Raw genomic sequence first — 72,089 nt, forward strand, 5'->3', positions numbered from 1 at the left:
GAGGAGGGGAGTGATGGAGGAGGAGGGCGGGAGTGATGGAGAGGAGGAGGAGGGGAGTGATGGAGGAGGAGGGTGGGAGTGATGGAGAGGAGGAGGAGGGGAGTGATGGAGAGAGGAGGAGGAGGAGGGGAGTGATGGAGAGAGGAGGAGGGAAGTGATGGAGAGAGGATGAGGGGAGTGATGGAGGAGGAGGGCGGGAGTGATGGAGAGGAGGAGGAGGGGAGTGATGGAGAGAGCAGGAGGGGAGTGAAGGAGAGAGGAGGTTTTTCTGTAAAATAGCCCATGGACCCACTTTGTTAAGATAACAGAGTGCCGCAGCGTTATCACCTGGGGCAACAGCCAATCGGCAGCACTTTCCCAGAATCCTATAGGGGTTCCATCTCTCTTTTCTGACCCCCCCTGTAGGTAATGAGATGGGTCCTGCATGCCTAGTTAAGTGTGCACATTATCCATAACCTGATCATGGAGAGATGGAGATAGAGAGAGGGAAAGAAGGGTGGAGAGAAAGAGTGAGACGGAGTGAGATAGAGCAGGGTGGGAAGAGGAGAGAAAGCATTTCGGGGAGACGTAGGGGCCTTTTGAAGAGGACACGGGAGCTGCACAATCATGGCATACTTCAAACAGCCTTCATTAAAACATTGCCTGGAGACCAGAAACCCCCGCTCCTTCTCTCCACTTTTCTCTCCCTCTTTTCTTCTCTCTCCCTCTTTCTCTCCTCTCCTCAGCTGCAGTGACAGCAGGTAAAGAGGGAGTGAAGGAGGGAGGGACAAAGAGGAGAGAGGGAGGGAGATAAGAGAGAGATCAGCGAGGCAACAAAACGGGGTCTTTGGAGTGGATAATGTATTTTCTTAGGGACTTTTTTCTCTTGTGGTTGCTCATGTATGCCCAGGAATCCTTTCTGATCCTATTTTGTTCTTCTCTATGGTGAGGTTACAGAGAGAACAATATGTGTGCATGTGCTTGAGTGAAGAATTCAAATGGGACCATTGCCAATGGCTAAGGATTGTCGGAGCCTACTGTAGCTTGTCTGGTCCGAGTGTAAAAAAACATTAAGGACTCCTGCTCTTTCCATGACATAGGCCGACCAGGTGAAAGCTATGATCCCTTATTGATGTCACTAGCTACAATAGTGTGGATGAAGGGGAGGACAACCTGTGAAAGAATGATTTTTAAGCCTGGAGACAATTGAGACATGGATTGTGTCTGTGTGCCATTCAGAGGGTGAATTGACGAGACAAAAGGCGCATGTGCCTTTGAAGGGGGTATGGTAGTAGATGCCAGAGAGAGTAAGGGTTAGCTTCAGGATAATGTTATGACCATGCACTATACAAGAGGACAGTAAAAGTATCGCCCACAGACAGTACAATATTAATAACTCCTTAATCCACACTACTCGTAGTATAAAAACCTTTCCTACCATCATCGGGTTCAACATTTTATCTGATGGATATCTCATGAATATGGCATTATATTCGTTATAACTTGAATGCCTGTTCTACTATTCCTGACAGCAGTCGTCAGATGTATATCGCCACGGGTTAGATCAGTTGAAAATTATAATCGGCGTGAAAAACGTAGTTTCATTTTCCATGATTTGTTAGCAGGCATTTTGCTGCTCATCAGGATGGAGGTGTACTCCTGAGAGTTGGTGGAAGATCAGTGACTCAGTCCATTGGTAATTCATCAGAGTACAGCAGACTCCAGTTTGATTAGGCGTTTGGACGTGGACATCGGCCAGTAGGGAGGTAATGAAAGCAGGAGTAGCTCGTCACTTAGCGGCACACGGATATTTGTCACCACTCGATGATACGGCCGAATTGTCGAACGCGATGAAAACAGCTTGGTGACAAAAGTCAGTAAAAAACGACAGCTTCATTCGTCTCATATATTGACGTGTGGAAGAGAAGACGAATGACACTTCGAATCACCTTTTTGGAGAGACGTTGCATCCTTCTCTTTTACATGATTAAGGAAGAAGAATATTGAAAATGTTTTAAAAGTTTGTTTAAAAAAAATCCAATGTTAGTGTCTCTGGGCAGTAGATAACGTGTCCTTTGTGAGAATGAAGATGTATTTTCCGATGTTTTAGGAGAGAAATGTCTTGTTGCTAAGGTAATGAGATCTCCAGGGGTCCGGAGCTCACAAAAACTGTTTGTGATGAATAGATAATTATACATGGGGAGAAACAAAGCAAAGATGGGATCAGCATGTTACACTTATCCCGCTCATTGCATTGCCTCTGTGAGGGGGGTCGACACTATAAAGTGTATCTGATGCAGCTTTGATTCTCCTTCCCCTTCATCTATATCCGCAGCACAAAACGTACAATATGTTACAAATTTGCAAAACGTATGATATGTTACGACTTCCAATTTGTTGTGGCTGTCATTAGCCAGGTGGCTAACGCTAACGTTAGCTCACTCTAGGGGTTAGGGTTTAAGGTCAGGATTAAGATTAGGAGTTAGGTTAAATCACTTATTCCACAGAGGGCCGAGTGTCGGGTTTTCGCTCAACCTTTGTACTTAATTGATGAACTAAGGTCAATAATTAGTAAGGAACTCCCCTCACCTGGTTGTCTAGAATGCTAAGTAGTAGCAAAGTAGTTCAAAAGTAGTAGCTATGTTGTTGCAACGGTGTTAACCTTTCACTTGTGAGTTCCAAATATCTCTTACAGTCACCACCAGCGTGAGGGAGAGGTTCCAAAATGTGATTGTTACGCAACAGGACAGTTAACCCAAGCCGCCTTCAAACCAAGGCACACTGCCTGCGAATTATATATAGGCTATGTTGCAACTCAAATTATTTTACAACAAGTTTTATTTTCTAACAACAGTTTGAATTGAGGTGTGCTTCAAATAGAAGGAGCCCATTTCACTGTTGCAAACAATTTATGTTTGCGGCTTTACTAAGCCGGACAAACATCTCTCTTCGACAAGAGCCCAAGCACTTCTCCAGTGTTTCCCCAGATCAAGTATGTAGACATTTGAGCATCTCCTGTCAGAACAGAACGTGCACAAACTGTGTCCCCATGGCACATTTTCAGGCTGTCGCCCGCATTGCCTTCGTTGTTGTTTTCCTTATTAATAATAACTTTGGACATGTGTGTGTTCCTATCAAAGTAAGTACCTTATTATGTTATCAATATAGTTTCTGTATATTGGGCTGTCATTTCTACTGTAGCATAACGCACTGTATGTATGCATGGAGCATAATGTATTTACTGTTTTATTCACATGTTTTCAAGTACTGGTGACAAATCATGCATTCCGCTTCTAGATTGTAATGGACACATATGATGTGTGTAAAATACTTTTTGGAAGATTGTACTGATTATGATGAGCTAAATGCCAGTTATGTGTGGCGCCATGTTTGTTGACATTACACAATGCATTCCGGTTGTCACGTAAACGTCTGTCAGACCAAAGATGTTATAACAAAACGAGGTGAAGGGATGGTTCACTTGACTGACTTAGATTGTAACTGTTGTTCCTCAGGGTTGCCAGATAAGACCCCTCTTTCCAGGGGTATTATTTTTGTTTATCTTGTAAACTTCTCCTGTATTTTGCCCATATTTATTGATGAATCCCCCCACAATACCTTCCCCCATTTCCAACCAACAATGTTGTGTAGACGCGTTTGTTGCATCACACATTCTGTTGCTATTGTTCCAATCACATGTTTGCGGTGGCACGTTGCAGGGACCACTCAACAATGATCACAAATATGTGATCGTTTACATCAAAGGGTTAATTAGCTAAAATGCTAAAGTTGTCCGTGATGAGATTCGAACACGCAACAATTTGGCTTGCGAGACATTTGCGTTCTATGCCTACCCATCCACCCGACCAACTACCCTCCTTTCGTTTTTGCCTAAGTAACCTATCATACTAATTGGAGTGTCTCAGATTGATGTTTACTATGTTATGTCTAGTCTATGAGACCAGTCTGCATGCTGCGGTTACCGAGAACCGGAGTCGAAGAACACGGTACAGCATAGTTCCAATATTGCTTCAGATACCAGAACTAGAGGCCCGTAACTTTACTAAACCCTGATTACAAAATGACCAAGTGTGACTTATACCATTACCTCTTTTCCTTGTAGCCCTGGATAAACACACCTCATTCAACTCATTGAGGGCTTGATGATTAGTTGACAAGTTGAATCAGGTATGCTTGTTCAGGGTTACAATAAAAAATGTGTACTGTTTGGTGTACTCGAGGACCAGCGTTAGTAAAACACAGATTTATACAACGAATTTCCATGGGCTCTAAGCTCAAATCCATGACTCATTCTCTCTCCTGAGCATCCAACTTAATTAGAATATAATGATTATAAACGGTCCTATCAGAAAGGCCTTAATCAAAACAAAACTTTCATTTTTCAAAATAGGCCTCCAATGAGCTGGTGGTATTAAAATTAAGCACACTATCGTGTTCCTTGGTGGAGGGAAGAGGAGAATGCTGCCGTGATGATTTCTAAATCCTATCAGGGGGTACTACGGTGGCACATTGGCATTTATTATCAGTCAGTGTTTAATCAAGCGCCGGAGTGATTAAGTAGTAAATTGAGGAGCTTGTCATTTCTCAAAATTGAGTTTGTTGTGTGTGTGAGCAAAGGATATTATTCGTTATCATCTCACAGATTCTAATTCTGTTATTTTTACAAAACTAAATTCTTTTCTTACCATTGTGTTTGACATTTGAACTAACTTTGATTGCCAGATTTACAACTTTGCTCAAACTGAGACACCGTTTAAAGCTGCATTATGTAACTGTTTGGGCGACCCAACCAAATGCACATAGAAATGTGAGTTATAGATCTGCCATTCTAATTGAAAGCAAGTCTAAGAAGTGTTAGATATGTTCTATATGCGCAATTTCTACGCATCCTGTTCCTATGTTGTTTGCGTCTTTTACTTCCGGTTTTGTACACCAGCTTCAAACAGCTGAAAATACAATATTTTTGGTTATTGAAAATACAATTGAAGTCGGAAGTTTACATACACCTTAGCCAAATACATTTAAACTCAGTTTTTCACAATTCCTGACATTTAATACAAGTAGAAATTCCCTATTTTAGGTCAGTTAGGATCACCACTTTATTTTAAGAATGTGAAATGTCAGAATAATAGTAGAAAGAATGATTTAATTCAGCTTTTATTCCTTTCATCACATCCCAGTGGGTCAGAAGTTTACATACACTCAATTAGTATTTGGTAGCATTGCCTTTAAATTGTTAAACTTGGGTCAAACATTTCAGGTAGCCTTCCACAAGCTTCCCACAATACGTGTTGGCCCATTCCTGCTGACAGAGTTGGTGTAACTGAGTCAGGTTTGTAGGCCTCCTTGCTCGCAAACGCTTTTTCAGTTCTGCCCACAAATTTTCTATAGGATTGAGGTGAGGGCTTTGTGATGGCCACTCCAATACCTTGACTTTGTTGTCCTTAAGCCATTTTGCCTCAACTTTGGAAGTATGATTGGGGTTAAGCTTTAACTTCCTGACTGATGTCTTGAGGTGTTGCTTCAATATATCCACATAATTGTCAGCCCTCATGATGCCATCTATTTTGTGAAATGCACCAGTCCCTCATGCAGCAAAGCATCCCCGTGATATGATGCTGCCACCCCCGTCCTTCACGGTTGACATGGTGTTCTTCGGCTTGCATTATGGCCAAACAGTTCTATTTTTGTTTCATCAGACCAGAGGACATTTCTCCAAAAAGTACAATCTTTGTCCCCATGTGCAGTTGCAAACCATAGTCTGTTGTTTAAAATGGTGGTTTTGGAGCAGTGACTTCTTCCTTGCTGAGCAGCCTTTCAGGTTATGTCGATACAGGACTCGTTTTACTGTGGATATACATACTTTTGTACCTGTTTCCTCCAGCATCTTCGCAAGGTACTTTGCTGTTGATCTGGAATTGATTTGCACTTTTTGCACCAAAGTATGTTCATCTCTAGGAGACAGAACGCATCTCCTTCCTGAGCGGTATGACAGCTGCTTGGTCCCAAGGTGTTTATACTTGCTTACTATTGTTTGTACATATGAACGTGGTACCTTCAGGCGTTTGGAAATCGCTCCCCTGGAGATCTACAACGGCTAATTTCTTTGGATTCTTTTGATTTTCCCATGACGTCAAGCAAAGAGGCAATGAGTTTGAAGGTAGGCTTTGAAATACATCCACAGGTACACCTCCAATTGACTCAAATGATGTCAATTAGCCTATCAGAAGCTTCTAAAGCCATGACATCATTATCTGGAATTTTTCAAGCTGTTTAAAGGCACAGTCAACTTAGTGTATGTAAACTTCTGACCCACTGGAATTGTGAAACAGTGAATTATAAGTGAAATAATCTGTCTGTAAACAATTGTTGGAAAAATTACTTGTGGCATGCACAAAGTAGATGTCCTAACCGACTTGCCAAAACTATAGTTTGTTAATAAAAAATGAGTGGAGTGGTTGAAAATAAGTTTTAATGACTCCAACTTAAATGTTTTTAAACTTCTGACTCCAACTGTATATTTTACAACTGTTTAGACGGTACAATTATTCTCTACACTTTAGATTGCTAATTTTGTCACATAAACTGAGGATAACTATTTGAATTTTATCAACAAGGAAATAGGAGAGCGATTTCAGCATATTGCACCTTAAAGGAACAAAATGGCCCCAATGTAGGTTTTGCTGTCCAACGATCCATGTAACATCCCTCTAGGTTTAACTCAATAGTTAATACGCAAAGGAAACTATGAAACTTTATAGTTTCCGTTGGCTTCGTCAATGATTAAACGAGTTACAGCCAGGTATGTGATACATTAACACTATTCTCATCTGAGCATCGGAAATGTCCAAAACCGTATCGAGCTAAATCTGTAAGCATAAATCAGGTCATAACCGTAGGTTCATCTGAAAACGAAAGCTTTTAAGCGTTTCAGAGATCACAAAGTGTGTTTTTCACAGGATTCTGACACTAAACGTAGTTTCAAGTAGCTAACTGTTCAAATGATGATAAATGTCTTGCCTGGAGAAAGACAGTGCATGATATACACTACCAGTCAAAGGTTTGTCTTTATGTGTTATTTCATAGTTTTGATGTCTTCACAACTATTCCACAACGTAGAAAATAGTACAAATAAGTTTTTTTCTACGTTGTGGAATAGTTGTGAAGACATCAAAACTATGAAATAACACATATGGAATCATGTAGTAACCGAAAAATGATTAAACAAATCAAAATATGTTTTATAGTTGAGATTCTTCAAAGTAGCCACCCTTTGCCTTCATGACAGTTTTGCACACTCTTGGCATTTTCTCAACCAGCTTCATGAGGAATGCTTTTCCAACAGTCTTGAAGGAGTTCCCACATATAATGAGCACTTGTTGGCTGCTTTTACTTCACTCTGCGGATGCCAGGTCATCTGATGCAGCACCATCACTCTCCGTCTTGATCAAATAGCCCTTACACAGCCTGGAGGTGTGTTTTGGGTCATTGTTCGGTTGAAAAACAAATGATAGTCCCACTAAGCGCAAACCAGATGGAATTGCATATCGCTGCAGAATGCTGTCATGGCCATGCTGGTTAAGTGTGCCATGAATTCTAAATAAATCACTGACAGTATCACCCGAAAAGCACCCCCACACCATCACACCTCCTCCTCCATGCTTCATGGTGGGAACCACACATACGGAGATCATCTGTTCACCTACTCTGCATCTCACAAAGACACAGCGGTTGGAACCAAAAATCTCAAATTTGGACTCATCAGACCAACGGACAGATTTCCACCGGTCTAATGTTCATTGCTCTTATTTCTTGTCCCAAGCAAGTCTCTTTTTATTATTGGTGTCCTTTACTAGTTGTTTCTTTGCAGCAATTTGACCATGAAGGCCTGATTCATGCAGTCTCCTCTGAACAGTTGATGTTGTGATGTGTCTGTTACTTGAACTCCTTGAAGAATTTATTTGGGCTGCAATCTAATTTATCTTATTAACTTCTCCTCTGCAGCAGAGGTAATGCGGGGTCTTCCATTCCTGTGGTGGTCCTCATGATAGCCAGTTTCATCATAGCGCTTGATGGTTTTTGCAACTGCACTTGAAGAAACTTTCAAAGTTCTTGAAATTTTCCGGATTGACTGACCTTCATGTCTTAAAGTAATGATGGACTGTTGATTCTCTTTGCTTATTTGAGCTGTTCTTGCCATAATATGGACTTGGTCTTTTACCAAATAGGGCTGTCTTCTGTATACCACCTCTACCTTGTCACAACATAATTGGTCTGCTCAAATGCAGTAAGATGGAAAGAAATTCCACAAATTAACTTTTAAGAAGGCTCAACTGTTAATTTAAATGAATTCCAGGTGACTACCTCATGAAGCTGGTTGAGAGAATGCCAAGAGTGTGCAAAGCTGTCATCAAGACAAAGGGTGGCTACTTTGAAGAATTTGTTTAACACTTTGCTGGTTTCTACATGATTCCATATGTATTATAGCATAGTTTTGATGTCTTCACTATTATTCTACAATGTAGAAAATAGGTTAAAAAAAAAAAAAACTTGAAAGAGTCAAATCAAATCAAATCAAAATCCAATTTTATTTGTCACATACACATGGTTAGCAGATGTTAATGCGAGTGTAGCGAAATGATTGTGCTTCTAGTTCCGACAATGCAGTAATAACCAACAACTAATCTAACTAACAATTCCAAAACTACTGTCTTATACACAGTGTAAGGGGAAAAAGAATATGTACATAAGGATATATGAATGAGTGATGGTACAGAGCAGCATAGGCAAGATACAGTAGATGGTATCGAGTACAGTATATACATATGAGATGAGTATGTAAACAAAGTGGCATAGTTAAAGTGGCTAGTGATACATGTATTACATAAGGATGCAGTCGATGATATAGAGTACAGTATTTTTTTATTTAATTTTTTTATTTCACCTTTATTTAACCAGGTAGGCTGGTATATACGTGAGATGTACTGGTATATATACTGGTATATATATGAGATGAATAATGTAGGGTAAGTAACATTATATAAGGTAGCATTGTTTAAAGTGGCTAGTGATATATTTACATCATTTCCCATCAATTCCCATTATTAAAGTGGCTGGAGTTGAGTCAGTGTCAGTGTCAGTGTGTTGGCAGCAGCCACTCAATGTTAGTGGTGGCTGTTTAACAGTCTGATGGCCTTGAGATAGAAGCTGTTTTTCAGTCTCTCGGTCCCAGCTTTGATGCACCTGTACTGGCCTCGCCTTCTGGATGATAGCGGGGTGAACAGGCAGTGGCTCGGGTGGTTGATGTCCTTGATGATCTTTATGGCCTTCCTGTAACATTGGGTGGTGTAGGTGTCCTGGAGGGCAGGTAGTTTGCCCCGGTGATGCGTTGTGCAGACCTCACTACCCTCTGGAGAGCCTTACGGTTGTGGGCGGAGCAGTTGCCGTACCAGGCGGTGATACAGCCCGCCAGGATGCTCTCGATTGTGCATCTGTAGAAGTTTGTGAGTGCTTTTGGTGACAAGCCGAATTTCTTCAGCCTCCTGAGGTTGAAGAGGCGCTGCTGCGCCTTCTTCACGATGCTGTCTGTGTGAGTGGACCAATTCAGTTTGTCTGTGATGTGTATGCCGAGGAACTTAAAACTTGCTACCCTCTCCACTACTGTTCCATCGATGTGGATAGGGGGGTGTTCCCTCTGCTGTTTCCTGAAGTCCACAATCATCTCCTTAGTTGTGTTGACGTTGAGTGTGAGGTTATTTTCCTGACACCACACTCCGAGGGCCCTCACCTCCTCCCTGTAGGCCGTCTCGTCGTTGTTGGTAATCAAGCCTACCACTGTTGTGTCGTCCGCAAACTTGATGATTGAGTTGGAGGCGTGCGTGGCCACGCAGTCGTGGGTGAACAGGGAGTACAGGAGAGGGCCCAGAACGCACCCTTGTGGGGCCCCAGTGTTGAGGATCAGCGGGGTGGAGATGTTGTTGCCTACCCTCACCACCTGGGGGCGGCCCATCAGGGAGTCCAGTACCCAGTTGCACAGGGCGGGGTCGAGACCCAGGGTCTCGAGCTTGATGACGAGCTTGGAGGGTACTATGGTGTTGAATGCCGAGCTGTAGTCGATGAACAGCATTCTCACATAGGTATTCCTCTTGTCCAGATGGGTTAGGGCAGTGTGCAGTGTGGTTGAGATTGCATCGTCTGTGGACCTATTTGGGCGGTAAGCAAATTGGAGTGGGTCTAGGGTGTCAGGTAGGGTGGAGGTGATATGGTCCTTGACTAGTCTCTCAAAGCACTTCATGATGACGGATGTGAGTGCTACGGGGCGGTAGTCGTTTAGCTCAGTTACCTTAGCTTTCTTGGGAACAGGAACAATGGTGGCCCTCTTGAAGCATGTGGGAACAGCAGACTGGTATAGGGATTGATTGAATATGTCCGTAAACACACCGGCCAGCTGGTCTGCGCATGCTCTGAGGGCGCGGCTGGGGATGCCGTCTGGGCCTGCAGCCTTGCGAGGGTTAACACGTTTAAATGTCTTACTCACCTCGGCTGCAGTGAAGGAGAGTCCGCATGTTTTCGTTGCAGGCCGTGTCAGTGGCACTGAAAAAAGTGTCAGTGGCGGGAAAAAAGTTATTTAGTCTGCCTGGGAGCAAGACATCCTGGTCCGTGACTGGGCTGGATTTCTTCTTGTAGTCCGTGATTGACTGTAGACCCTGCCACATGCCTCTTGTGTCTGAGCCGTTGAATTGAGATTCTACTTTGTCTCTGTACTGACGCTTAGCTTGTTTGATAACCTTGCGGAGGGAATAGCTGCACTGTTTGTATTCGGTCATGTTACCAGTCACCTTGCCCTGATTAAAAGCAGTAGTTCGAGCTTTCAGTTTCACGCGAATGCTGCCATCAATCCACGGTTTCTGGTTAGGGAATGTTTTAATCGTTGCTATGGGAACGACATCTTCAACACACGTTCTAATGAACTCGCACACCGAATCAGCGTATTCGTCAATATTGTTATCTGACGCAATACGAAACATATCCCAGTCCACGTGATGGAAGCAGTCTTGGAGTGTGGAGTCAGCTTGGTCGGACCAGCGTTGGACAGACCTCAGCGTGGGAGCCTCTTGTTTTAGTTTCTGTCTGTAGGCAGGGATCAACAAAATGGAGTCGTGGTCAGCTTTTCTGAAAGGAGGGCGGGGCAGGGCCTTATATGCGTCGCGGAAGTTAGAGTAACAATGATCCAAGGTTTTTCCACCCCTGGTTGCGCAATCGATATGCTGATAAAATTTAGGGAGTCTTGTTTTCAGATTAGCCTTGTTAAAATCCCCAGCTACAATGAATGCAGCCTCCGGATAAATGGATTCCAGTTTGCAAAGAGTCAAATAAAGTTCGTTCAGAGCCATCGATGTGTCTGCTTGGGGGGGATATATACGGCTGTGATTATAATCGAAGAGAATTCTCTTGGTAGATAATGCGGTCTACATTTGATTGTGAGGAATTCTAAATCAGGTGAACAGAAGGATTTGAGTTCCTGTATGTTTCTTTCATCACACCATGTCTCGTTAGCCATAAGGCATACGCCCCCGCCCCTCTTCTTACCAGAAAGATGTTTGTTTCTGTCGGCGCGATGCGTGGAGAAACCCGCTGGCTGCACCGACGCCGATAGCGTCTCTCCAGTGAGCCATGTTTCCGTGACGCAAAGAACGTTACAGTCTCTGATGTCCCTCTGGAATGCTACCCTTGCTCGGATTTCATCAACCTTGTTGTCAAGAGACTGGACATTGGCGAGAAGAATGCTAGGGAGTGGTGCACGATGTGCCCGTCTCCGGAGTCTGACCAGAAGACCGCCTCGTTTCCCTCTTTTTCGGAGTCGTTTTTTTGGGTCGCTGCATGGGATGCATTCCGTTGTCCTGTTTGAGAGGCAGAACACAGGATCCGCGTCGCGAAAAACATATTCTTGGTCGTACTGATGGTGAGTTGACGCTGATCTTATATTCAGTAGTTCTTCTCGACTGTATGTAATGAAACCTAGGATGACCTGGGGTACTAATGTAAGAAATAACACGTAAAAAAACAAAAAACTGCATAGTTTCCTAGGAACGGCGGCCATCTCTGTCGGTGCCGGTGTGTGCGAGTAGGTGTGTCCAAACGTTTGACTGGCACTGTATGTGTTATAGAAATTGTTGCGCAACCTTAGAAGACAACATTCGCCGTATCCATATATTTCTTGTGCCTCGTTGGTACAATCAACAGGGAGGAAACAGTAGTTCACCACCCCACAGGGGCCAATTACAGTATCAGGCCATTTTGCGGGGAGGGAGACTGCTTTTCTTTTCCTTTTCACTTCCTCGCCTGTCAAAACTTGAATCCAATAAAGTGTCTTCAACAAACAGCTCTTTGAATGACTTTCTCGCAATCCTGAGAATGAAGAAAAGTGGGCAATCGAGGGAAACAAAAAAGGGTGGGTAAAATAGTGTTTACACCGAGAGCATTACAAACGTGTTATCTGACCTTTAGGGTACTTGTTGTGGTGTGAAGCTAGAAGTGGGGAGTTTGAAGGTGTACCGGAGGCGGTATTGTTGGGAGTTTAGGCCAGAAGAAAACTATTTGGTACATAACTAAGGCCCCTACAATTTTTCTTGGTGCGCTTTATAGGGCGGCTGTGGTGCAGTCACACTTCATTACACCATGTTCAGCTGACTTTGGTCTTAGATCTGTCTGGTCAATTCGTCAATTCGGATGAAGTATCTGTAACGGCTGTCGTAGGTGGATGAGGACCAAGGTGCGCGTTCATCCATTTAATAATGGAACTGAACACTGATTAACAAAAACACAGAGAACAACCGAAACAGTTCTGTCTGGTGCAGACACAAAAACAGAAAGCAACCACCCACAACCAAAATGGGGAAAACAGGCCACCTAAGTATGATTCTCAGTCAGAGACAACGAACGACACCTGCCTCTGATTGAGAACCATACTTAGGTAGCCTGTTTTCCCCATTTTGGTTGTGGGTGTTTGCTTTCTGTTTTTTTGTGTCTGCACCAGAGAGAACTGTTTCCGTTCTTCTCTGAACCAAACACATAGAAATATAACATAGAAAGAAGAACATAGACTACCCGTCTCCTGCCTGGTCATTTCTCCACAACACAAATATTACACTACCCACCCCAAATCACGCTCTGACCAACCTAACACAAAGACATAAAAAAGGAACTAAGGTCAGAAAATGACAGAATCAGTCCAGAAATGCAGTCATTTAGCTACCTTGCAATTTGGCACAGAACAGCTTAGAACTAAACTCTTTCCACTGATGCCTAATAATACCATCCATCCATCCATACAACCATTCTAACCACCTCTTCTTGGCACAGATGTTAGGCAATGATAGGTGTTGTCCAGTAAGGTTCCTGTGGTGTTTGACCCTGTTTGTGGCCATACAGATGGCTGTATAGTACAGTGCAGTGGCCCAGTGGTGTGTCAGTTGGCTGTGTTTGGTTCACTGAGGTGCTATGGGTCCACACCGGCCCTGGCTTAGCCTCCAGCCATGAGTCCTTATGAGGCTTGACAGCGTGTTTACTTTGGACGCCATTTCCTAGAAGTTTCTGCATGGTTTGGTGCTCACTAACAGTTGATGGCCGGCCTCTTTATTGAATTAGTTCTGTGTCAGAGCGTGAGAGTGAGAGAGGGAGAGAGATAGAGAGAGACGGAGTGGCTTTTGTCCTCTTTCGACATCCACCTAAACCCCTTTCCCTACTCTCTCTCCTACTGAGAGGGTCATGAATTTATGTTCCACGCTCTGACATATGCACGCTGACACTAACCCCAACACAAACATCAACAGAGTCAACCATTCAGGGGGTTATACATTGTGGTCGCACACAAACAGAAGTGGGGAAACTGGATGGATGTGTCGGAGATCCTATTGGATCTCTGCTTTATTCTATTGAGATGCCTCTCTTTGCAATGTGTTGTACATGTATCGCTTTCATGGCAAATATCACATACTGACATATAACGACCTTGTCCTGTATAGAGAAGCGTATTCATACAGCGAAACGACCTGTGCTTCAACCAGTGATAGCATGTCTTCCTTGACCCATTGATCAAGCAAGAAAAAACACACAAACTCACATACGGTACTCTCCCACGCTAACAACTATAGCACACCCACATCCCGCATCCTCCCACTTCTTCAAAGAGAATACAAATGGCTTCTTCAATCCCAAACACTTTGAAGCATGGAGGTCCTCGCAGCCATTATTCAACTGGAGCGTGAGTAGCCCCATTCTGAATGAACTAACCTTGATCGCATGCTAGTTTGTAGTGCGCTGGCACTCTAAGCCAAGATTTCAGATGCTCTTTAACCTGTCATCTATGACGGATCTGGAAGCCTCAGGAGCACTATGTCACTACTGTAACAGATATGGAAACCAAATGCAGGATAATCCCCTAGTTAGCACTTTACATCCCCATTATACTAATCTCAATCCAGAGCCCATTCAGATTAGTTCAGTAAAATGATAATGCTCCGCCCATCGCTCATAAAGATTAGTCATCACACTGATAATCCCAAATCGAAGCCAAATGGTTATTTATCGGTTATTGGGTGGCGATATATGTGCTGACGGGTAAGTAATGTATGCTTTTATGGTATATAGTTGATGTTATTCATTACCTAGATGTCAGCATCTGTAAAAAGGCATCTTGGGAAACCAGTATACACTATTCCTCGGTCATTGATTGTGGCCTGAGGGAGGAAAAACAGTGAAGAGAAAAGACACTGAGATCGATATTAGGCCACAATGTTTATTCAGTAGTGTTGTTTCAACGTATAGGTACAATACTGTCTGCTTTTGTAAGACAAAAAAAAAATGCCAGTCATTATCATCACCCCCCTGGTGTAATGTACGCACCTCCCTATTCTCTCCAAGAGAGCGAGTACATTTCCAAATGGTAGGCACTTTGAAGGTTTAAAACATTGGTGAATATACATTTGTATATATAATATATCTTTTCATATACTAATAAGCAATTGGACTCAATGGTCAGAGCTCTAATAGAAATAAAAATATATATATTTTTTAAAACAATAAAAGAAATGTGGCCATAATGGGAATATGTATAGTGATGGTGAGAATACCGTCTTTGGGTTTTGTTTATGCAGTTCAGTACCTTCCTTTCTATGATAAGTTGAGAGAGAGAGGGGGGGGGGGGGGTTGCAGGTAGAGGGCAGAAGCTTGAGGGTATAGCAGAGTGGGGAAGGAGGAGGAGGAAGGGTTGCATGGAGGAGGATGGCCTCAGATTGGTGGTAGGAGTTCAGATGACAACGTCTATTTCACATTACCGTACAGCCCAACATCTCAAAAGGCAACTTCACTATCTGTTGTACCTTTCTCCTCGTTGCAGGTTCATGCAGAGGGGACCGTTTTAATGAGAAAGGGTGACGGCAACAACAGGTCAAAATCCCGTACCTTTGTTGGTACATGTTTTGTGCTTGGTAACCAACCTCACACTGTCTGATAATCGCTCTCAGGAAAGCTCTTCCCTGGTAAACAGAGCAATTCTGCGGACCAGCACCTGTATTGGGATTAGCTCAAATCCAGATGCATTGACTAACCACAACACTTGAAGCTTTAGAAAAAGGATCCAAAGTTCCATTTCACTCTTAACAACTGGTACTGAACCACTGGGAACATCGCCGCCATCCGCACAGAGCTGACTCATTTCAATTGGCAGCTGGTGCGTGTCCAGTAGTACATAACAGGCTGCCAGAAAGGATCTCCTGACTAAACCAGCGACACGGGGAGACAAAAACACTGGGCGCGCTGGCAACACAGTGGAGTGAGACAAAGGGGAGGGGCCGACAGGTCCATTGGCTCTGGTCCAATCTGATTACCATGAGGAGATGGAGAGAGTGCTGGGGGTGAGAGTCAGAGGTGGAACAGGCAAAGTAAACTAGGGGGAAATATTGGGGGTGGAAGGGAGCCAACGCCCCTGAGCCAAATTTAACCCCAAATATATTAAACACTCTGAGCTGAACGAGACCAGCAGAGGAGCAATGCAGTGAAAGTGCAATGTGAAAAGTTGTATGCAATTAAATCAAATGAAATAAACATTCACAAGACACACTGTAAAGTAGATCTTATATCTTTTTCTTGAGCCCCTGCCACATCTTCGCTTTTAAAGACCGATTCCCGATTATAAACACGTACGCTGTATAAGAAATGGTTTTGACCAAGAGAAACATTGAAAGAAAACAAAACAAGACACACAAAAATTAAATTAAACGCTCACTTTCCACTAGATGGGTGTGAGAGCAAGAAAATAAACATTGTAACCTGAAGGGAAAACATTTACATTGACCGTTATCAGCGTTAATATGAAGACCAAAGTACTTCATGAAAACTACAAAGGCATTTTTTTTTTTACATCTGAGAAGAAAAAAAAGATAAATTAATGAAATACACATTTTAGAGATCAATGTCAGACATGCTAGGACAAAAATGAAAAAAAAAAAATATGAAGTAGGATTGATACAGAATAATTATATTCAATTATTTCCACTTTTAAAAATATTCTTTACAAATACATACTGCTACAGTTAAATAGTAGTCAGTGACTAAAAACAGCTCCTTTGACAGAAGACAGATGGAATCAGTTTTTCTCACCTTTACAGATTGTGTTTTTTGTTTAGTTTTTTTCAGCCTTTTCAAATAATACACAAAATGTTTAAATACACTGAGATTTGCCATAAAATAAGCAATGCTTGGCTTTTCATTTAAAAAAAGAAGAAAGAAAATGTCTTAATTACAATACTCTATGCAAAAGCTTTCCTTTATGTATTTTTTTCATCAATAAATGTTTAACTTTTTTTGTTGTTGTTGTAATTTAACAGCTTTTGTCGTTGTCATGGACTGCCATAAACTGTCACTGTGATTTGTCAATCTTCTCGCGAGGGGGCGGGGCTTTAGGCATAAAACTCCTTGGTTGGGGCCTTCTGATATGCTGCCCCAGAGGGTTTCTTCTCTCCCAGGTCGTAGCTGCCCTCATCCTTCTTCCTCATGCGGTAAACCAAGAGGAGGATGAGGAAGATGGCAAAGAGGAAGCCAATAACTCCGCCCGCAATGACAGCTGTGGACAGAGAGCAGGAGAGATCAGAGGTTAGAGGTCAAAGGCTATTCAGAGGGCACTGAAGCTTACAGCATCTAGAGAGGGAACTTTGAATGCACTGTACCCTTTCGTAAGCAATCTACCTGTCAAGCTACTCAACATTACTCCCAGATCTTGCGGTATCGGGGACAGGAGGAGGTATCGAGGACAGGAGGAGGTTAGCTAGCCACGTCTGTTTGCACAGTGGGCTGGGCCTTCTGGTCTCTGGGTTTTACATTGAGTTAATCCACAGTATTTACAGGCTTGTCAAGGCCCGGGTTTCAGTGGATGTGGCCAACGTGACAGTAATTGAAAACAAATGAAAAAAGTTGCATACCTAGCAGACAGACTTTGAAAAGTCTGCGCCTCACATGTCTACAAGGTAGATCATTTGAACAATTTTGAAATACACTAGTTAGACAAATATTCAAGTTTGGGTGTAACTTTTAGAAATGTCAAACTTTGGAATAAACATAAAAATCCAAATGCGCAAAGGCAACTAACTGGATGGATGTTTGTGGGATACACACTACATGACTAAAAGTATGTGGACAACTGCTCGTCGAACATCTCATTCCAAAAGCATGGTCATTAATATGGAGATGGTCCTACCTTTGCAGCTATAACAGCCTCCACATACTTCTGGGAATGATTTCCACTAGATGTTGAATCATTGCTGCGAGGACTTACTTCCATTCAGCCACAAGAGCATTAGTGAGGTCGGGCACTGATGTTGGGCGATTAGGCCTGGCTCGCAGTCGCATTTCCAATTCATCCCAAAGGTGTTCGATGAGGTTGAGGTCAGGGATCTGTGCAGGCCAGTCAAGTTCTTTCACACCGATCTCGACAAACTATTTCTATATGGACCTCGTATTGTCATGCTGAAACAGGAAAGGGCCTTTCCCAAACTGTTGCCACAAAGAAGGAAGCACAGAATTGTCTATAATGTAATTACATGCTGTAGCGTTAAGATTTTCCTTCACTGGAACTAAGGGGCCTAGCCCGTATCATGAAAAACAGCCCCAGACCATTATTCCTCCTCCACCAAATTTTATGCATTGGGGCATGTAGCGTTCTCCTGGTATCCGCTAAACCCAGATTCATCCGTCGGACTGCCAGATGGTGAAGCGGGATTCATCACTCCAGAGAATGCGTTTCCACTGCTCCAGAGTCCAATGGCGGTGAGCTTCACACTACTCCAGCCGATGCTTGGCATTGCGCATGGTGATCTTAGACTTGTGTGCAGCTGCTCGGCCATGGAAATCCATTTCATGAAGCTCCCTACGAACAGTTCTTGTGCTGACGTTGCTTCCTGAGGCAGTTTGGAACTCTGTAGCGAGTGTTGCAACCGAGGACAGATGCTGCTCCTAGATGTTTCCACTTCACAACAACAGCACTTACAGTTGACAGGGACAGCTTTAGCAGGGCAGACATTTGACGAACTGACTTGTTAGAAAGGTGGCATCCCATGACGGACGGTGCCACGTTGAATGTCACTGAGCAATTAAAAAACGGGCAATTCTACAGCCAATGTTTGTCTATGGAGATTGCATGGTGGTGTGCTTGATTTTCATACACCTGTCAGCAACGGGTGTGTCTGAATTAGCCAAATCCACTCATTTGAAGGGGTGTCCACATACTTTTGACCATGTAGTGTATTTCCAGCACAACTATATTGACGTCCGAATTCATCCTCATCCATTTCACTTCTTCCCAGGAACTAACAGACGGCTGTCACAACAAAGCAGACCTAAAGTAGCAATCCATTTGTAGCACACGACATGTGTATCTCTGACACTGAAGGGAAAACTGCATCAGTGAGTGTGATTTCCAGTCAGATCATTTCCCTAGTTCGCATTTCGCTAGAGCCGGGGAATTATCACTAAATTGGAGCAGACCGCATTATGAACTCTGGAAGGTCCCACTGAGGGGTAATTTAGTTTATATATTAAACTGGTTCTTTTCAGGAGCTGTAGAGAGCTTAGAGAGCTTGACAGACGTGGGGAGAAATCCCCCTTGCCCTTAGATGTGTGTTACTGCACCATTACTACCCTGACCTATTAACAGCACGATTAAGGAATGATCAGGAAATAAACTAAATGTATAACATCAATGTTAAAACGACTGTATTATAGATGATTAGGTGTTTTCATCAAGAGTCCCTTTGCAGAGCATAGATGAAGTTGCTGCACAAGTGCCTAAAGATAAAAGATGTAGCGAAGATGCAACCAACTAAATGTGCCTGACATCAAGTAGACACATTTTGTCATCGATCCAAGCATGGCACCTGACCTACTTCATAATCAAAGATGTACTCAAGAACTCAGTGGAGAATTCAAACGGCAGTCCAGTTACCTGACAGTAGCTAGGTTTCCATCCAATTGGAGACAGATTTTAGTGTGAGTATTCAAAAATCTGCATAAAAACATGTACTGAATTAAAAAGGAAGTGAAATGGGTTTCGATCGCATTTTGAACTCTACTGATGGTGTTGTCACAAAAACAATTGTGTTATACAGCGAATGTGCTCACTCTGGACTTGGCAAATGCCCTCTAGCCAACAGCACGCAGATACAGTGCGGATAGGCTACCTACAGTGCCTTCAGAACGTATTCAAACCCCTTGACTTACTCCACATTTTGTCATGTTACAGCCTGTATTCAAAAGGGATTAAATCCATTTTTTTCTTTGCCATCTACACACAATACCCCATTATGCCAAAGTAAAAACATGTTTTTTACATTTATTTGAGCAAATATCTCATTTACAGAAGTATTCACACGAATGATTCAAGCTCTGTCAAATTGCCATTTTCAAGTATTTTAAGCCGAATTAAGTCAAAACTAACTGGGCCATTCAGGAACGTTTAATGTCGTCTTGAATAGCAACTCCAGTGTATATTTGGCCTTGTATTTTAGGTAATTGTATTTCTAAAAGCTGAATTTGTCTCCCAGCATCTGTTGGAAAGCACTGAGTATACTACTTTTATAAAGCCAGCTTCAGTTAGCTTCACATTCTAGCTCAGGCTTCATCCATACTATGACTCTAGCTGGCTTGTCATATGTGGCTAGGATTTTTTGCTTTGCTCTATTCCGTGTTTTCTAATCCTAAAAAACTCCCTTGGCTGATGACAAGCATACCCATAACATGAAGCAGCCACCACCATGCTTGAAAATATGAGGAGTGGTACTCAGTGATGTGTTAGATTTTCCCCAAACATAACGCTTTTTATTCAGACAAAGTTGATTTCTTTGCAAAATTGTAGCAGTTTTACTTTAGTGCCCTATTGCAAACAGGATGCATGTTTTGGAATATTTTTTATTCTGTACAGTCTTCCTTCTTTTAGTATTGTAGAGTAACCACAATGTTGTTGATCCATCCTCAGTTTTAAGCTTTCACAGCAGTTCACAACAGTTTAAACTCTGTAACTGTTTTAAAGTCACCATTGGCCTCATGGTGAAATCCCTGAGACGGTTTCCTTCCTCTCCGGCAACTGAGTTAGGAAGGACCCCTGTATCTTTGTAGTGACTGGGTGTATTGATACACCATCCAAAGTGTAATTAATAACTTCACGATGCTCAAAGGGATATTCAATGTTTGCTTTTTCATGTTTATCGATCTACCAATAGGTGCCCTTCTTTGCTAGGCATTAGAAAACCTCCCTGGTCTTTGTGGTTGAATGTGTGTTTGAAATTCACTGCTCGAGTGAGTGAACTTACAGATAATTGTATGTGTGGGGTACAGAGATGAGGTAGATATTCCAAAATCATGTTAAACACTATTATTACACACAGAGTGAGTCCATGCAACTGAATATGTGACTTGTTAAGCAAATGTTTACTCCTGAACCTATTTGGGCTTGCCATAATGAAGAGATGTATTACTTGATTCAAGACGTTTCAGATCAAAACAATTCTATGAATTTGTAAAAAAATCTGAAAACCTAATTCCACTTTGACATGACGGGGTATTGTGTGTAGGCCAGTGACACACAACACCTCTATTTAATCCATTTTAAATTCAGGTTGTAACACAACTAAATGGAGAAAAAGTAAAAGGGCTGTGAAAACAAAAACATACAAAAGAGCAAGATTATTTGTATTTGTCAAACAGCAGCCAAGTATCGATCGCCATGTCACCCGAATAAGACCCTCGATATATATTCGAAAATAGCATAAAGCTTAAGTACTTTAGGCGCATAAAAAGGTTAGATGGAAACCTGGTTGGTCATATTCAACCTAATTTCCTATTTAAAAGCTCACAACTCATAATCAACCTCTAGTCGATCACAAACAGTAGTCTAGTGTAGATGTGTAGAAGCAGATGCAAGGACTGCATCCTGTGTCCACTGTCCAAACCACCAAACCCCAGTGTGGTTTCTGTACATACCTGCCAGCACCTCTGTTCTCTGGAAGAGGTTTTCCGAACGCACCTCGATGGGCTCCAGGGGGGAGCTGGGGACACCGGTGGTGCTGGTGATCTGGTTCTTACGCTCGTCCTCTGTGACGGGTACAGGGGGCTGGGAGGAGAGAATGAAAGAATTACAGATTGAGGGATACATACGGGTTCTGTACCAACATAATGCTCAATGGGCTGGTCCATCTTTAGCTCAGTGGGCCGGTCTAAATAGTCTGGTGTATGGGTTGGTTGTTCTGTTCCCTCACCTCTGTTCGGACTGGCTTCCTGGGCGTTTGCATTGGCAGGTCCTCTCTGGGCGTGTCTGTCTCCACTCTAGGAGTGAAGTCTTTGGTGGAGTCCTTGGTGGGTTCTGCTTTGGGGGCAATGTACAGCGTGCTCACGGTCACCGCCTCCTCGAACACCTCCTCGCCAATGCCTGCAGAGCAAGATGAAGAGATCGCACTGTTTGTACTACTTCCCCGGAACTCAATCACTTTCACTTTAATGTCTGCTGAAGGTGAAAGGTCGTTTGAGTCTGTGTTTAAGTGAAATCCTGCTTTTTCATAAGACCTTTGTTTTTAGAAGAAGTACGTTACATTCGCATTCCTAATTCAATTGCAACAGACAAAAGCCACCTCCTGATATTCCCGAATGGGATGAGGTGGAGCTAATGTGAGGTAAAAACAAGAGTTCGCTACAGTTGTCATAGCCTGCTTTGCTTTGGCCGCCTGCCTGTCGTTAAAACGTTTCGTAAAAGGTGCTTCGATACCTAAGTGAAACCTCAGTTTTGACAGACATGCCTGTTCTGAAAGACACAGTATACAGCAGTGACTGTTTGTGTCCGCCAGCCTGCCTCCCTGTGCGTGTTGACCCAGTTGAAGGCTACGGTGACCAGACTCTTACCTGACCCTGACCCCGAGTTAAAGTCGTCGTCGTCCTCGGGGTAGTAACCCCCGGACCCTGTCTCGTCAATGAAAAGGTCGTCCACTTCGGAGGATGACTTGGCCGCGTCCGCTATCTGAAAGGGAGAACAACAGAAACATAAGACTAAGTGTTGGAGGATTTAGACTGTAAAGAGACCACTTTTCAGTGTGCGAGTCTGACATAACATTCCTGTAGCCACCACTTTGTCTTGGAAAATACTTCTAGCGGTGAACACATTCATGGATACTACGGTCTCACCTTTGGTAGGAGGCACTGAGTTTCATTGAAAAGTGAACGCCAACGCTCTTATCACTGGACTCAAAGGCGTAGTTGCCCCAAAAAGAGTTGCATTGGTAGTTTCGGGAACTACAGAATGTTCTGCCAGGTAGGACCATTGTTATATGCTTGAACATCGTAGTCCGTGTACCTCCGAGGAAACTTGTCTCCATAAACCGCGCTGGATAATATCACTGTCTCAAGAGATATAACACCCCTCTCTAAACAGATGAGCATTAAATTAGACGTCTAGCCCCGCCCGCCATCATTGCCGGGAGGTGAAAGTCCATAGAAGTGTGTGTGTTTGTCTTACAGCTTAAACAGAGTAGCCAATAGGGAAGCTGAAATTGAACTATGCTGTTTGTGTGACTTGGAAAGGCATCAACCCCCTCGAGACTATAGCATGCTAGTTAATAAAATGTTATGTCATCCATCCTCAATTTCCTTTACACACAACATCATAGAAACTCTGTGTAATGACTGCACATTGGACAAAACATTGCCATTGCTGTGTGCGTGCATGTGGAATAGCTGGGTAGCTGGGTAGGCCCCATGGCAACCTCCATGGCAACCTCCAACCAACCAACCTCCATTCAACCTCACTCAGAGCCCGGGTGTGATGTCCCCTCCATACTGATGCTACTTAAGAAAAGGGCCACAAAAGAGGGCCAACAATAAATCATCCCAGCGTTGCTAAGGTGCTTGTGTGGTGGTGGTACTAGGTGCTGATAAACCTGACACGAAATGAACTGGGATTCGATTTTACACTCGGTGCTTTTCCAGAAAAGGCCGGGGAAGAAAGAGTTTCGGAGGGCCTGACATAAGAGATTACTCTTTTCTTTGGAAGGAAGCTGTGATAAAGGTAGAAAAGTAGTAGGTTTGTGTTGTCGGTCGGTCTGTCTGTCTGTCTGTCTGTGTGTGTGTGTGTCTGTCTGTCCTTGCAAGGTTGCCTTTTTTACTATGCCTGAGCACACAACTGAGCACACACACACACACACACACACACACACACACACACACACATTATTCAATACATCACAAATATGAAGAAAGAAACGCTAAACAATGACACTGCTATAGTGTACAAAGGGCAAGCACGCAGTGAATCAAATCAGATATTAATTCTAGAGCGGAAATTGTCAGTAAACTCCTGCCCCCTTATCACTATTGACATTTTGGACCTTCCAGGAAGACTTGCCTTTGAATTATTCTCACAAGCTGGGAGTTCCAAGCCTAGAACCCCATAACAAAGAAGTGCCATCCCCATAGAAACATTAGGCTACTAGTAATTCTATTTCTACACCATTCTCTCGTGTATGGAAACCCTCTTCTCCTTCCAGATAGTGTCTTCTGTGTTTGTTTACTTTCTTTCCACAGAAAGTGAGAGGCCAGACAGGGCACCGATTCTCTTTCTGCTCGTCAACTAAATGGCAATTAGGCTATTACAGCCTAATGCTGTTCCCCCTCGTGGTGCTCTTCACAAACAAAGCCTGCTCTACACATGATCTGACTACTGCGCACTGGCATTCTTTCAACTCAAGACATAAAGGCTTTCTTCCAAGCAGGCTTTTTCTTTATAAAGACGAGGGCTCTAGAGTCTATCTGTTAAGGCTTCAAGCACACACACACACACACACACACACACACACACACACACGCACGCACACACACGCATTTGAAATACTTTCTTTGAATCCACCAATCAAATTTGCATTAAAAAAAGGATCCAAACATTTCAAAGGTCCCTGTATGTATGACACTCCAGGGTACAGAAAGCACATCCTTCTCCAAATAGCCAGGCTGCCCACGACAGCTGAAACAGAGCAGTACCTAGCCAAATGCTTTGCCCTAGTTTTTGTCAGGCCCACAGTCTGGAGGCCACGCGCCTCACGCCTGTGTACGTGGCCGAGACTGCCAAATATCAGCCCCACCAGCTTGCACCTCCACCCGAGACTGTCCAAGCGTGCCACCCGGGGCTGGTATTTAAGAAGCTTCCTGGCAAAGGCCTGCTCCATGGAGCCGTCAAAAGAGCAGCCCACTTCCAGAATGAGCCCTTCCCCCTGGCCTCCCCCCACAACAACAATATTTGACACACAGGAACACATCATCATCATCATCGTCACACCAGCTTCCCCGTACACAAGAATGTTTCTGTATGTGTGCTTGGTGAGACTACTACTCTCTGGCTATCAGGTCAACAAGGCGGTCATGTCTAGCAAAGCACCAATCCTTTAGTGACCAGCAGCCATTCACCACATGGGCAATGGACTCCATTACATTTGACTCATGTAGAATACAAAATGGGTCATGGTTCGCAGGGTTCCAGAGTGGTAGATTATATTTTGTTGGTAGGACTTGCAGCCTCGCCTTGGATGAGATGTTCCATAATGGGTGACAGAAGCCTCCACGACAACACCGAGATCTGACCACAACTGCATCAGAGGCCGTCACTGGCTCAGTTTGCACATCAGTCCGTGTCCACCTGAGCTCCACTCCAGTCTGGTTACACAGGTCTATTTAAATATTTTTTTATTCTAGGTCTCTATAGAGTACGGACAGACATCGGTTAATGCTTCAAGCACATGCACCCCCCCCCCCCCCAAAAGTGTTAATGACGTAGTCATTCTCCACCTCCAGCTATGACCCTAACTAACACAATGAGAGCGGTCGGATACAAAACATACAATCCCTCTCCACTGGTATGAATAAAGCCAATCAGAGCCTTAGCCGAGACCCTAACAAGCAACGAGCAGCACCTAGTCGTGCGCCTGACTGACTGACTGACTGACAGAGAGACTGCGATAACAAGGGTCTGGCAGCACTGTGGCTTCTATTAGAACTGAACTACAGCAGTTCCTACTGTCTGTCTGCTCCTCATGAACAACTAGTGGCCAGCAGGAGGCTTGGTGGTGATGCAGTCGGTCTCCATAGAGACCTTGTCTAGGGAAAGAAACATAATAGACAAGAGGAAGAAGAAGAGAGGGGGAGGAGAGAGGAGAGGAGAAGCAGAAAGAGGAAAGAGGAGAGAAAGAGAGCGAGAGAGAGAGAGAGAGAGAGAGATTATGTGCTGCAGTAGACAATCTGTTGCCAGCAGGTTGCTTTGCTAAAAGCCTGTCAAACCACCAAACCTATGCCTGGCGGTGTCTGGAAGCCAAAGAGGCTCTCTCGATGGCTTGGGCAGTTAGCTGTGAGCTAGCGCTATTGTATGTATGTGTGTGTGTGGGGGGGAGGGGGAGTTAGAGTAGGGGATGGGTGGCTAAGGGTCGTGGGTGTAGTGTAGGGTAGCTTGGATGAGCCATCTTGCCCCATCTCTAATCCGCATTGACACACTGCATTCACTTCGTACACGGTCAATATTAACTCACCCCAAGACAGGGGAGACACGGGGGAGAGACGGGGGAGACACGGGGGAGAGACGGGGGAGAAAAAGAGTGTTCCTCAAAGGTATGCAGACACGCATGAATACACTCACACACGCATGAATACACTCACACACGCATGGGCTCACACACACACGCATGGGCTCACACACACACGCATGGGCTCACACACACACGGACACACGTGCACACACACGGACACACGCGCACACACACGGACACACAGTAAGGCTTCACAGGAGTGGAAAACAAGAGACAGGGGACAGGGGGCAGACACTGCCTCAGACATTCTTCGACGGTCTGGTGCTCTGCTCCTGCTCTAAAATATTTCCTTATGAGGGCGAGCGACGCCCAATGACATCAGAAAGCACTTGACTTGCAATGCCGTCCTTTCATGTTTCATGAGAATATCCACTCATGCCACCTATGGTACCTCACAGTACAGTGTCCAGGCTATATTAAGCGATCAATGGTCATCGGTCAGTATTGTCCTCTTCTGTAAGACCATTGGCTACCGCTGTACTATCAAAAGAAATCGGTCTCCTCTCTCCTCTCATGGCAAATAAAAGTAGGGCCTGCTGAACGTCGATGACTTTCTGAATGAGAAAAGGCCTGGGTGTCTCTGTGTTAATCTCTAAATAATAAAGTGCAGGTAGCTGTGAGTTTATCTGTAAACTCAGCGAGCCGCAGATCCATACGGCTCAATACTACCACCACTCTGGCCTCCTTCCCATCTCTCTCCCACTGGCACGTTTACAGGTTTTTTGGGTTTGTTATCGGCCCTGAATGGATGGACGGCTACGGCTTTTCCCTGTGGCCGACCTGGCTGGGAGGAAAAGATTGGGGGGTGACTGGGCGAGAGCAATTAGCTTGAGTGGGCTAAAATGGCTGGGTTCAAGATGCAGTGTTTCAATAGTGAAGTGTTTCAAGAAGTTAAGAGTTGACTCTTGCTATTGGTCCTATGTGGAATTTAGTGTGTAACTTATTGCATTAAGAGATACCGACAACAACAACGGACTGCTAGGTTGGCATCGGTCGGTGGCCATTTTGTAGGATAACGCTAGAACCTGCTAACACTAAACAAACCAGCAGGAAGCTAGCTTCATAATGTATGTTTGCCGGTGAGGATTTGTTTGTCGAATGCATTTGGGGGTTGAGAAATTGAGTTGAAAAATACCAACGCTGCACCAATGGAGGTGGAGTTCAAACAGGGACCCAGAAAATAAACAAAATGCTTGTGGTGGTGGGGGAAAGGAGGGGGAGTTAGGGTGGTGGGGCTGGGGTCGTCTCTCAGCCGCTCTTCAGAACCTTCAACTTTTATTGCCCTCCCGGGGATCATAATAAGGAACTAATCGATCGTCTTTGAGACACTGGAGGGCAGGGGCTGTTACAGCAGGAAGTTGACACAAATCAAAACCAGACTGTGTGACCTAGAGCTATTCCAGGAGTGTGGGGGACAGCTTTGTAGCGTGTGTGTGTGTGTGTGTGTGTGTGTGTGTGTGTGTGTGTGTGTGTGTGTGTGTGCGTGGGGGGTGACATTTACCATGAGAAGCAGCCTAAATCCAGGAAACAGAATCTGTTTATCTGGCTCTGTTGCTAGCAGCTCACTTTGCCACATGTTCCATTTTGCATCACGCATAATAGCACAACATAATGCATTCATGATAGGGATTTCTGGTTAATGATTGAACTTCTTATTCTTTTTTTAAAGTATATAAAGTAGAGGTCGACCGATTAATCGGAATGGACAATTAATTTTTTTAGACCTTTATTTAACCAGGCAAGTCAGTTAAGAACACATTCTTATTTTCAATGACGGCCTAGGAACGGTGGGTTAACTGCCTCGTTCAGGGGCAGAACGATAGATTTTCACCTCGTCAGCTCAGGGGATACAATCTTGCAACCGTACAGTTAACTAATCCAAAGCTCTAACCATTGCACTCCAGCGAGGAGCCTGCCTGTAACGCAAATGCAGTAGAAGCCAAAGTAAATTGCTAGCTAGCATTAAACTTATCTTATAAAAAACAATCAATCATAATCACTAGTTATAACTACTAATCCAGTTTAGCAGGCAATATATACCAGGTGAAATTGTGTAATTTCTCTTGCGTTCATTGCATGCAGAGTCAGGGTATATGCTACAGTTTGGGCTGCCTGGCTCATTGCGAACTAATTTGCCAGAATTTTACGTAATTATGACATAACATTGAAGGGTGTGCAATGTAACAAGAATATTTAGACTTAGGGATGCCACCCGTTAGATAAAATACCGAACGGTTCCGTATTTCACTGAAATAATAAACGTTTTGTTTTTGAAATTATAGTTTCCAGATTCGACTTTATTAATGACCAAAGGCTTGTATTTCTGTGTGTTATTATGTTATAATTAAGTCTGATTTGATAGAGCAGTCTGACTGAGCAGCAGCAGGCCCGTAATCATTCATTCAAACAGCACTTTTGTGCGTTTTGCCAGCAGTTCATCGCAAGCACAGCACTGTTTGACTTCAAGCCTAACAGCCTAATGGCTGGTGTAACCAATGTGAAATGGCTAGCAAGTTAGCTGGTGTGCGCTAATACCGTTTCAAACGTCACTCGCTTTTAGATTTGGAGTAGTTATTCCCCTTGCGCTGCAAGGGCTTTTGTGGAGCGATGGGTAACGCTGCTTCGAGTGTGGCCTTTGTCGATGTGTTCCTGGTTCGAGCCCAGGTATGGGCGAGGAGAGGGACGGAAGCTATACTGTTACACTGGCAATATAGTACCTATAAGAACGTCCAATAGTCAAAGGTATATGACATAATACTATAAATACTATATTAACTACAACCTAAAACCTCTTACCTTGGAATATTGAAGTCTCATGTTAAAAGGAACCACCAACTTTCATATGTTCTCATATTCTGAGCAAGGAACTTAAACGTGAGCTTTTTTACATGGCACATATTTTACATGGCACACATTTTTACATGGCACATACATGGCACATATTGCATATTGGCACATATTACTTTCTTCTCCAACACTTTGTTTTTGCATTATTTAAACCAAATTGAACATGTTTCATTATTTATTTGATGTATTATATTAAGTTAAAATAAGTGTTCATTCAGTATTGTTGTAATTGTCATTATTACAAATAAAAAATAAATAAAAATCGGCCGATTAATCGGTAGCGGGTGTTTGGTCATCCAATAATCGGTATCTGTATCGGCGTTGAAAAATCATAATCGGTCGGCCTCTAATATAAAGACTTAAAATCCTAATTGGAAAACGAAAGACCCAGTTGAGAGGAGCTAGACAGACGAGTGCTGACAGTATATGCAGTATATACCTTTTGAATCCACACCGTTATCACTCGTAATAAACTGAAAGGTAAACACTGAAATGAACACAGCTGAGGTGCTCTTTCCTGTTTCAAAGCAGTGCCACACTTGCGTTGAGACGAGGGTTTACCTTTTTATTTTGTGGTGCTGTGGACGGCGGAGAGCAGACATTTACGGCTTCATTAGCAGATCTTTATGTCCTCGTAAAGATTGAGTAAACGGTCTGAGGCTGCGCTGAAATGAAAACCAGCAGACCTTGCTGCTCTATGGACCTGGATCAGTTCACCCCATACTTCTGGGTAAATACGCTCAGTACTTTCAGAACCATTTGACCCGTTTCAGTTCGCCACAAAGGTAGGACATTCAATACCCTCAAAAAGGCCTTCAAGATCCGACACGGGACCATTAAAAAGTTTCAGCGTAAAGCTTTGATTTAGTCATCCTAACAAACAATGTGTCAAAGTCCAGTCAAGCACCTCAAACCACCTCAAACTACATCCATATGTGAACAAACACAAGCTGCATAAGCAACATTTGTTACAGTTTGACTGAAATAAGTCCTGCCTCGGGAGTTTTGGCAAAAATGCCAGTCTCACAAAGGAGAACAGAGAGTTTGACTAATTCCCTCCTCACATACACTGAGGAAACATCTACCTCAGACTGCATAAATAACACGAGGCAAGAATCATAAAGAAGCCGATAACACAGAGACAGACAAAATACTTTTTTTTTTAAAACAAAATACTTTTCTTTTGAGCGAGTGCCAAAACAAATCCAACGTTTTTCCTACAGACGCCCAATAAGACACAACACACTCCAGCTATGACTTCCCCTGCTTCCTGAGTGGAAGAGAGTCAATTGCATGGTTTCCAACGAAAAACAGATGCGCACTGATAGCCTGGCCACGGGACAATAGAGTACACTTCGCTTTCACCCCTACCTGTGCAATCCTATTTACGACATTCGGCATGACAAAATAAGAAAAGCCAATGTGCCCCAATCTCGCTGCGGTCTCGGTGTGTGCCTGCGAGCGCTCACACGCTGCGACACATTATGGCTCATTTACTTCCATCTCAGACCATGAAATAGTTTACCAGAATACCAATTAAAGCCTGTCTACTTGACTCATCCGCAGAGGCACCTGATGAGCCTAATATAAAGTTAATGTAACCCTTCAGTGAACCCCCCCCCCCCACACAGCACCCATAAAATAATAAGAGACAACGTGGCTCATGTGGTTTCAACATGTCGAGTTTTCAGTGAATACCTCAGCTCTGTGGCATCTAAGCCCGTAGTCCGTGACAAGAGTTCTTTCTGCACACAGCCCTCTACGGATTCCCAAATCCACCGTTCGGTATACTACCTGCCCCCGGGTGGGAATTGGGAAATTCCTCAGCCCCGTTAAACAGCTTTGATATGCACTGGAAACCCAAGGTTCTTTGTCAGCTCGGAAACCCAATACGCTGGGAAATGGGCTTCACCTGCGAGTCATTTTTTTGTGAGGAGGGAAACTGAAAGATTTGCTGCAGCACAACAGGTTCCTTCCCTCAAGTCACAGTGGAAATAGGAGGCTGTAACAGGCATGGCTGAACAGAAACAAGCACGGGGTAGTTTTAAGTGCTTAGGCCTGTATAAAACAAGTCTCATATTCAATAGCCCTAAGACCTCTAGCTATAACAAAAAAAAGGTATCAGTATTCTAGAATTCCTATATCCAGGAGTGGCGTTCTGGCTTGACTACCATACATCAAGTCCACTACCCTCACAAATACCACTGGGCCAGTCAAAATGGTGCCCGTATCAACATGAATGGTACGCCTCTTCAGGGGGCAGCTCTGTGAGGGGAGGATGTTGCTTGTTCAACAGGGGTGGGGAGAAAGGTTGAAGGGGGGCTTAGAAAAGTTTCAATCCTCAAGCAAACCACTGACCCTCTAATTGACATCGTCTGAAGTGGAAAAGTAGCGTGCCGTGTTCGCAAATTCACCCAATTGGCCGGTTCTGACTTGTCTGAATGACGTTGGAGACGCACTAGCGTTCATATCACACATCCCTGACTAACTCAGCAACACATTCCTTCTCACAAAGGAACGTTTCAGTAAAGATTTGAACGGTCCTTCCTTTCACATTCCAGCTCGCCGAAAAGTAACACATTATCAGCGACAAGGCAATGACCGTTGGTCCTCAAACGTCTCCAGTCAAATGAGCATGAGGACGAGAGTGGAAGAGCGGTTAACAAATGTGATCTTTAAAGGTTATATAGACTGAATTAGTCCTCCAGCCAGTTAATCATTGGCTCATATCACCTAAAGAGAGGTTGATGGGGGGGGGAGAGAGAGAGAGAGAGAGAGAGAGAGCACAAAAGAGAAAGAATATGAGGAGACATTTGAACACACACACACATTTCCACAGGCGTCATCAGTTTCACCTTTAATTAATAGCCAGGCCAAACCTCTACTGATGCACTTTTGGCTAGAGGCACATTAAAGCAAGATGAGGCGCTTTCAATCTCAATCATGGGGAAAATGAGAAGGCCTGCCCCGCGGTCGGCTCTAGACGCTCCCGCTGAAGAAAATGTGCACTTTCCCAAGAGCTCATTCCCCAAGTCTGAGTAACCTTCCCATGACTCATTGATCTTAATATAAAACAGATCGGATTTCCATTCCTGTAGTAAAATCCCTGGGGGCCCGGGTTGGGGGGGAAATGTTTAATTTGCCTTCTGGCCTCAAAGACGTAGATTACACCTTTCTGACTTCTCCTGCAGCACATTAATATTGTCTGACTTAGCTTTGAGCCTACAGGTGGAAGAGAGGACTGCTTTTTCTGGTAAAATAAGGAAATTAATACTTTTGCTCCCAGGCAGGTATAATTGGCTCTTCGTCACGGGGGCCTGTACACATTAGGCCGAGTATACAGGATGGATATTGCAGGAAACAGGCCTTGGGTTCTGTTCAAAGCGCTCATCTCTTTGGCTTGATATGCAACACTCGAGCGCGATTGGGCTCTCCCTGAACACGGGCCACAGGCTCAGCTGGCCCGCGTGTGGTCCAGATTCGGAGCGCCGTACCGTTCCGCCGGGAGCTGTCAACGACTGAAAGGCATTCCTGCCTGATGAAAAGCTATCGGAGGATGAATGCTGAGAGGACTTGCCAAGTCCTCTTCTCGGAGAGGGAAAACAGGTCTTTGCTTTTTCCTTATATCTTAATATGAGCCAGAGGGAGGGAATGGACGAGGATGGATACTTTTCACCAAAGATTCACTCCTGATTACTGCATTGCTGGAATAAGAAGAGGGGTGTGTACTTTGACTGTGACACGAACAGCGACTGGACCAAATCCTCTCAACAGTATTCAGCTTTATATTCCAAGGACTCGATTCAAACTGTTCACATGAAAACAAGTTACGTAAAACAGGAGCTAACACCAGGGCCGCGGGGGGGGGGACACAGGGACACGCGCTCCCTCGCGTGTGCACTCCGATTTTTGTTAATGGGCCTTTACTGTACAGGGTTATTAAATTACCTCTGATCCATGCCACTGTTGCCATCGTGTCACAAGGCACTTCTCATTCACGCTTCAAACAGTCTGCAATCCCCTTCAGCGTGTCAGGATAAAGGCAATGGCTTCAATCAGCATCGCTCAAAGCCTTTGTGTTCGGTTCTCCCCGGGGCCTCTAAAAGAGCTATGGCATCCAGGGAGGGGGGGGCGTGATGGATAAATTACCTGCTGGTTCAAAGTTGAATTGAATCCAGATTCTAAGCCTCGGCCAGAGTGGTGAAAAAAGTAGCTGTAAGTAGCGCCTTTGTCCGGCTTCCATCCAGGCTTTTAAACCTTTTCTTAACAGGAAACTCATGAGTTCTTCAGAGCCAGCTCATTAACCCCATGCAGCCAGGAAGGGCCGTGACATGAAAGAGCTTCTAGGAGCGATGGGTCAAAGGTGACCTGACCACAATGTCATATTGTCTTCCTCACAACATAAAGCAGAAGAGTGGCTCAATGGGGGGGGGGGTGGGGTAGTCAAGGCGCAATGGAGATTGCATGTGACTTTTGAGTTTTTTTGTCTTTTCGACTTTTTTGTCTTTTTAATTGATAACATCCAATTTTATAGGCATGGACAGTTTTGTGTTGACGTAACAAGATTATTTTCCAAATGTATTTAGCATTCAGAGTTTAGCATCATTTCCAATCTTATTCCTTTCATTTACCGTAAGAAAACTTAAGAATGAACCGGTGGGATGTGGAAAAGTTCATGCTCTTTCACCCACACTCAAGCTCATTTACACATATGGCCTTTTCCCCACCCACTTATCTATTTGTGCCGAAAAAATTATGACCTGCCAAAGCTCAGTCTATCTCTCACTGCCACACTGCTGCAAATGGGCCTTTATCTGGAGAAATAAAAGCCATATGTATGAGGGAGGGTGGACGGGTGGGAGGGGCGATTTCACTGCTTCAGTGGCTGATCTACTTCAACCCTCACAGCGCAGCAATTGAATTCCCATCCAACCCTTCCCTTAAGAGGATTTGAGTTCAGGGGAGTCAGGGGGGGGCGACAGTACGAAGAGGGTGGGCTGCGAGGAATAGGGAGGGGGGAAAAGGAGGTGGAGATAGAGTTGCCATAGGGGTGATGACGCAAGTTCCTCTGAGAGCATGATGTTGACTATGATGTTGACTATGATGCTGTGTTGACTATGAGGCTGACTATGATGTTGACTATGATGCTGACTATGATGTTGACTAATGATACTGACTATGATGTTGACTATGATGCTGTGTTGACTATGATGTTGACAATGACGTTGACTATGATGCTGACTATGATGTTGACTATGATACTGACTATGATGTTGACTATGATGCTGACTATGATGTTGACTATGATGCTGTGTTGACTATGATGTTGACTATGATGTTGACTATGATGCAGACTATGAGGCTGACTATGATACTGACTATGATGTTGACAATGACGTTGACTATGATGCTGACTATGATACTGACTATGATGTTGACAATGACGTTGACTATGATGCTGACTATGATACTGACTATGATGTTGACAATGACGTTGACTATGATGCTGACTATGATACTGACTATGATGTTGACAATGACGTTGACTATGATGCTGACTATGATGTTGACTAATGATACTGACTATGATGTTGACTATGATGCTGTGTTGACTATGATGTTGACTATGATGTTGACTATGATGCTGACTATGATGTTGACTAATGATACTGACTATGATGTTGACTATGATGCTGTGTTGACTATGATGTTGACAATGACGTTGACTATGATGCTGACTATGATGTTGACTATGATACTGACTATGATGTTGACTATGATGCTGTGTTGACTATGATGTTGACTATGATGTTGACTATGATGTTGACTAATGATACTGACTATGATGCAGACTATGAGGTTGACTATGATGTTGACTATGATGTTGACTATGATGCTGTGTTGACTATGATGTTGACTATGAGGTTGACTATGATGTTGACTATGATGCTGTGTTGACTATGATGCAGACTATGAGGTTGACTATGATGTTGACTATGATGCTGTGTTGACTATGATGTTGACTATGATGCTGTGTTGACTATGATGTTGACTATGATGTTGACTATGATGCTGTGTTGACTATGAGGCTGACTATGATGTTGACTATGATGCAGACTATGAGGCTGACTATGATACTGACTATGATGTTGACAATGACGTTGACTATGATGCTGACTATGATGTTGACTAATGATACTGACTATGATGTTGACTATGATGTTGACTATGATGTTGACTAATGATACTGACTATGATGCAGACTATGAGGTTGACTATGATGTTGACTAATGATACTGACTATGATGCAGACTATGAGGTTGACTATGATGTTGACTATGATGCTGTGTTGACTATGAGGTTGACTATGATGTTGACTATGAGGCTGACTATGATACTGACTATGATGTTGACAATGACGTTGACTATGATGCTGACTATGATGTTGACTAATGATACTGACTATGATGTTGACTATGATGTTGACTATGATGTTGACTATGATGCTGACTATGATGCTGACTATGATGTTGACTATGATGCTGACTATGATGTTGACTATGATGCTGACTATGATGTTGAAAATTATTCTGACTATGATGCTGACTATGAGGTTGACTATGATGCTGACTATGATGTTGACTATGATGCTGACTATGATGCTGACTATGATGTTGAAAATGATGCTGACTATGATGCTGACTATGATGCTGACTATGATGTTGACTATGATGTTGACTATGATGCTGACTGTGATGTTGAATATGATGCTGACTGTGATGTTGACTATGATGCTGACTGATGTTGACGATGACGCTGACTATGATGCTGTGTTGACTATGATGCTGACTATGATGTTGCATATGATGTTGAATATGATGCTGACTATTATGTTGACTATGATGTTGGCGATGATGCTGACTATGATGCTGACTATGAGGAGGAAGGGGAAAATAAATGGCGAGAGGTTGGGAGCTTGGGAGGTTGGGATGAAGGGAGCGAGGACACACAGTCAGTACCGGCAGAGGGAGGAGGCAAGAAGCAGGAGGACACACTAATGGTGTTACGGGAGGGACGGATGACTCTGATCACAGTATACAGGGCTAATACCAGCAGAGGACACAAACTGGCGCTGGCACAAAAAAAATAACTGGAGCATCGACCCGGTCTCAGCACAACCTGCAAGAACAGTGATCCAGGACCAGGGGGGTTAGTAATTACCTGGTCGGGGTAGCCATGCCCCGTCGCTACGTTCAAACACTGATCCAGAGACAGGTCTAAAGTTTCACACTGAGGCACCAGAACTCACCGCAAGCTACAAATGTTGACCGCACTATGAGGTAAGATGGGAAACAATAACAACCTTAAAGGCATGCTCAAGTCAAGCGGCAACTTATGAAGAGTGGGAAGCCAATATTAATGTAATAGCCGATTAATGAGGCATGATCCCAGCAAGGCCCTGGGAGCTGGGATAGTGGCCTTATGAGTTTGCACAGTCATAGACTACTCAACAGTGCATCATAGAGACATTAAAACATTGACCTAAACCTCCGATGGCTAGATGCTCGTAGAACAAAGCTGCTCTCTAATGCAACAGCTTTAAATATGTTTTGGTAACTCTGCGGTGCTGGGGACACACCTACTACCCTTTCACACAGTTACACAATTACTGGGTGGATTATCAGTTTAGGAAGTCACCCGGGGTATAGTGGCACATGCTGAAGATTAGCTGCTATAGCCAGCGTTCAGGGAGCGATTCACAGGAAGAGATCAAACACCACTCCACAGAGAGGAAGCCATTTGAATGTGTGTGTGTGACGCTTGACAGAGCATTACCGCTCCATCCGATTCGGTCTCCACATTTGTTGAAACAAACTGCTCCACAACAAAAGGGAAATCATTTCCTCCCCGTGTTTTACATGTGCAACCCAGCTGCTGGGAGTCAACTGGAAAACAATGTAGCCGCAGTTAGTTCACAAAGCAAGGGGGTAAACGACTCACAAGGCTCTGGACAATATCATCGACACATTATGTAGACAACTTTTGTAAGGCAGGCACAAAAGACCAGCCTTTTCCGGTCTCAGTTTATTTATCAAATGACAAAGGCCATAGGCGTAGAAGCTACCCTCGGACTATAAATATCAGGGCTTTTACAAAAAAAGCAGGTTGGCTTGGATTCTATGGCGCTTTTATGTGACTGTTCAAAGCAGCGCTTTAGCCCTGAGCTCATGTTTGAGAAAGATGAGGCAAAAGGTCTCATTCATATTCCATTCTGTGTAAATAATTGAGTTTGTGGCTACAGAAATAGGTCCTGTGCGAGTAACCACGGCTTGGCTTCGTTCTCAATCTTTAATGATTATGTGGCAGAAAGAGCATTTTCCCCCGTTAGGGCCCCTTGGAGAAGCCCACTTTATCAAGACATAAAACACACTTTTGAGACAAGAGACATACCCACGCACGCACGCACACACAGCCAGAACTTCCAAAAAGGACCGTTTTGTCCTCCGTCGGGAACTACTGATAGTCATCGCTGACAAGACTGTGCGGCTAAAAACAGCTTTAATGTAATCTGCCAAACCTCACTCTCGCTACGCAGCCCAATTACATCCCTCTGCTGTAATTCCTGAGGAATGTGCGGTTCGGAAGTCCGCCGTCTCGCTTTCCCTGAGTTCCTGAAACAACACAAGGTCACCCCGTGCTCCACCCTCTGTCTTACTGCCTCCATATGGACAGGCAGAAGGTGCTGAGGATACGGTAGAAGAAGCATTCCGATTGGTCCCAGAGACACACCGAGCGCCTGTATTCATTGGTTACCAGACAGTTCAAACACAACATTAGAGCCTTTGAATGGGTCTCGGTAGCTGGTATGTGGAACAACTTTGAAATGCCGGTCCTCTAAGCAGGAACAGAAGATATGTAGAGCGCTGAAAAGCTGGAGAGCAGAGATTGTGGTGGTACACACCACACTAAAGGGGAGATGCTACTATACCCCACACAAGTACAGATGTCTTTAAAGTATTTGTAGCCTAGACCCCAACAAAACCTGTCAAGATGCCTTATGTGGTCAATAACTCACACATAGTGATGGGAAGCCACACAAAAAGACAAAAGGGTAAGAGACTGCTTCAAAAGATGCCATGAACTCCAGAATGTTCCGAGGAGGTTCGGAAGACTGTAAATCTGTATGTAATGTCCAGGCCCGGGCACTGGCTGGTAGGGTAGGTCATGTCTGGTATTTTACTAAGCCTTGGTGTTGGATGCGTTCTGGGAGACAGCCACGAGGCTCTATTTTCTCTAGAGGATATCCTGGGTCTGGAGTCTGGGAAGTCGGCCATCATTCCAGCCAGCCAATGAATCACTTGATTAAACAAATTATTGTCATCAAAGTCATCAAGCCTCACGCCTCCGTGCTAACCGGTTTAAGCATAGCATGACAATGCCAAGATTAAAAAATAAATGACCTTTGGCCCAGTCAGGGATGGGAGAAAACGGAGATATGATATACACACTATCAAAGGTGACAGATTGGGAAAGTGGATTTTCAATGAGGTCACTGGGGGCCAGAATTTGAGGAAACGCCATCCACAAAAGCCTTGTTTTTTTTTTGAGTCTTTCCTTGAAATGTTCCACCCATTAAGACTTTGCCGTTGCCTCAAAAGGAGAGTGAGGACATTAGCGTGTCAGTGGCATTTACATTTAAAATCAAAATGGATTCCATCTCACACGGTTCTTTAACGGCTCCTCCCCCCGTTTAATAAAAGTGCCCTCGTTCTCTCTCTCGGTAACGGGAGCGTTTCGGGACACTGGACATGGCTGGACACCTGAGTCAGAGACGGCACCATATCAGGTTTTGTTCAGCTCTACAAATTATACAAGTATACCGTTTTTCATGCTTCTATTCCAGCCTGAACAATTTTCCGGTTTATCTACTGGACTATTTGGACAGTGTGTCTGCCACCACTGCCCTGGAGAATCAAACTAAAGCACATCTGAAAAGGGCCTTTCAGTCACAACAGGAGACGCAGGAAGCTGTGTACTTGCTTCTAAAAATGCCTAAGATTTTACAAAACACAAAAAGGTTTAAAACGTCTTTGTACAACTGAACCAAATCTGAATTGGCGGCATTTTTCCGGAGAGCAAGAGAGTAAAACATAGCTGTGCCTTGGAGGGCAATTAATAGTTTGAAAAACATTTCCCTATGGTACGGTGTACCTAGACAGAGAACTAAAGTACTTCCTGTTTTTGTCAAACTGTTCCTATGACAACCACAACTCTTTGCTGAATATTCATGACTGCTCCATTAAATTCAATGCCAATGAGTAGAAACGTTTACACATGACCTCAGCATTTGGATGAGAGGTGCTATTTCGAAAGCCTCTAACGAATCTTTACGGAAGTGCCTCAAAACCCTCTGGAATCTGTGGGATTTCTCATGAAAACAACATGAAATTACAGTGTTGCACTGAATCAAGTCAGGGTTTATAATGGAAACACCAGATATTAAAGTGCATTTTTCTGCTTGGCGGAGCACAGTACAGATTTCAATTAGGTGCTTTTTTAGAACCGATAAAACATGCTCGGAAATATGAGTGAGAACAGACGTGGGAAATGTGACATGTTGTTTTCCAGTGCAATTTTGGGAGCGGGATGGAAAAATTCAATTGAAGTCACGACTTCTTCATATATCCCCCATTTGTAGATAACACCCCACAGATGAAGCACATTCCCACTCGGATCCTTGTCTATACAGGAGAACAGAGCCAATAGGGAGAAGGAGAGGTTTCACAGGCAGCAGATATACACAATAAGCTTGACCACAAACTATGAAACTCTGCACCAATAATATTTCTGTAACTTAGTGTGGTGGTCGTGTGCCCAAGTCCGAGCAAGGAGATTGGAGAGTGTCGGTCAAAGTTTCTGTTTTTAATTAAGTGACATGAGAGTAACTCCGTGCCACATAAAATACGATGTGTACACCATCACTCTAACGACGTACGCTGAGAGTGATGGTGAAGCATGTTCAGGGAGTGAGTGTTTTAATAAATAAATGAAACCGACACGTAACACAAACAAAGCACAAACACGACCCGGGAACAGAAACAATGACGACTGGGGAAGAAACCAAAGGTTTCTCCATCCGCAGGACGCCGACCAAGATGACGATCCTGGGGATCAGGAACGGACTGGTCACCTCTGCTAAGGTGCGGGAACCTGTCGATCCAGCTGAGGCGCGGGAGCATGGTGACCTAGAGCTTCGGAGAGAGCACACTTGACAGTACCCCGTCCCCGGTGCGTTCGGCTCCAGCTACAGGACCTGGGGATCTGGAGAGAACTGGTCGCCTCTGCTGAGGCGCAGAAACCTGACGTACCGGCTGAGGCGTGAGAGCCTGATGAGCTGGCTGAAATCTCCCCGGTTGCTTCGGTCGAGGCACGGGAACCTGTTCACCCAGCTGAGGCATGGGAGCCTATCGAGCCAGCTGAGGCATGGGAGCCTATCGAGCCAGCTGAGGCATGGGAGCCTATCGAGCCAGCTTGAGGCATGGGAGCCTATCGAGCCAGCTGAGGCATGGGAGCCTATCGAGCCAGCTGAGGCATGGGAGCATATCAAGCCCGCTGAGGCAGGGGAATCCGACAAACCGGCTGAGACCTCCCAGGTAGCTCTGGCTCCAACACCTGGACCCGACATCACCTCCAACACAAAAAAACACTCCCTGATGCTTCCCTTTATTGAGTCGTCATTCTGTAACGATGTACGCTGAGAGTCGGGAAGAAAGTTCAGGGAGTGAGTGTTTTGATAAATACATGAAGCCAACACGTAACACAAACAACAGACAGACATGACCCAGGAACAGGAACAATGACGACTGGGGAAGAAACAAAAGGGAGTGACATATAAAGGGCAGGTAATCAAGGAGGTGATGGAGTCCAGGTGAGTGTCATTGTGTGCAGATGCGTGTAACGATGGTGACAGGTGTGCGCCATAACGAGCAGCCTGGTGACCAAGAGGCCAGAGAGGGAGCACACACGTGACAATCACATACAATTTTGAGGTTTCATCTGACCTCACTCAAAACAACGATCGAATGCGTTGCATGACAATAAGTCCAAATAGCGTTCCAAATATCAACGGGAGATAAGAGCATGCAATTGAATGTTTGGCTCATTCATTTGTCATTTCATTGGAATGATTCAAAGCAGAAATGGCTTTTTTGACCCAATTACAATGGGTATTTCTCTTGGCAACTGAGACTTACTGGGGATAGTGTTAGGCAGATGTGGGATCATGTGCTCAGGCCAAACACTTAACTCTCATTACAGTCCTAACTAGCCTAATCCAGCGCCATCCTGCTCGGCACATAGGTCTGCCCCCCCCCCCCCCAAGTCAGACATCCTCAAGCATTCCTAGCAGTAAAGCACCAGACAGAAGGAGCCCCCTTCGCCAAAAGGGAGACCAAATTCACACTCTCCTCTTTAAAGTGTAACCAGGCTGCAGGCATGGTAGTACAGGAAGGAAGCGGCCAGGTTAAAAACGGGGTCTTTTCTTTTCTTCGTCACAACCACAGAACCTCCACCACAATCCTCTGAAGGAACTTTTCATTTGCTAAGCGAATTAAGGGGAGAGAGAGAGAGAGAGAGAGAGAGAGAGAGAGAGAGAGAGAGAGAGAGAGAGAGAGAGAGAGAGAGAGAGAGATGGGCTGCTTTATAAACAGTTACTGTTTTCAACAAAAACTTGACATCCACGTTAAGAAAGGTGGGGAGTCACTAGTTTGTCAAATTGTGGCTCCTTACTGTCTACAGATGCACGGTGGCAGGGGCCAAAGTTAAACCACCGTCCATGTGCTGCCTCTCCCTATTGTGTTTCCCCAAGCCTAGAAGGCTGGACTTTGTCTTTAATAAAGACAAACTAATACACACACACACAACCTCAGCCTCATGAAAAATCCCTTCCAAAAAGTCAAGAGAAGAAAGGGTGGGGGGGGGGGGGCTGTTCCTTTCAAACAAACGCACACACGTCCTGCAGATGTCCGCGAGGCGTACACAAACACTCCCTTCTCGAGTGTCAACAAAGCAGAGCGTTGGTGCTGCATCTCTCGTCTTAAAAAAACACCAACATTATTTTCAGCTGTCTCAATATGGAATAATAATGCAACTGTTCTCAGGGAAACTTAAGACGCAGTGGTAATGACAAGCAGCGTCTTAGCCTTGGGGGTGGGGTCGACAAAGCAGGGCTGCGTGCGTGGCTGATGACAAAAGAAGAGCGCATGGGGACAGATGCTTTCCTTCAGAGGCCCAAGGAGCCCGGGCCTGCAGAGTCCATTAGAGATTGCGTAACGCTTGGCAGATAGGGAGATTGAAAATGCTAACTTTGAACGGTAACACCCCTCACCCCGTTTGACCTAAAATCATGACATTAGGTACATAGGTCCCTCTCCTTACAAGGAACAAACCATAAGGTCAGCCGTGATGGATTTTCCGCCATTTAGAATTTTGGGCTAAACTTATAAAACGCTACTCTTCTGGCAACGAATGACCGATCTGCACGAAACTTGAAGTGTGGCATCTATAGACAAAAGGTCTCTCAATGCAATATTTTTCCAACTAGTACCTAAAACCACAGGGCCACTATTGACCAATAAACATTCACGTGGGGTTGGTCTGGCACATAAATGCACATAAATCAGTCAAGGATACTCATATTGTAACAACACAGTTGCAAACACTATAACTGGCGCTATAACGGGACAAAATGTGATGACATTTGGCTCACATGCTCAGGGATATGAGTCGAGCTAACCCACGCGATATCACAGACACCGCTGGCCTGATTTTGACAACACTTGGGTGAATGAGGAGTCTTGCCATAGAGATCTGGCATTTACAAAATTACACTGATTGGCCCAACGGGGGCGCTGCATCATTTGTGGGGGGCGACATGTTTACTGTTCATTCTTGTTTGTTCAATATTTCTTAAATGATAGATGATGCACTTTTTTTTTTTTTTACAAAAGGAGGATGGGATAAAGCCCTCTTATAGTCACTATAAAAGAGACTGCGAGTCGGGTTCTAAAACTGCGCAGAGTCGGGGTGTACAGCTATTCAGGTCAGAACATTCAGAGAAGTTGCAAGAATCTACAGGTATATCAATAAAGTTGGTTGAAAATTGTATACCGTATCTAGAGGAATAGGAAATGGAAAAAGGCCTGGCATCGGTGGTTCTGGGCCTGCTAGTAAACGCAGTTTGTGTATTGATGTTGCTATTGTCTTCTTTAATACAGAAGCCAAAGACAGCCTCAGGTGTGGAGCTTGGCAGGAGTGTGGGGTGATCCAGCGGTCAGCTAGCAACCTGTGCTACTCGGGCACAACATTACTTCAAATCAGTGAACACAGAACAAATGAGGTGCTGTGTAGTTCTACCCATGGATGCATCTCCCCTGACTTCGTTGTTTTACGTTCCAGTGTTATTTAAGGGCACGGGATCATAAAGCATACAATGCACATCTATAAGCACATCATAAACATTGCTTTATTGCTACATAGCATTATTGCAACTTAATGCAAGTATGCATGCATTTATGGTGTGCTTATAGATGTGTAAATCCTTATGATATACAGTTTGTAAACAATCACATATTTTGTTATATACAAAGTGTATAGATAACCTCAAAAGTGGAATGGAATTTTTGTGTTTTTCCCACATATTTTCCTTGAATGTCCCGAGATTCATTGGCCAATTCCATTTTTTGAGTTATTCCTTTGAGGTCCTGCATCAGACACTGAGACAGTGCTACCCTCACATAAATCATCCATTTGAAAGGAGGTGAACACCCACGCTTCCCACCAATACCTGACAAAAATTGACATGCTCCCACATCTGGCAACTAGCGGGAACCCAAAACATAGCTAGGGCCCAACCTTCTTCGCATCCGGGTTACAGGAAATAAAGACTGGGAGAAAAAAAATCCCAGCGGGGATTATAAATCACCTTCGACTACAGCTCTGTCCAAATTGACCCACTATTCCCTATAAGTAGTGCACTACTTTTGATGAGGGTCCATGGAGCTCTGGTTGAAAGTAGTGCACTATACACAGAATAGGTGGCCATTTAGTCCCATGTTGCTCAGTTGGTAGAGCATGGAACTTGCAACGCCAGGGTTGTGGGTTCAATTCCTGCGTGGGACCAGTATGAAAAAGTATGAAAATGTATGTGCTCACTACTGTATGTTGCTCTGGATAAGAGCATCTGCTAAAGGACAAACATGTTAGTGTAAATAGACAATTTGGGATGAAGACCCCATCTGAAGGGTACAGTAATAACTGTGCTTGAAGGAGTGTGGTAATTAACTGCAGGTTGGCCTTTTTTGTTATGAATCTTGCCCTGTAGGCAGCTCTGTAGAGTAGCTGGCACAGTCACAAAGTCACAAAGTTAAACATAACCCTAACCTTAACCACACTGCTAACCCTGATGCCTAACCTTGAATTAAGACCAAAAAGCTAATTTCCCCACAGGAATTTAAACAATAGAGCCAATTTTGACTTTGCAGCTGGCACATCTAGCGGAATTCGCTCAGTTCTGCCTCCAGGGCAAGATTCATGACAATAAACGTCAACCTTATAATTAACACATAGATTTGCCTGGTGGTTATCAGCCAAACCACTTGATTGCCATGTCAACAGGGGTGCCAACATCGAGAATCAATGTCACGCGTCGAGTTTCATTGAGGCGGATATACGCCTCTCACTGCTGCAGGGTACACACAGATAGAGAGGGCGATAGATTGATAGGGGGAGGGAGAAGGAGGGGGTTTATGATAGTCAAACATACATGGTGCTGTTGCAATGTATGTGTGTCGTTTCCATGCCCACAAAGCCATGGATCATACCTTGGTAGGCTACAGCCCAAAGGACCAAGGGGTCAAAGAAAATGACAGGTTGAGGGGCTCTCTTCACAACTGCCTGAACAATGTTCTTCAAAACAACAAAAATACAAAGTAACATGGCCACTTTGGTGTTTTTGTGAGCTTTGACTTTCTCTCTTTAATAATATCCAATGGAGGGAGACCCTATGAGTCAAGCAGACACAAGGGCTTCTGGATCTGAGGCTCATCTGTTAAAAACATGCCCTCTGGGGGTGACTTCATGCAAAACAATGACTCGTTAAAACACTGCTGGCTGAATCAGCTAATTGGACAACCATTCCGAGAGGAACGGAGCCAAGTGACAAGACCTGTAAAGCCACAGAGAAAGCAGTGGGGCACTGTGAATAAGAGTTCAGTTATAGCACCAAATACACGAAAGACACAAATGCTCAATTATATTTTTCCAAGTCCATTCCAGCATTCTAGACAATTTGTGGGATAATCAGTGGGCCCCAATTATATTACCAAACATGAGGATATAGAAACAGCATGATCACATAATAGTAAGTTTGGATATCTATAATAAAATAAATTCCATACATGTATCTAATATGTTTGGCTCTAATGCTGACTTTCCACTGTAACACCAGTGTTACACTTAAGCAATAAGGCCCAAGGGGGTGTGGTCTAAGGCCAACATACTAAGTCTAAGGGCTGTTTTGGGCAAGACGCAACGCCGAGTGCCTGGATACAGCCCTTGGCCATGGTATATTGGTCATATACCACAAACCCCAGAGGGGCCTTATTGCTATCGTAATCTGGTTACCAACGTAATTAGAAGAGTAAAAATACATATTTTGTCATACCCGTGGTACCAAGGCTTTAAGCCAATCAATATTCAGGGCTCGAACCCCCCCCCCCCCCCCCCCCCCCAGTTTATAACAGTGTATAACACCCTTATGTTGCAATAGGGAAATTGTGTTTTGAGGACTAGTGAAGAGCAGCATCAACAGCATCGGCGTCATCAAAACAGTACGTCTTGTGTGAGGTGTTAAAGTTCACAGTTAGCTACTGTTATCTAAATGCCAGCTGAAAAGTACCAGTGGCCTGGCTTTGGCCCCATGCCGGAGCCATGGACCAATGAGCCCGTGTAGACGGGAACAGACAAGTCTGAGCCTTTTGGGTAATACACTAGGTAAACAACCTATTGTTACACTGCCATAAACAACTTATTTAGCTCTCACTAAAGTATTTGTGAGCATTACAGTAGCTTATTGGGTTGCCTGGAGTTGTGTCTCACTCTGATAACCAAAACGGTCAACTGAGCTGGGCACATAACGGAACATAACGTAGCATAAGGATGTATATAACTAGGTTATACTTTCCTGGTTTAGTGTTTGAGTAGGCTAGGCACGTTTACGCAGACAAAATTATTTTTGGAAAGGCTGCATGCAGCAATAGCGTTTATTTGCATTTCACAATAATAACCTATGAATTGGCCATTACATCTAAACGACAAAAAGCTTCGTAAATGGAACCAGGCTGGGTTTTATGAACTCCAAAGGCCAACTGATAACAGGTAACGTTAGCTTATAATAAGCAGTGATTTGTAAAAAAAATAAAAGGATTCTTGTCATTTCCATCCAGAAAGGTTTCCTCTATTTTTGAACAGCAACCTGCCACGTACGTAGAAATGATAGTTTCGGGAAGATGTTCAAATACAGAAATTAAACGAGACAAACTGTAAAAAAAGAAAGAAAGAAGAAGATGTATCTCTTCAAAGCAAACTCTGAACGTTGAAACATAGACCAACTTGACCGGTCAAAAAAAAAAATGTAACATTGACTACAGTTCAAGAAATAGCTCTGTCCGGAATTAAATTCACATTGCTCCTAAATTGTAATATGACCGGCTACAATGTGGCACATTCAGGACAACAATGGGCTAGTCACAATTGCTTCAAGTGCGTTACGGTATAACGTACAAGTGTGAGTGGTCCCAGATTCAACGTTGTTTTCCCCCCATTCTAACGTTACCCGCAAGCAAATCGATATGGTTCACTTTTTTAAAAACTTACCCTTTCCCCCGAGAGAAAGGCCGTCATGCCGAGGGTCAAAATTATCCAAATGTTCCTCATTATTCCTTCAGTGAAATGTGTAGATACAGCCAAAATACCAAATCGTCTTCCTTCTCTCCCTTCCCTCTTCTGTTTGCGACTATCCCCCTCTCCCCTTGCACCCTCGCTCCGGTCCTTTGCGTTTCTCTCACTCTAGAGTGGAACACCGGATACGTGTTGCGTTTTCTTATTCCGCCACGCACTTTTTCCTTACCAAAAAAGATATATATATATATATATATTGAGTCAAATTGCTGCGTAGGACATTTGACTTGGTTGTTTCACAGTTGAATCCGGACTTCTATTCACTTATAGTACAGTTCCGTTAAACTCGCTACGATTCGGCCATTTCACACTTCACAGAAAGTCAACAGCAATGCAGAGAGAGAGAGTCGGGAAGAAAACACAAGGACAGATAGTACAATGATTGACAGTTACTCCGACCATATGGGTGCATCGTTCAAGCATTGCCTATCTGTATATCACTACAACGCACTGCCATCAAATGAAATGTCCTATTGGTTGCATCTAGATGTACTTTATCGACGTTTCTGTCATTTAGCAGGCGCGCTTATCCAGAGAGACTTTCAGTAGTGAGCGCATATTCTTATAAGTACAAGTCCCAAATGGGTATCGAACCCACAACTGTAGCATTGCAAGCACCAAGTTCTATCAACTGAGATACACGGGGAAATGATATACATAGAATATCACTTAATAGCTCACATAATGATAAAATATTGTTTAATGTTCCAGAAAAGTACAGTTACCATTAGTCAACTATAATATAATGTATCATCTTAAATTGTGGGTTATAATGATCTGCATCTTATAAATCACTGCAGTCATGTCGTCAGGCCTTATCGTTCCCCTTTAACAGAGTATTATTTTACTGAAATGACTGTGACAGCTTGAAATTATAATTGTGCTACTAACTGTTTTTCCTGATGGCCTCGATAGTCCAGTAGAGGATCATTTTAAGAAATGTTCCAGTCTTGTCCATTTCTATAGTTAATTTCCATGCAAAGTCTCCCCCTGCTGGTATAACTCACTCCTAAAGAGATATGAAATGGGATCCAGTTTCAGTAGGCCTACGGTATGAATCATACAATCATATCAAGCATAAATGACACTATTTGAATCTTGAATGAGCACTTTGTTTAAATTGTTTGACATTCTCATACTGTGAATGGCAAACATGGCTTCTAACTTACAAGTAACCATGCATTCATACTTTGTATCAGACTATATGCTTGTATATTGCCTTTCTCGCACAAATCAAATCCAATTTGATTTGTCACGTGTGCAGAATACAACGGGTGTAGATTTTACAGTGAAATGTTTGCTTACGAGTCCTTCCCAACGAGTAAAACTTGTTTGTATAAAAATAGTAACGCGAGGAATAAAATACACAAGAATAAAGCTATATACAAGGGTTGTTTAACATGATTTTTGAATGACTACCTCATCTCTGTACCCCACACATACAATTATCTGTAAGGTCCCTCAGTCGAGCAGTGAATTTCAAACACAGATTCAACCACAAAGACCAATGCCTCGCAGAGAAGAGCACCTATTGGTAGATGGGTAAAAAATAAAACAAGCAGACAATAAATATCCTTTTGAACACGTTGATTACACATTGGGTGGTATATCAATACACCCAGTCACTACAAAGATACAGGCGTCCTTCCTAACACAGTTGCCGGAGAGGAAGGAAACCGCTCAGGGATTTCACCATGAGGCCAATGTTGACTTTCAAACTGTTAATGGCTGTGATAGGAGAAAAAATGAGGATGGCTCAAAAACATTGAAGTTACTCCACAATGCTAACCTAATTGACAAAGTGAAAAGAAGGAAGCCTGTACAGAAACCAATATTCCAAAACATGCATCCTTTTTGCAAAAAGGCACTAAAGAAATACTGCAAAAAATGTGGCAAAGCAATTCACTTTTTGTCCTGAATACTAAATGATTGATTGTTCACTCTCCACTCTCCATATTTTCAAGTATAGTGGTGGCTGCATTATGTTATGGGTATGCTTGTAATTGTTAAGGACTGGAGAGTTTTTCAGGATAAAAAAGTTAGTGACTGGAGCTAAGCACAGGCAAAATCCTAGAAGAAAACCTGGTTCAGTCTGCTTTCCATCAGACACTAGGAAATTAATTCACATTTCAGCAGGACAATAACATAAAACACAAGGCCAAATCTACACTGGAGTTGCTTACCAAGAAGACAGGGAATGTTCCTGAGTGGCCGAGTTATAGTTTGACTTAAATCTGCTTGAACATCTATGGCAAGACCTGAAAATGGTTGTCTAGCAATGATCAACAACCAATTTGTCAGCACTTGAAGAATTTTGGAAAGAATAATGGTCAAATGTTATACAATCCAGATGTGGAAAACTCTTAGAGAGTTACCCAGAAAGAATCACAGCCAAAGGGGATTCTTATCGAATCAAGATGTATTAATGTTTACGATTTCACAAATGTTTTACCCACTTTGACATTAACAGAGTATTTTGTGCAGATCGTTGACAAAATACATGACAATTAAATCCATTTAAATCACACTTTGTAACACAACAAAATGAGGAAGAAGTCAAGGGGTGTGAATACTTTCTGAGGGCACTGGATTCAGTCTTGTTAGTGTGCATAGAGTCAATGCAAGATAGGGTCCATGCAGATAGTCTGTGTAACCTTTTAATTCAAATTTTTAGCAGCCTTATGGCTTGGGGGTAGGGTTAGGGTCTTGGAGCCTAATGGTCTGAGAGCCAATGCTCCTGTACCGTTTGCCGGATAGCAGCATAGTGAAGTCTGTGGCTTGCTGGCTGAAGTATTTGGCCATTTTTCGGGCCTTCCTCTGACACTGTCGGATATCGAGGTCCTGGATGGCAGTGAGCTCAGCCCCAGTGATGTTCTGGACTGTCCGAACCACCCTCTGTATCGATTTGCAGTCGAGGGTGGTGCATTTGCCATACCAAGTGGTGATGCAGCCAGTCAAGATACTCTTGATGGTGCCGCTGTAGAGCTCTTTGAGGATCTGAGGGCCCATGCCAAATCTTTGCAGCCGTCTGAGGGAGAAGAGGTGCGGTCGTGCCCTCTTCATGACTGTGCAGGTGTGTGTGGACCATGTTAAGTCCTTAGTGATGTGGACGTCTCTGACCTCCTCCCAGTAGGCTGTCTCATCGCCTTCGGTGATCAGGCCTACCACCGTCATGTTGTCAGCAAACTTGATGATGGTGTTGGGAGTCGTGCGTAGCCACACAGTCGTGGGTGAACAGGGAGTACAGAAGAGGAGAGGCAGTGTGAAGTGCAAAAGAGATTGCATCATCTGTGGATCTGTATGTGAAATGGAGTGGGTCCAGGGATGATGGTGTTTATTTTTATTTAACCTTTCTTTAACTAGGCAAGTCAGTTAAGAACAAATTCTTATTTTCAATGACGGTCTAGGAACAGTGGGTTAACTGCCTTTTCAGGGGCAGAAGGACAGATTTGTACCTTGTCAGCTTGGGGATTTGAACTTGCAACCTTTCGGTTACTAGTCCAACACTCTAACCACTAGGCTACCCTGTGTGTCATGACCAGCCTTTCAAAGCATTTAGGCAGGTTACCTTGGAATTCTTGGGAACAAGGACAATGGTGGTCAGCTTGAAACATGTTGGGATTACCGTCTGGGACAACAGAAGCCTTGCCACCTTGCTGCCAGACTTTTCTCTCAGCTCAGTCTCACTATCGGTTGAGAAAGGACACTGGCAAACTTCTGAGGAGGATTTCTACATAACACTGTTTAAATTAGGAGTACAATAGACCTATACCCTTTCGTAGTCAGCACTGTATAACCCTCAACTTTCTGAAACACAGTTTTCCTCTTTCCTAATCACGAGCAGGGTGCTCTGCTTTTGGTCGTCTGTTTCAAACAGAAATCCCTTTACATCCCCTGTCATTGTTGAATATGGATTGTAATTACAGGCATGACTAGTCCTTTACAAGAGGTGACATGCGTCAACTGCAAACTATTTCAGAGAGCATAGACTTTAGGACCGCAACGTTCTGAAGAGCAGAGCAAGGACCTAATGCATGGAGAATAGAAGAGGCTTTGTGGGAATTTATTGAACTATTTGTCATAAACTTTTAGTGAGTATAATTCCAAGTTGGGGGTGTTGTTCTTGAATGTGGTTGTGCTTTTTATAGCAAGATGAAACCAATACATTATGTATCAGGACAAAGATCTTTTATGGTGAAAGGTTAACTACACCATCAACTCTGAGTGAGTATATTGAACTCATAATAATGCTTACCAGAATTGACCAACATAGGGTTATCTTTTTTTGATAACTTTGCATACGGCCTTGCAACTATTAACTTAGGTTTATCTTTTTTGATAACTTTGCATACGGCCATGCAACTATTTGGCCCACAAGTTACTTAGTACCTATACCGTGTGTCATTTTTCTCTCTACTACTATCTCAATAAAACGGATCATCTTTGATAACCACTATGTCATTACTTAGCTATACGTGGTAACTGCAGATAACGGGCTGGAAACAATGACTGAATTGTAATAAATAAAAGGCCCCTGTTCCCACAGTATCTGTGTAACTTAATATAAAGTGTGCCCCTGTATCTCCTTCCCCATGCTTACTTCTTAAGGGAATCTTCTGTGTTCAGAGTCTGGAGCATGGCGCAACCTAGCCATTGCCAAGGCTGGTGGAATGAAATCTATAGGGGGGTTTGGCTCCTGCCATCATGCTCTCCCGGTCGGATCCAGCCCGTGTAAAGGAGGAGCCATGGAGGGATCACCCTCCAGCCTCCCTCCAGCGGCCCCTTCCATCCCTGCACCCTGGGTCCCATCCCCCAGTCTCCAGAGCAGGCTTAGCTCTTGCTCTGGCATCCCAGATTACCCAGCCAATTAGAGTGAAGGCAAAGCCCCTTCTGCCACAGTGCCTGGTGCAGTCGCAGCATGCTGAGAAGCTATGGCCCTGTGTTGTACGAGGATAGGACACAGGCAGCACTGACTGGTAGACATGCAAGTCACCCTGGGGGAAAGAGTCATGGCAGCTGTCTTACGTCAAATGGAGATAATGTATAAGTCAGTATGAAAGACGCAGGATTTACATACTGTAGCATGAGATTTACTTAGCAGTTATACATTTTATGGAGGATAGTGATGCATTGAATACATGCCATGGTATTTTGTGATCATTATATATGCTTTGAAACTGAACCATATACAATGATGGATTGATTGTACAGTAATACTAAAAGAGGAAATCACATTTCATTAATTCTTAAACAACAGCACCACCTGGTGGCAAATAATAATAGTTCCGAACATCCAAACACATTTAGACAGTCTACTGGGGGAAACTGTAAACAGGATATAAACATTATATTTCAAGTGATAGCCCAGAGGCAAAAGTCTTAAATGTTGAGAAAAATAATACAAAAATAAACCTGCAGGCATATGTTTGGGAAAAAGCAGCTATTGTCTGTATTTTTCTCCGCCTCGGTTCAAGGCTACAATGTGAAACTCAACACACACACACAGTAGCAGTGTGTGGGTAAAATCTCTGGGTTAAGCCTAGCCAGGAAAAAAAGCCATAATATTTTTTACAACCTGTTATGATAATTGCGTATTTTCCTCTATAACCCACTGTGATATATATAAGGCCGAGACAACAAGAAGAGAACAGTCACACAGTGGGCAGAATCATTGGTGGAAAAAGTACACAACTGTCAAGATACCTTAATAGAAAATGACTCAAGTAAAAGTGAAAGTAAAAGTCTAAAAGTATTTGGCTTTAAATATACTTAAGTATCAAAGTAATAGTAAAAGTATAAATAATTTCAAACTCCTTATATTAAGCAAACCAAATGGCAGAATGTTCTTGTTTTCTTCATTAATCAATAGCCAGGTGCAAATTTCTGTTCTGCTGAGCGCAAAATTGAACGTTGAACTCTGTGCAACTTCCAGCGTGGCTTTACTATGAACACTGAGGCTGTACCCACTTTAGGTTAGAGTTTTAACAGTGGCCAAGTAGGCTGAAAACAATGGAGAAAATGCATCCTAAAACACTTTAACATGGAAATAACTGTTCTATCATTCAGCCTACAGTAGCAGCCATGGTGTGGTGTTCAACGTAGACCTACATTCCATGAGACTTTTGGGGGAAAAAACATGCAGGGCTTAACATTAACCTGTTTATCCACTTCACCTTCAAACAAGGTGACTGAAAATGTTGTTTTGTTTTGTGATGCAAGAAACCACTTAACAAAATAAAATGCATTATTATTCCCATACCATTATTACAGAGAATAGGCCAAATTATAATACCCTCAGCCTATTGGATACTTAGCTTATTCAAGCCTGTCTCAAAATACAACACTGCCCCTTTAAAACCTCTTGCTCCTACCTGAGACGCAGACGTCCCATCTAGACATCATGAAATGCAAATGTGCTATGCTACATGCTAATAGCACTCGTTAAAACTCAAACGTTCATTAAAATACACATGCAGGGTATCGAATTAAAGCTACACTCGTTGTGAATCCAGGCCACAAGTCAGATTTTTAAAATGCTTTTCGGCGAAAGCATGAGAAGCTATTATCTGATAGCATGTAACACCCCAAAAGACCCACAGGGGACGTAAACAAAATAATTAGCATAGTCGGCGCTACACAAAACGCACAAATAAAATATAAAACATTCATTACCTTTGACCATCTTCTTTGTTGGCACTCCTAGATGTCCCATAAACATCACTATTGGGTCTTTTTTTCGATTAAATCGGTCCATATATAGCCTAGATATCGATCTATGAAGACTGTGTGATCCAGGAAAAAATAGCGTTTTATAACGTAACGTCATTTTTTTTAATTAAAAAAGTTGACGATAAACTTTCACAAAACACTTCGAAATACCTTTGTAATGCAACTTTAGGTATTAGTAAACGTTAATAAGCGATCAAATTGATCACAAGGCGATGTATATTCTATAGCTGTACCTCTGGAAATGATGTCCGGATAAATCTCCACATGTTCGAAAAAGTGGGGGGTAGGATGAAGAGGTTAAGACAAAAAAAATGCTCTTTACCTGACTTGCTTTTAAAAGATTTCTAGAAATGTACACGTTTTTGCTCTTGTAGGAAGCAATCACTCCCCTATTGCTGACTACAAATGTTCTATAATTGAACTCATTAACTAGCAAAGGATATAAACAAAATGTGGACACCTGGCTACATGCAGCTCTCACTTTGATCTCAAAACAAGCACATCTATTCACGACCACTCATGCTGTAAACACAGTCCAGTTCAAAGTGACTGGCACAGATCCATATATGGCAAGGATCTATTTGCATATGGGCCTACTGCAGCTCTGATTGTTTATCCGACACCGGTCTGTGTAGAATACACAGTTGTTGTAGAGTTGTCCATGTCAATGCAATAGAATCCTAATCTGATGCGTTTTGCCTACAACAAAATATCTTGCATATTTAGTTTTGTTTCAGTAAGTTGCATTGAAAGTGACTAATATTGCATTGATTCTATCACAATTGCCACAGTAAAGGGAAACGTTGATAGTGTTAACAGAGAAAACTCTAGAACAGTGGTCACCAACTTCAAGATCACTTTTTGAGTTAACTTAAAAAATGGAAGCCTATGCAACATTAACCAATTAAAAACAGAACTATAGCAATGAGGTTTGTGCATTCAGCTATAGGCCCAATACATTATCACTGCATATTGTCTTTGCTTGAATTGCCATGCCTCTGCATTGTTGTTCAGAACATTTAAAAACATTATATTTCAACATTTGAGGTAGGCTATATGATCACACCGGAAATAGATCCCTTGTTTTATTTGTGAGGCACAGCTGAGTGAGCATACATTTAAATAATTAGCTTTGATTTTACTGGGCTGATGGTCAATCTCAGCGGAGGGAGAGAGCAGCAGACTGAGGTGACTGTGAAACTCGAGTTGCACCACATTATTTCGGCCTCATGTAACTGCGTTCTTCGTTTGTTGAAAGAGAGTCGGACCGAAATGCAGCGTGGTGGTTACTCATATCTTTAATGGAAAAAGTGACGATACATGAAAATACTTAATAAATACAAAAACAACAAACGGAACGTGAAACCTAATACAGCCTATCTGGTGAACACTACACAGAGACAGGAACAATCACCCACACAAGACAAAGCGAAACTCAGGCTACCTAAATACGGTTCCCAATCAGAGGCAACGAGAATCACCTGACAGCTGATTGAGAACCGCCTCAGGCAGCCAAGCCTATACAACACCCCTAATCAGCCGCGATCCCAAATACTACAAACCCCAATACGAAATACAACACGTAAACCCATGTCACACCCTGGCCTGACCAAAATATATAACGAAAACACAAAAACCTAAGACCAAGGCGTGACACCTCAAGCACAAATTCATGTTGTTATTCCTATGAACAGAGAAAGTGAAATATTCCTTGATGTTAAAAAAAAGACCCAAGCCGCTAATAATAACAACAACAACGCAAGCCTATAGATACACTTTCATATTCATTCATTACTGCTGCAGTACTTGTTGTAGTGCTGAGTGGGAAAAGGAAGGACGTGCCTTTTAGGACTTATAAAAGTGTTGAATACAACGCGTTGACAGTGCTGGGCAGTGGAGGCTCCTCAGAGGAGGAAGGGGAGGACCAATGAAAGTTTTTCAATTAAGGTCTACAGTAGCCTCAGCAGCACTCTGTAAGGTAGCACCATGTTTTAGCCAAAGGACAAAACCTAGGAGGCTCATGGTTCTCACCCCCTTCCAAAGACTTACACAGTAACTATGACAACTTCTGGAGGATGTCCCCCAATCTTTCAGAGCTCTTGCAGCATGAACTGATGGTGTCCACCCAATCAAAGGATCCGAGAATGAATCTAGTACTGAAAGCATAAGCTACAGCTAGCTAACACTGCAGTGCATACAACGTGGTGAGTAGTTGACACAAAACAGTTTTTAACAAATGAATTTCTTCCAAAATTAAGAAGAAGCAAGAGCGAGAACGAGAAAGAGAGGCAGAGAGAGAGAGAGAAAGCTAGCTATATTTGGTTGTATTTTTTTTCTTCCACTTAGCTAGCGAATGCAACTACCTAGTTTACTCAAATACCCAGCTCAAACAGAGAGGGATGCTATGTTAGCTAGCAGCTGGCTATGGCTATCCAACACTGGACCTCTTCCAAGTCAAAGTAAGCTTTTGGTGGTATTTATTGCCACCGGTCTAACTGCTAAACTGCTTTCTGATTGTACACTGTGCTGCATGATTGTAGGTGGTTTACCAACGCGTTAGTTCTGGTATGTTGACTATGTTGTGACAAAGATGTAGGCTGTGTGTAGCAGTTACAGGGCATGATATGGTTTGGCTTGGAAAGGTTTTTTCGCCTGGTCACACAGCTAATGTGTTGTGCACTGAAGTCCACAAGGAAAGGGAAAAGGTGAGAGGAGAGCCCGTAGACAGTTGAGAGAAGGAATTATATGTACAACATGCAAAGTGATCATGCTGTTTTTATGTGGCTGCTATGAAAGTGAACTGTATTCAGGGGTGTATTCATTCTGTCGATTTTGTTGAAAAACATTTCTTAAATGAAAGCAAATGGAACGAAACGGGGATAAACATACCTGAATTTGTCCAATAGAAACTCTTGTTTGCAACTGTTGGACTAATGATTACACCCTAGATCAGCTAGATGCAGGCAAGAGTGTGCAAGGCGGTTTTGAATGTGTCACAGTCGGTCACCTTGATTACTCAAAATTCGCTCGATCTGGGCACCTACGTTATAAACTTTCATTCATAGACTAGGTTGTAGCAACCTCATGATGGGTATAGGGAAAAGTAGTAGCATAAAACCAGCTGTGTTACATTGAGCTAGGTGAATGGAATAATGAATGTCCATGGTACTGGAGTGTGTGTGTGTGTGTGTGTGTGTGTGTGTGTGTGTGTGTGTGTGTGTGTGTGTGTGTGTGTGTGTGTGTGTGTGTGTGTGTGTGTGTGTGTGTGTGTGTGTGTGTGTGTGTGTGTGTGCGCACAAGTAGAAAAAACATGTTGATTCACCCTACTTGTAGAGGAACGCCTATGCAATCTTCCTCTCTGTCATACAGTAGCCGACCTACTTTTAGTCTTTGTTGTCCTAGATTAGGCTACCAGGCTAAAAGGCATGCCAACAAGCCTAACCTAATTTCATGGCCTACGATGAGCCAACTCGTTCACGTTAGCCTAATATATCTAGTTACATGTTGAACTTCCATCCTCTCAGGCCAGGGGCACAATGTATGACTTTATGGTTGGATCAGAATTGCCGTTATAATCATTGGCTGGTACACCAAGTCCACAAGTCCAAATCCCTATCTCCACCCATGGCTAATTTAGGAAAGGGACGATTTTATCTAACTAGCTAGCCACCGGAGGACAACTTCACAACGAGATGGAACAATTTTTTAAAATTCTACCAGTGCTTTTGATGCAATATGATTTGAGTGAAGTCAAATCCAAAATGGCTTAAATTGACACTTTTGTTTGGTGCGCCAGGACCATTCACAGTAGAGCTCACTCAGTTTAGCTCAACACTGATTGGCTATTATTTTATTTAAAGATTATCAAGGGAGTCCAAATGCTTGCTGGCTTCTCTCGCTAATGAATTCAATGCTACAGGCGGCAACAATGTCATACTCTTTTTGGCCAGACATACTGAGACAGAGGGATGCTGTTTCGCTCAGTTGGATGCTTTCTCTGGTGAGATACATTCAGCCACTTGCGAATTGAAGGACAATTATGAAACACAAAGATCATAAATACGCGCCACTGCACACAAACACACACGCAGACACACAAACGCGCACATACTATCACTCTGTGTCTGAGAGCACACTGTCACGTAGAGTAGGCCAGAAGGCTAAACTGAAAAACCTAACCTCTATCAAATAAAAAGATGGCGGCGCCGCAAAAGTACTTCTGTGCTTCTGGGTGTTTATTTGCATAGTGAATACGGAAGAAAAACAACAGTACTGCCATCCGAAGTATCCATTATGGGACAGCTATAAAATTTAAATAAATAAAAATAACAATGCTGCCCCATCAACAGCTCAATCCAAAATGGTCCCCCCCCTTGAACTGAAAGAGAGGCCCCTCCCATCAGAGCATACCCAGCACTAATTAATTAAGCAATTACCTTCATCAAAGCCTACATTTCCCACTCAGCTAAACATCATGAATGATATACATTGCAACACGTTTCTCATGATACAATATACCAATATAACATTTACAAAATCCCATCCCTACTGACATGGAGTCTTCCAATAAGCTCAGTCACATGAACGAGCCATTCGGGACAGGCACTACAAAGCCAGCCCGATTACCGTAGCTCTGGTCCTTATCCCAGCATACCCGGAAGCTACCGAGACGGAGAGAGAGGAACAGAACCAAACAAACAAGGCACTCACGCTGCTTAAATTAAACCTGAACGCTTGTCTGTATATTCTTTATACCATGAACTGTTACTGACGGGAGGAAAGAATAAAGTGTGAAATGTATGTACTACGATAGAGTTAACTTCTCTATCTTAGTACATACAACTCTCATTGTTAATGTAGCTAATAACGGAGCAGGGAGGCGCGATGAATGTGTGTGTGTGTTAGTGTACTGACGGACTTCTCCGTCACACACTCCCTCTGTGGGGGCCCGTGAGGCGACTGTATTGGCACGGCTGAGGCTGCTGCGTTGAAGGTGTTCTTACTGCTTCTAACATAGACGCCGGGGTCTTCATCGTCATCATCATCTTCCACCTCCTCGTTGTTGGCTCCCTTGTGCATGCGGGTGGTGCAGCTGAACTGGCTCAGAGGCTTCCCTAGAAACCCAAAGCTAGGAAAACAAATATCAAAGTACACACATAACAGACATAAGTTCAGGGGTGTGGAAATACAGTGCATTCGGAAAGTATTCCCTTTGGCACATTTTGTTACATTACAGCCTTATACTAAAATGAATTAAAAACATTTTCCCGCTAATCAATCTACATACAATATCCCATAATGACAAAGTGAAAACAGGTTTTAATTTTGTTTTGCAAATGTATCCAAAATAAAAAACAGAAATACCAGATTTTGCTATGAGACACAAAATTGAGTTCAGGTGCATCCTGTTTCCATTGATCAGCCTTAAAATGCTTCTACAACTTGATTGGGGTCCACTTGTGGTAAATTCAATTGATTGGATATGGTTTGGAAAGGCACACACCTGTCTATATAAAGTCCCACAGTTGAAAGTGCATGTTAGAGCAAAAACCAAGCCATGAGGTTGAAATAATTGTCCGTAGAGCTCCATGACAGGGTTGTGTCGAGGCACAGATCTGGGGAAGGATACCAAAACATTTCCAAGGCATTAAAGGTCCCAAAGAACACAGTGGCCTCCATCATTCTTAAATGGAACCACCAAGACTCTTCCTAGAGCTGGTCGCCCGGCCAAGCTAAGCAATCGGGGGAGAAGGGCCTTGGTCAGGGAGGTGACCAAGAGCCCAATGGTCACTCTGACAGAGCTCCAGAGTTCATCTGTGGAGATGGGGGAACCTTCCAGAAGGACAACCATCTCTGCAGCACTCCACCAATCAGGCCTTTATGGTAGAGTGGCCAAACGGAAGCCACTCCTCAGTAAAAGGCACATGACAGCCCGCTTCGAGTTTGCCAAAAGGCATCTAAAGGACTCACAGACCATGAGAAACAATATTCTCTGGTCTGGAAAAACCAAGATTGAAGTTTTTGGCCTGAATGCCAAGTGTCCCATCCTGGCACCATCCCTACGGTGAAACATGCTGGTGGCAGTGACTGGGAGACTAGTCAGAATCGAGGGAAAGATGAATGGAGCAAAGTACAGAGAGATCCTTGATGAAAACCGCTCCAGAGCACTCAGGACCTCAGACTAGGGCGACGGTTCACCTTCCAACAGGACAACGGCCCTAAGCACACAGCCAAGACAATGGCTTAGGGATGAGTCTCTGAATGTCCTTGAGTGGCCCAGCCAAAGCCCGGACTTGAACCCAATCGAACATCTCTGGAGAGACCTGACAATAGCTGTGCAACGCCGCTCCCCATCCAACCTGACAGAGCTTTGCAAAAATGTCTAAAATGTCTAACAGTTTTTGCTTTGTCATTATTGGGTGTCGATTCCTGAGGGAAATGTTTTTTTAAATCCATTTTAGAATAAGGCTGTAACAAAATGTGGAAAAGGTCAAGGGGTCTGAATACTTTCCGAATGCACTGTACAAGAGATATTCAGAAGTTCAATAGAATGTTTCCAGTGCATATTATCAGTCTCTTACACCTCTAGTTTGTTCTTCCATTCAACCTTCTGATATAGCGAACATATTTATTTCCTAGCCTGGTCCCAGAACTTTGTGCTGCCTTGCTAACAATTGGAGTGACAATGGCCATAGACAGCAAGACAGCACAAACAGACCTGGGATGGGGTTATTCCCTCCCTGTGCTGTGACTGTTAGCTACCTGACAGAGGCCAGCTGCTCTTTGAGATCCCCCATCAGGGTCTCTGGGTTACACAGCGTGGCCTGGCTCTGATTATTGAGTCTGTTGCGGTGGAACAGGTAAGGAGCCTCCTCCCGCGGATACGGCAGCAGGGACACCATGACTGGGGAGTGCTGGGTCACGAGCTTACTCAGGGTCAGAGGACGAAAAGCAGAAGACTGAGGACCAATTCCAAACTGGTGCCTATTCCCTAGATATTCATTTGTTTGGGTTTGGGCATAAGAGTGAGGAGCAATCCTACAGTGGGAGGACAAAATCACAAGAGTCATACTGTAGAATTTCCTTAACTTCTTATGGCTGCAGGGGCAGTATTGAGTAGCTTGGATGAAAGGTGTCCAGAGGTGCCCAGAGTAAACGGCCTGCTTCCTCAGTCTCAGTTGCTAATATATGCATATTATTATTGGAAAGAAAACACTCTGAAGTTTCTAAAACTGTTTGAATTATGTTTGTGAGTATAACAGAACTCATATGGCAGGCAGAAACCTGAGAAGAAATCCAAACAGGAAGTGAGAAATCTGAGGTTGGTATATTTTCAACCCAGGCCCTATTGAATTCATATTGGGATATGAATGAAGTTGCACTTCCTAGGGCTTCCACTAGATGTCAACCGTCTTTAGAAACTTGAATGAGGCTTCTGCCATGTTGTGGGACTGAATTAGAGCTTAATGAGTCAGCTTACTGGCAGAGAGCCATTTCCTGGTCATGCGGATTCCACATGATATCGACTTGCGTTCCGTTGCTTCTGTAGACACAAAGGAATTCTCAGGTTGGAACTTTATTGAAGATTTATGATAAAAACATCCTAATGATTGATTCTATACTCAGTTTGAAATGTTTCTTCGACCTGTAATATAACTTTTTGAAGTTTTTGCCCAAAGTTTTTGTCCAAACGCACGAGCGTTTGGATATGTGTACCTAACGCTAACAAAAGCAGCTACTTGGACATAAATAACGGACATTATCGAACAAATCAAGCAATTATTGTGGAACTGCGATTCCTGGGAGTGCATTCTGATGAAGATCATCAAAGGTAAGGGAATATTTATCATGTAATTTCGGGTTTCTGTTGACTCAACATGGCGGCTAATTTGATAAATTTTCTGAGCGCCGTCTCAGATAATTGCATGGTTTGCTTTTTCCATAAAGTTTTTTTGAAATCTGACACAGCGGTTGCATTAAGGAGAGGTATATCTATAATTCCATGTGTATATCATCTACATTTATGATGAGTATTTCTGTTGAATCGATGTGGCTATGCAAAATCACTGGATGTTTCTGGAGCTAGTGAACGTAACGCTCCAATGTAAACTCAGATTTTTTTATATGAACTTTATCAGTTCCTATGAGTGTTATCTGATGAAGATCATCAAAGGTTAGTGATTAATTGTATCTCTATTTGTGCTTTTTGTGACTCCTCTCTTTGGCTGGAAAAATGGCAGTGTTTTTCTGTGGCTTGGTGGTGACCTAACGTAATTGTTTGTGGTGCTTTCGCCGTGAAGCCTATTTGAAATCGGGCACCGTGGTGGGATTAACAACAAGATTACCTTTAAAATGGTATAAGATACATGTATGTTTGAGGAATTTTAATTACGAGATTTCTGTTGTTTTGAATTTGGCGCCCTGCACTGGCTGTTGTCATATCATCCCGTTAACAGGATCGCAGCCCTAAAAGGTTTTAAGCCAGGAGAAACTCAATTATTATAAAAATACCAGCGAAAGTAATTCTAATAACAAATATTATAAAATACAGTATACAGTGGGGCAAAAAAGTATTTAGTCAGCCACCAATTGTGCAAGTTCTGCCACTTAAAAAGATGAGAGAGGCCTGTAATTATCATCATAGGTACACTTCAACTATGACAGACAAAATGAGAAAAAAAATCCAGAAAATCACATTGTAGGATTTTTTATGAATTTGTTTTGGCCTGGACCTGACAGCATAACAGCAATAGACCTCAAATGACTTACAGAACTGTCTGTCAGATGTTAGGAGCTGACATTAAACATCCTGTCACTCATATCTGACAAGTCTTAAATCTGTCTCAATCAGTCCTATGAGTCCTATGGAATGGGAGGTAGCTAGACATCATTCGAGCAGAGATGGCTTTCCAAACCAAACCATTTGGTTCTTTACTGCAACATAGAAATCACTCAACATTCAATGTGGGAGTGGATAGATAGCCACGCACGCACCCACACCACCCTAGCCCTACCCCACTCCCCACACACCTTTGGTCTGTCCTTTGTGGCCTCCACCCTGTTCCTGAGGGTGGGGAACGCAGCAGGAGCCCTACCTCCTCCTGGATTCCCCCCTTCCTAATGAACGTAGCAGAAGAAGCTGTACAGACACTGGGACAGACCGAGCAGATAGCCAGGTAAAGGTTACCTGAAAAACAGAGCTGAAATGCTACAGTTGGATTGGTGCAGCTAGTTTGTTTATGTTTACTGCTGTCGGCACCATCTTCAGGAGACAAAGGTACAGTTATCCATCCATTCATTCAGGCAGTCAGCCAGCCAGCCTATTTCAAGGTGCTAGTAAAACACAGAATTTGGGTTTGTGTCACATCATTCCTTTTTTTTTCAAAAGACATTTACTAAGGTCATAAGAGCTATTCTGGTACTAGATGCAGACACACCGGGTGCTACGTTACCCTATAATAACCCTGATATACTATACCACCACCGCTGGTTAAACAGTACTGCCTGTCAAAGCAGTAGCCTCTGTTGAGTCAACATCTCCTCTGGAATATACAGTCGCAAAGGTCAAATCCCCACTCTGTGGTGTTTGGTACTAACCTCATACAACTGTCTCTTTATAGTTCAGTGCCACGTCTCCTGTATAAACAAAGCACTTAAAGTGATAGTTTAGCGCAGTAGATGAAATGTTTTGTGCATGGAGGTTTGGCCGCCACACACAATTTCTGGACGTATTAGATGTGGTGTATAATCTACGTATATAGATTATTCTGAATATAGGCTTTAACTGCTAATCGCATTGGCTCTAAGCATCTTCTTAATAATAACCAAATTAATAACCTCCAGCCTCCATAATAACCTCCAGCCTTGCTGAGCGGTGACTGACCTGCCATAATCATTAATAAGTTAATTAAATAATAATAATAAAAAAATACATTTATATACACCTACCCAAATAATAGTGCAAAAAATATGTGCACAAAAATAAGTCCAGAAAATATTGTAACATTTGCTACTGCTGTAGCTGCCTGTTACCTGCTAACCTCAAGGGCTTGGGTTTCATCATCCCGGATACATTGCCCAGGTGGATGTATGCTGATCTGGCCATATGAAATAACCATTGTCAATACTGTAAAATTAATCGTTAACACGTTCACGAGTGAGCGTCGTTATTGCAGCAACACGTGCTCGCTTTGTTAAAACGTTGCATTCGAGGCCTCTCGGGCAGTTTGTTGTTCTTTTTGTGGCACATCGTACAATTGCTACATTGTAACATTCACAAAAACTCAATGGCAACATTATGTCAACCTTGTCACGTTTTACAAACTTACCGTTTCCTTCTTTTGTGGCTTCGGGCACGTCTACTTTATAAAATAACGCTTATCTTCGTCCCTGACTCCCTCGATTTGTTAACAAAAAAATGTAGGCCTAGGGGTGTGTTGGTAAATTCAATCCGGAGTGTCAGAGTGCGCTCAGAGTGCGTTCAGAGTGCGTTCAGAGTGCGTTCAGAGTGCGCTCAGAGGGCGCTCAGAGTGCGCACTGGGCGTTCGTAAATTCAGAGCGTTGTCAGATGCGTTGTTAGATTGCCCGTTGGTAAATTCCGAGCGTTTCGCTCTGGCCTAGGAGTAGGGTTGACCCCAACGTTCTGACCTCACAACGGCTGTCAAGCACCCAAGCTAACTGGATATCTTGCTGTCTTCTTCCAGACACAAATGAGAGAACACCTCTCTGCCCATTTATCTCGCCCTAGCAGAGCTTTTTAGGCTGTTTTCATGTTGGCGTTGTTGACTGTAACTGTGCTGCTGGCAACAATTGATTATGCTTTTTTTTGCCGACGTTTACTGACACGGTCCATATTCAACGGGTGTTGAGCATTCATAAATCCATCAGTTATTCTGCACTCTGGCACACTCGGACGAAAGTGCTCTGAAATCGGAGTAGATAGCCAGAGTGAATTTACGAACGCACCCCGAGTATCTAGGCAACAGCAAATCGGTGTCTAGTGGGGAGCAGAACGTGACAGCACGCGAACAAAGAGAAGTGCAGAATCCAATGTATTGGTTAATAATGAGGAACCTATGCATTTCAAGACAGGTCAGAATTATTATAACAATTGCTGTGGAGTATCTAATGCATGTTCCTTGCTTTCATTGTAGAGAATTGTTTTCTTCTTCAACAGGACACAATATCTATGATACAAATAATAAAAAGCAAAGGCACACGGGTATATTTTTATTTTATTTTAAATGCCAGACATTTAAAAAACACTGTAAATTCAGTTCATTTCCCATATGAAAGAATTTACTTGGCATATTTCGACATGAGGTCATTTCCAAACTGTCAACAAAGCTAATAACAACATCTAACCTTCACAGAACATCTAATATCCTGACAATCATTTTCAATGCGCTATTTCGCTCAGACATCTCTCCCTGTCGTCCTATGAAGACATCCAAGCCCCATTCCTTATCCTTCACGCCTGGGAGAGCACCTGAAGACTGTATAAACTCAATATCACAACTCCTCCCTGGAATACATATCAAATCAAATGAATATTGTGAAACTACCTTGCCACAATTCTCTCCTACAATATCTTCTCATATTTCACCCAATTGGTTTTTGTGTTAAATATCAAATACAGTTCAATGACAGGTATACAAAGGAATATCAATAAAGGTACTATCAATGACAAACACAATTGTATTAATAAAACTCACCAGAAAGTCTGTTTACACAAGGCACATAAAATGGAGGACATATAGAGAGGTGTTAACGAATGACAATGGAAGGTTAATAAACTACACGCATACTCTACTGTATGTTTGAATAAATATTCTACTCACATGCATCTAGAACAAATGGAAGACAAATATCATTTGAGCTGTTATTTCAGGGGAAGATCTTACCTTTGAACTATTCAGAATTGTATTTTTGTTGTTGTTTAAGTGTCCAAGAGGTATCGTCAGTCCTTGTCCACGGATGACATGATCAGTGCTGCATACCTGTTACAGACGTAACTTGTGTCAAAACAAGCTGTGCTTTCCTGTTGAATCTAAGAGGGAGGTCCAGTTCACGTGGTCTTACTTTTTCTTTGTCCCGTGGATTGATGGCCACCAAGGAGCCTCTGTGGCTCAATGGCACTTAAAAAAACAAACATTCATAGTTTTAGAAAAATATTATGTTACCCTTTTACAAAAGAAATGCGGGGAAATGGGTTACTGTTCAAATTATCTTTACATGGAGAATTTGTATTGGTCACACCGGTACAAGGATAGCTTTCCACCTGAATGTTTCAGTTAAGGCATAATCAATATGATCCACAAAAGGAGTAGATGGAAGGATGGACACGCAAACGAGATTGGCCCTCAGGAATGCGAACCGAAGTGCATGGTCTTCTTCATACCTTGTAAACCTTGGCACCAGGTATTGCTGGGACCACTTCTTCACTGTAGATCAACTTCTGATCTTCAAAGAACTGCCTGATACCCATCTCAGCTATATCCACACCAACAACTGGGTGTCCCATATCTGCAAGCCTGCGTATCAACAGGTAGGAGGAGATCATTCAGGCATGTACAAGTTCTTTCTAAATAAAAAATAAATAAAAAACATGTCTATGGTTATAGAAGTGTAATATTATGTTTGTGTGTGTTGAATTTCCGCAACCTACCATTTCATATCAACGGCTTTCCCACATAGTGGGAAGAAAAACCGGACTCCCTTCCGTTCACAGAGAACATTGTCAATATAGCTCTCCAACATCCTATTACATAAGAAAAATGAGCAATGTTGTACCACTGAAAAAGGCAGTGAAAGGCATGTCAGTCATTTCACACAATAAGCCTATTCAGATGACAGACACACCTTTAATTATTACACTCTGTAATTCCTTGAGAACTACAGCTAGAGATTCAGTAATATCAAAAGAAAAATAAGTAGTGAGAGCCAATCTCTCCCTCTTTCCAACCTTGCTCCCATTCTCCCAGAGTCCTGACTCTATACGCCTGAGCTTCCATTCTGTAATACCTTCCACCCGCTCAAACAGCAAGAAAATCACAACAGAGGAAATGAGTGGAATGCCAGACCCAATCACATTGCCAAACTGAAATTTTACTGCTGATCAATTCAAATCAAATGTTATTTGTCACATACACATGGTTAGCAGATGTTAATGTGAGTGTAGCATAATGCTTGTGCTTCTAGTTCCGACAGTGCAGTAATATCTAACAAGAGATCTAACAATTCCACAGCAACTACCTAATACACACAATCTAAAGGGGTGAATGAGAATATGTACATGTAAGTATATGGATGAGTGATGGCCGAGCGGCATAGGCAAGGTGCAATAGATGATATAAAATACAGTATATACATGTGATATGAGTAATGTAAGATATGTAAACATTATTAAAGTGCCATTATTTAAAGTGGCATTGTATAAAGAGTCTAGTGATCCATTGATTAAAGTGGCCAGTGATTGGGTCTCAATATAGACAGCAGCCTTTCTGAGTTAGTGATGGCTGTTTAGCAGTCTGATGGCCTTGGGATAGAAGCTGTTTTTCAGTCTCTGGTTCCCAGCTTTGATGCACCGGTACTGACCTCGCCTTCTGGATGATAGCGGTGTGAACAGGAGGTGGCTCAGGTGGTGGATGTCCTTGATGATCTTTTGCACTATCCATCCAAACACATACAGGCAGCTATAAATAATGAGTCATCCAGAGGCCATTAACCCATAAAATATAATTTCTTCCTTCATAAGTGACAAATCAAATATTGTATGTGTGAAGCTGAATGATAGTACCATTGACATAAGTCATAAGTAGATGTACACATGACGAATTCAAGAGCAGAGAAGTATATGTAGCCAGTGATGTATAAGCATTTGGAAAGTATTCAGGCCCCTTCCATTTTCTGTATTTTGTTACGTTACAGCCTTATTCTAATGGATTAAATAAAAGTGTTCCTTATCAATCTACACACAATACCCCACAATGACAAAGCGAAAACAGGTTTTTAGACATTTTTGCAAATGTATTAAAAATAGAAAACATAAATACCTTATTCACATAAGTACTCAGACCCTTTGATATGAGACTCGAAATTGAAATATGAGACTCGAAATTGTACCGTTTCCATTGATCATCCTTGCGATGTTTCTACATCCTGATTGGAGTGCACCTGTGGTACATTCAATTGATTGGACATGATTTGGAAAGGCACACACCTGTTCATTTAAGGTCCGAAAGTTGACAGTGCATGTCAGAGCGAAAACCAAGCCATGAGGTTGAAAGAATAGTCCATAGAGCTCAGAGACGGGATTGTGTCGAGGCACAGATCTGTGGGGAAGAGTACCAAAAAAAAATCTGGAGCATTGAAGGTCCCCAAGTACACAGTGGTCTCCATCATTCTTAATTGGAAGAAGTTTGGAACCACCAAGACTCTTTCTAGAGCTGGCCGCCAGGCCAAACTGAGCAATTGGGGGAGAAGGGCCTTGGTCAGGGAGGAGACCAAGATGGCCACTCTAACAGAGCTCCAGAGTTCCTCATTGGAGTTGGGAGAACCTTCCAGAAGTACAACAATCTCTGCAGCATTCCACCAATCAGGACATTTTGGTAGAGTGGCCAGACAGAGGCCACTCCTCAGTAAAAAGCACGACAGCCTGCTTGGATTTTGATGAAACCAAGATTGAACTCTTTGGCCTGAATGCCAAGCATCACATCTGGAGGAAACCTGACACTATCTCTACGGTGAAGCATGGTGATGGCAGCGTCATGCTGACTAGTCAAGGATCATATCACCTCCACCTTACCTGTCACCGTAGACCCACCGCAATTTGCATACCGCCCCAATAGGTCCACAGACGATGCAATCGCCATCACACTGCACAGTGCCCTATCTCATCTGGACAAGTGGAATACCTATGTAAGAATGCTGTTCATTGACTACAGCTCAGCGTTCAACACCATAGTACCCTCCAAGCTCATCATTAAGCTTGATCCCCTGGGTCTCAACCCCCGCCCTGTGCGATTGGGTCCTGGACTCCCTGATGGATCATTAGCAAAAATTTCTACAAACTTGTTTTTGCTTTGTCATCATGGGGTATTGTGTGTAAATTGATGAGGAAGAAAATTATTTAATACATTTTAGAATAAGGCTGTAATAGAATGTTTAAAAAAGTAAAGGGGTCTGAATACTTTCCGAATGCACTGTATATCATGTGCCTCTACACCTGTAGTCAAACATGATTTTGCCAGAGGGAAATTGGCTGAACCAGCTTTCTCAGCAGTTATTTAAATTGTATCATCATTCATTAACTACTGATCCCATACAGCGGCAATACAAAATGGCTACTCACTCTTTATTACAGCTACTACTATTCCATTCAGGTAAAGAGATTTAGAAACTATTTTTACATTTATTTTTCCCTAAACAAAAACTAAATCCTGGATCAGTTATGTTACAAGTCTGGAAATGTATGACTTTTACAATTAGGTGTTTACTAATGAGTAAAGAACATGGGTTTATTTATATAAAAAAATGTATTTATTGACATTTCTTCATTCCATCATAAGTAAAAACGATTCACCCAATTCAAGTCACATCATGCCACTAAAAAGCTGAAGACAAGCCACAGAGTATTTTCTTCAATATGTCCATATTTGAAACCTAAATAAGAATCATCACTGGTTTCTCAGTTGGTCTTTAGAGTGATGAGATGCACTTTTTCTGTGAAGAAGTCCATGCCCCGAGCCTTCTCTCTGTCTGTGAGGGCATCCAGTGACTGCAGCAACTCTATATCACAGCTCTTCCCTGGAATTAAAAACACAATCACACATGGAAACTAATCTCTAAATCCTCCCCGACGATGTACACATCACATTTATTTCTATGTAGTTTGATCTGAAAAATCCAGACAGAATTACAATCACAAAGACAATCTCTGCCATGAAATAACTTACCAAATAGACTTTGCACTTGCTCGTCGGGCACAAAAAAAGGAGGACCTAAAGAAAAAAAAGGGGTATTCATCTTAACTCGGATGTACTTACAAGTGACACGCAACTACGCTGCGGTCTAATACAAATAGCATATCATCATTAGCCACAATGCTAGCTATGGGAAAAGTTGTTACCTTTGTATACTTCCGGGTTGTAGAGCAAAGTGTCCAAGAGGTATCGGCAGTCCTTGTCCATTAACGACGTGATCAGAGCCGCGTACCTGTTACATACAGAAGCGACAGAGTTTGCCATCAGACAAAGACTCTTCCCATCATGCCATGCTCTGTTCTCAGGTTGACTTTCAGAAGAAAGTGAAGTTCATGTGGTCATACTTCTGTCTGTCCCGTGGGTTGATGGCCACCAAGGAGCCTCTGTCCCAAATCCCTCCAAACTGACCCTCAATGGCACTGTTATACAAAGTGAGAGGATGTCATACTGTAAATGGCCTCCTCCTTCTGACCCAGTCAAAAGAGAAAATGTATTGATAATAGTTTAGACGCTTACCTGGAGAAATTGTATAGATCACATTGGTACAAGGAGATATTTCTCTCTGAGCTCTGTGGAAGAAAAGCATACAAGTTAAACGCACTGCAACGTTAGCTCTTTCGCTATTGGAACAGAGTCTTAAAATAATTCTATGAACTCCTTTCACAAACACCAATCATTATCTATGCTGGATCTGTAGCTGGTATGAATAAAATCCAAGACTTTGAACTTCTAGGGTAAGAATGCATTGTTTCCCCTATATGCCACCACAGCAATTGTTGGTTTTCATGCGTAGATGTATGCCTCAAGAAGACCACATCCGCAGGAAGAACCCCACATTGCCACCGCTGCTGAAAGAAAATCCTCCAACACCTTGTAACATCTCGTCTTCCACATACTCCTCCATTGTAGCGTCATAGTAGCCAACCCAGCCGCTCTCTGGCACACAGTACCTTGTAAACCTTGGCTCCAGGTAATGCAGGAACTGTCTCTTCACTGTAAGTCATGTTACTCTCCTCAAAGAACTGCTTGATGGCCTTCTCTGCAATCTCCACCCCTACAACAGAATGGCCCATATCAGCCAGCCTGGAGTCGAACACGTGGTAAAAGACAGTAAGGTCAAACGTCATTTATGGATGTTAATTCATGAACTGTGACTTTCACTAGTTAATGTTAATTGAGAACACACGTTTGTTTGTAATGCACATCACTTACCATTTCATGTCCAGAGCTTTCCCACATAGAGGGAAGAAGAACTTAACTCCCTTCCGTCCGTCGAGAACTTTCTCAATATTACTCTCCAGCATCCTGTAAATATAATCAAATTCGTCATATGAAGTTTACCTTATGGGCCTAGGAATAACATGCTGGCAGAGACATGTTAAACAAACATGCATTTAATACAAGCATGAATTCACTCTTTAATCCACGTCATTGTAAGGTAAATAAAAGAGATCCTTACTTGTTTACGTGGGGCCGGTGCCAGCCTGTTTGGTCTTCCCTCCACCGTTCCTCCCACTCTCCCAGGGCCATCACTCTGTCCGCCTGGGCTGACAACATTTTGTTTGTCTGACACCAACTAGAGTTGGTCAATGAGGGGGAACAAAGAGAAAGGATAGGTGAAAATTACCTCTTTCACACAACTGATCCAGAGAGGGAGTTCACGGGTGGTATTCTATGCACGCTCACAGACACACGAGTAAAAACAGTCAATGTGGACTGTGCCAGGCTAATTGTATAGAATTGTGTCATGTCATTGTGACTCATGATTATTACGTGTGAAAGACTAGGGGTGTGCACTTTGAGGCAAAAACTACAGATAAGGTTGGAAGACTTTGGGCTTTTCATATAAAAAGGGCTATTTGTGCACCTACCAATGTTTAGGGTCATTTGTCAATTGTTCGGGTCAATCTGTTGAGATATCGTCCCTAAAGTGGATAACACTACTAATCGGACATGGAGTAGTCCAGACTCCAGACTGACCTAGTACTGGTCAATCATATGCTGATCAGCAAAAATGTTTATTGAGGTGTGTCAAAGACCAGTGTAGGCCTATTCATGAGCAGAATTGCCTCATTTGACACAGGTGGCCTAAACATGATACAAAGAACAGCTATCATTCAGGATAAACCATCCTTTCACAGGCAACTTTATAGGAAATACAACAGCATGGTATTTTGTAAAGGAACCTCCCCCTATAACACCGATCACCAGAGAATGAATTTCATAATCTTGCTAAAGACATTTAGAAATTAGTAAGTGGGCGTATTATTACGATTGTGTTACGCAAGTTTTTAGTAGGCCCAAATAGTAGTCCTGTAAACAGAGCAGCAATTATATCGACTGCATTAGTTAC

General features: G+C 43.0%; 2 protein-coding genes and 1 pseudogene across 3 annotated transcripts in view; all 3 read right to left on the bottom strand.

Annotated features, from left to right (window-relative positions):
- Positions 1 to 14,777: 14,777 nt before the first annotated feature.
- On the bottom strand, positions 14,778 to 47,573 carry LOC109903703 (syndecan-2-A-like). The gene is made up of 5 exons (XM_020500572.2): positions 46,941 to 47,573; positions 22,441 to 22,555; positions 21,804 to 21,973; positions 21,529 to 21,658; positions 14,778 to 17,122 (listed from the first exon to the last, which is right to left on the bottom strand). Exons 1-5 carry the CDS (start codon positions 46,998 to 47,000, stop codon positions 16,959 to 16,961), a joined length of 639 nt encoding a protein of 212 aa, XP_020356161.1. The 5' UTR covers positions 47,001 to 47,573; the 3' UTR covers positions 14,778 to 16,958.
- Positions 47,574 to 64,969: 17,396 nt separating this feature from the next.
- Positions 64,970 to 66,766, bottom strand: LOC116353290 (probable thiopurine S-methyltransferase; annotated as a pseudogene).
- A 2,504-nt stretch (positions 66,767 to 69,270) lies between these two features.
- Positions 69,271 to 72,089, bottom strand: part of LOC109903702 (probable thiopurine S-methyltransferase) — a 3,092-nt gene continuing 273 nt past the window's right edge. For both annotated transcript variants that reach the window (XM_020500571.2, XM_020500570.2), the window contains exons 2-9: positions 71,196 to 71,312; positions 70,949 to 71,041; positions 70,687 to 70,819; positions 70,253 to 70,305; positions 70,081 to 70,155; positions 69,883 to 69,968; positions 69,710 to 69,754; positions 69,271 to 69,560 (exon numbers count right to left, since the gene is read on the bottom strand). In XM_020500571.2, the coding sequence (XP_020356160.1) occupies positions 69,442 to 69,560; positions 69,710 to 69,754; positions 69,883 to 69,968; positions 70,081 to 70,155; positions 70,253 to 70,305; positions 70,687 to 70,819; positions 70,949 to 71,041; positions 71,196 to 71,293 (702 nt within the window). In that variant the 5' untranslated portion in view covers positions 71,294 to 71,312 and the 3' untranslated portion in view covers positions 69,271 to 69,441. The remainder of the gene's footprint in view (positions 69,561 to 69,709; positions 69,755 to 69,882; positions 69,969 to 70,080; positions 70,156 to 70,252; positions 70,306 to 70,686; positions 70,820 to 70,948; positions 71,042 to 71,195; positions 71,313 to 72,089) is intronic.

This window comes from Oncorhynchus kisutch, linkage group LG14, assembly GCF_002021735.2.
Source record: "Oncorhynchus kisutch isolate 150728-3 linkage group LG14, Okis_V2, whole genome shotgun sequence".
Classification (NCBI taxonomy): Eukaryota; Metazoa; Chordata; class Actinopteri; order Salmoniformes; family Salmonidae; genus Oncorhynchus; species Oncorhynchus kisutch.

What these genes read in the sequence shown, in the direction of transcription:
- LOC109903703 (XM_020500572.2), bottom strand. Translation starts at nt 47,000, where the DNA reads ATGAGGAACATTTGGATAATTTTGACCCTCGGCATGACGGCCTTTCTC. An exon ending in GGAAGCCAGTCCGAACAGAG is followed by an intron (nt 21,659 to 21,803) that starts GTGAGGGAACAG and finishes CTCTCCTCCCAG; the next exon opens with CCCCCTGTACCCGTCACAGA. An exon ending in GAGAACAGAGGTGCTGGCAG is followed by an intron (nt 17,123 to 21,528) that starts GTATGTACAGAA and finishes CTCTGTCCACAG; the next exon opens with CTGTCATTGCGGGCGGAGTT.